Genomic DNA, 71,386 nt, shown 5'->3' on the forward strand with positions numbered 1-71,386 from the left:
ACATGTGTGACATCCCTTTGCCAAAGAGAGTTAGGTTCCAATCCTTAAGGATTAACTCCTCCTGTAAAATATGAGGAATGTACCATTTGGCAAGTTGGGCATTGCTGGATAATAGCTTTAGCTTCTTTCCAGATAATGCTGTATCTGCGTTTGAGACCAGAGGCATTAACATGGGTTAAATTATGAAAGTGTCGGCCGGGCGCGGTGGCTCAAGCCTGTAATCCCAGCACTTTGGGAGGCTGAGACGGGCGGATCACGAGGTCAGGAGATCGAGACCATCCTGGCTAACACGGTGAAACCCCGTCTCTACTAAAAACTACAAAAAACTAGCCGGGCGAGGTGGCGGCGCCTGTAGTCCCAGCTACCTGGGAGGCTGAGGCAGGAGAATGGCGTGAACCTGGGAGGCGGAGCTTGCAGTGAGCTGAGATCTGGCCACAGCACTCCAGCCTGGGTGACAGAGTGAGACTCCGTCTCAAAAAAAAAAAAAAAAAAAAAAATTATGAAAGTGTCTAGCATTAGATATTGCATTAGCAACTAGGTGATCAGCCATTTGATTCCCTTCAGTCAAAGGTCCTGGAAGAGGTGTAAGAGCCCTAATGTGAGTGATGTAAAAAGGACGCATTCTACTTCTAACTGCTATTTGCAATTGGGTAAATAAAATCATCAGTCGTTCATCTGTATGAAATCATAACTGAGCATTTTCAATTAACTGTGTGGAATGAACCATGTATGAAGAATCAGAAATCACATTAATAGGCATATCAAAAGCAGTCAGTACTTCAACTGCCACCACAAGCTCCACTTTTTGAGCTGAAGTATAGAATGTCTGGAAAACTTTACTTTTTGAGCCAAAATAAGAAGCTTTACCATTACTAGATCCATCTGTAAAACAATGAAAATGCTTAGCAGGCTGCAAGTTGTTTACTACAGGAATTTTTTTTTTTTTTTTTTGAGACGGAGTCTCGCTCTGTCACCCAGGCTGGAGTGCAGTGGCCGGATCTCAGCTCACTGCACACTGCAAGCTCCGCCTCCGGGTTTACGCCATTCTCCTGCCTCAGCCTCCGGAGTAGCTGGGACTACAGGCGCCAGCCACCTCGCCCGGCTAGCTTTTTGTATTTTTTAGTAGAGACGGGGTTTCACCGTGTTAGCCAGGATGGTCTCGAACTCCTGACCTTGTGATCCGCCCGTCTCGGCCTCCCAAAGTGCTGGGATTACAGGCTTGAGCCACCGCGCCTGGCCTACTACAGGAATTGTAAATGCAAACCATTCACAGTCTTGCTCAGCTAAGGGGATAGTAGAAAAACAGTCTTTTATTTTTTTTTATTTTTTTATTTTTTCTTTTTTTGAGACGGAGTCTCGCTCTGTCGCCTGGGCTGCAGTGCAGTGGCCGGATCTCAGCTCACTGCAAGCTCCGCCTTCCGGGTTCACGACATTCTCCTGCCTCAGCCTCCCGAGTAGCTGGGACTATAGGCGCCCGCCACGTCGCCCGGCTAGTTTTTTGTATTTTTTAGTAGAGACGGGGTTTCACCGTGTTAGCCAGGATGGTCTCGATCTCCTGACCTCGTGATCCGCCCATCTCGGCCTCCCAAAGTGCTGGGATTACAGGCTTGAGCCACCGCGCCCGGCCTGAGAAACAGTCTTTTAAATCTATGACTATTAAAGGCCAATTTTTGGAATTATAGCAGGAGAAGGCAATCTTGGCTGCAATGCTCCCTTAGGTTGTATAACTGAATTGATAGCTGTTAAGTCAGTTAACATTCTCCATTTACCTGATTTTTTCTTAATTACGAAAACTGGAGAATTCCAAGGGGAAAATGTTGGAGCTATGTGCCCATTTTCTAATTGTTCGGTAACTAATTTCTCTAAAGCCTCCAGTTTCTGTTTACTTAGCCATTGTTCTGTCCAAATTGGCTTATCTGTTAACCATTTTAAAGGTATAGGTTCTAGAGGCTTAACAATGGCCGCCATCAAAAATGATATCCTAATCTTTGGTGGAACTTTGTCTTTCCGCTTAAAGCAGTTTTTTCAAACCTTGCAATTTTTTTTCTAGTCCCATACCAGGGACATACCCCATTTCATGCATTGTATGTTGACTTTTAGGGATATATATTTGTTCTGGAATTAGAACTTGTGCTCCCCATTGTTGTAATAAATCTCTTCCCCATAAATTTATAGGTACAGAAGTTATAATTGGTTGAATGGACCCAGGTTGTCCATCGGGCCCCTCACAATGCAAAATGTAACTACTTTGATATACTTCAGCGGCTTTACCAACTCCAACTCTGTTAAATTGAGTGGGTTGAGTTGGCCACATGGACGGCCAGTGCTGTAGAGAAATGATTGAAATGTCTGCTCCTGTATCTACCAAACCTTTAAATTTCTTTCCCTGGATAGTTATTTCACAGGTAGGGCATTTATCAGTAATTTGATTTACCCAACAAGCTGTTTTGCCTTGTTTATTTGTGCTTCCAAATCCTCCTGTTCGTTTAATTTCACTTTTTCCCATTCCCACATACGGCACAATCAGGAGCTGTGCTATGCGCTCTCCTGGCTCTGCTTTCCAGGGAACAGAAGTAGATATAACAATTTGAATTTCCCTATTATAATCTGGATCAATGACTCCTGTATGTATTTGTACCCCTTTTAAACTTAAACTAGACTTTCCTAAAAGTAATCCTATTGTCCCTGCTGGCAAGGGTCCACAGACTCCTGTTGGAAACTTTTGTGGGGGTTCCCCAGGCAGAAGGCTCACAGCTTTTGTGCAGCATAAACCTACTGTGGCACTACTGGCTGTGGTGAGGGACAGACATTGTATGGGAGTGAGGGAATGGCCTGAGCTGGAAATGCCCTGGTTTAAAATGGGGCCCAGGATGGGCCCCTCATGGCGTTTCCCGAAATTGGGTTCCCTTCTTTATCAAACTTAGGGTGACACTGATTAGCCCAGTGTTTTCCTTTTTTACATTTTGGGCATATTTCAGGCTCAGCAGTTTTCTTTTTTCCCCTTTCTGGCAGCCTGACTTGCTGATTTTTTCTTTTCTTTTTTTTTTTTTTTGAGACGGAGTCTTGCTTTGTCGCCGGGACTGGAGTGCAGTGGCCAGATCTCAGCTCACTGCAAGCTCCGCCTCCCGGGTTTACGCCATTCTCCTGCCTCAGCCTCCCGAGTAGCTGGGACTACAGGCACCCGCCACCTCGCCCGGCTAGTTTTTGTATTTTTAGTAGAGACGGGGTTTCACCGTGTTAGCCAGGATGGTCTCGATCTCCTGACCTCGTGATCCGCCCGTCTCGGCCTCCCAAAGTGCTGGGATTACAGGCTTGAGCCACCGCGCCCGGCCTATTTTTTCTACATTCTTTTTTAGTATGACCATGCTTCCCACAATTAAAACAAGCTCCAGGAAATGGAGTATTTCCTTTATCCACGCTCAGTCCTGCCATTGCCTGTGCCAACAAAGTAGTTTTATGCAGATTATCTCCGATACCATCACAGGCCTTGATATAATCAACTAAATGTGCTTTCCCTCTGGTAGGTCACAGAGCAGCCTGGCAATCGGGATTAGCATTGTCAAAAGCTAATAATTGCAACACTATATCCTGAGCAGCCAAATGTGCAATCATCTTTTTAAGAGACTCCTGTAACCGAGCTATAAAATCAACGTATGGTTCTCTTGGTCCCTGTTTTATAGCAGTAAAGGAAGGGTATTGCTCCCCACCTGAAGTGATTTTTTCCCAAGCTCTAATGCACACTCCTCTAAGCTGTTCTGTGGCATCATCCTGTATGACCAGTTGTTGCATCTAAACCAGCCCAGCTGCCAACCCCTAAAAGTTGGTCTGCAGTTATATTAATTTGAGGTTGGGCCTGGACATTGCGAACAGCCTGAATGGAAGCTTCATCTGCCCACCAAGTTTTAAACTGTAAGAACTGAGCAGGAGTTAGACAAGCTCAAGTAAGAGCATCCCAGTCAGTAGGAATCATCCGACTGGGAACAGCAACATTCTTTAACAGTCCCATTACAAAAGGAGAACCTGGTCCATACTGATTTATAGCTTGTTTAAATTCTTTGAGTAATTTAAAAGGAAAAGGCTCAAATGTAGCTGCAGTATTTCCCTGTTGATCTGGGGGGTGTATTCTAACAAGGAACTGCTAAGCCTATAAATCACCCTCTTGTCTAGCTTGCTGAATTCCTGCCCGAATAGAACTAAGGGCGGTTGCTCAAGGTGCTGCTCGAACAGTCACTGGGGCAACTACTTTTCACCCAATGTCCTCTGGAAAAGAAAGATCTGGAGAGTCTTTTTCTTCAAAATAATAAGGAGGGGGTGCAGAAGGGTAGGGATGAACCTCTCCTTTTTTTGCCGCTTTAGCTTTAGCTGGCAAATAAACATGCTCTGTAACCTCTTCTGTTACTTCATTACAGTCTCGTTCCTCCTCCTCATCAGTGTGAAAAAGTTCCAAGGTGGAACAAACCAGACCCCACACCTGTCCCATTGTTACCCTGACACTTCCAAGCTCCCCTTCTTACCCACCACGGGGATTGCTTTAAGAGTACTCGGGTGTCCTCCAGCTAGTTTTCCGTTCCAACCATCGCTCTGGCGACCCTTCGACCTGGATTCGAGCCCCCATGAATGGACGTCAGCTGCCAAAACCAGCTCGCTCGGTCGGGGAGACCCTGACCCAGAGGCGCTAGAGAAATTAAAGACACACACACAGAAATATAGAGGTGTGAAGTGGGAAATCAGGGGTCTCACAGCCTTCAGAGCTGAGAGCCCCGAACAGAGATTTACCCACGTATTTATTAACAGCAAACCAGTCATTAGTATTGTTTCTATAGATACTTTATTAACTAAAAGTATCCCTTATGGGAAACGAAGGGATGGGCCGACTTAAAGGAATAGGTTGGCCTAGTTAACTGCAGCAGGAGCATGTTCTTAAGGCACAGATCGCTCATGCTATTGTTTGTGGCTTAAGAATGCCTTTAAGTGGTTTTCTGCCCTGGGAGGGGCCAGGTGTTCCTTGCCCTCATTCCCGTAAACTCACAACCTTCTAGCATGGGCGTTAGGGCCATTATGAACATGTTATAGTGCTGCAGAGATTTTGTTTATGGCCAGTTTTGGGGCCAGTTTATGGCCAGAATTTTGGGGGCTTGCTCCCAACAGAAACAGAAATTAGAATGGTGGTTTCCAAGGACTGGGGGAGGTGAGATGTTACTCAATGAGTATAAAGCTTCTATTATGTAAGATAATTAAGTTCTATATATATAGCAACTTGAATATATCTCCAGAGAATTGTGCTGAATGAAAAAAGCCAATCACACCATTCAGATATTGTATGATTCCATTTGTATAACATTCTTGAAATGACACAATTGTATATATGGAGGACAGACTAATGATCCAGTCTGGAGGAAAGTGAGTGTGGCTATAAAAGGGCAAGATGATGGATCCTTGTGGAAATATTGGAAGAGATCCTTGCAATGGAAATATTCTGTCTCTTGAATGGACTGACATCAGTATCCTACTTGTGATACTGCAAGATGTTGCCCTTGGGTGAAATTACCTAGGAGACATAGGTCTCTCTCTATGATTTCTGTATTATGTTTTACAAGTTGACGTGAACAAATCCACATTTATCTCTTTTTTTTTTTTTTTTTTTTGAGGCGGAGTCTTGCTCTGTCGCCCAGGCTGGAGTGCAGTGGCCAGATCTCAGCTCACTGCAAGCTCCGCCTCCCGGGTTCCCGCCATTCTCCTGCCTCAGCCTCCCAAGTAACTGGGACTACAGGCGCCCGCCACTCGCCCGGCTAGTTTTTTGTATTTTTAGTAGAGACGGGGTTTCACTGTGTTCGCCAGGATGGTCTTGATCTCCTGACCTTGTGATCCGCCCGTCTCGGCCTCCCAAAGTGCTGGGATTACAGGCTTGAGCCACCGCGCCCGGCCCACATTTATCTCTGAATAAAAGATTTCACTTAAATACATCATTAGTCACCACCTAAGGTTAGCTGCTATTGACAGTTTTGTGGCCACTCAGACATTCAGCAAATGTTTTTAAACTTGGCTTTGTGGTTTACTATAGAAAAGGGCCTCAGCCAGGCACCTGGTTCCTGCCTTTCCTCTTGTGTAAGCTCCCCTGTCTGTATTACCCAGCTCATCTGAAAAGTCGCTTGGCTGTGAAGATTGTTTGTAAATCATAAGGTGTGGAGACCGGGACCAGAACAAAGGAAACTCAGAACAAGGACTGATGCTTTTTTCTTATATCTAAAGATAAAGGGAATTGACATTTAGTTTAAAGATCTAGTTGTCTTTTATTTGCAATTCTAGAATCCAGCCACACCTCCTTCTATAAAATAGAACTAGTGTTCTGGTGATCCAAGCAGAGGAATATGGCTTCATACACAGAAACGGGCTGAGGAAAGCAGAAACAGAACAAAAGTGGATGGGTCATTTCAAAGTTACTTTACCTGTTAAGGTTAAAGCAAAGGGGATTTCTTTTATCATGACTGCTAAAACTGGCCTGTTTGGGACTTGGCTATTCTCTCTCTCTCTCTTTCTCTCTCCCCTCTCTCTCTCTCTCTCCTCTCTCTCTCTCTCTCTAACTTAGTTGGAGTTGGTGGCCTGGAACTTCAGCATGAGTAGCTCCATTTCGGTTTGATCTGTTGGGCCTAGTGCAGGAACTCAGTCCAATTCAATAGTCTCCTATACATTTTATTCTACACCTATGCTCATTTTCTTCTTTGCATATCTGTATGCTTTGCAAATGTTCTACAAATAAGCATGATTATCAGGTTTAAAGTTGCCTGGGATGGTCCCTCAGTCCAGTCCATTGGCTGGACTGCAGAAATGTCTGCAGCAGATGTGACACGCTTCTTTTATTCCCCTCATTTATCTGCCTCCACCCATCCCTTGTCCTTTTCTATTTTCCCTCCTCCTTCTCCTTACCCATTATTTCCTCTCTTCCTCTTCAGCCTGTCCTGCCCTCCCTAACTCGACTTTCTCTTTCCTCCTTTTCCCACCCTTTTCTTCTTCCTTATAGTTCTTGCCACCTTCTCATCCCCCTTTCCACCCTTTCTTCTTTCCTCCTCGCCTTCTCCATTCTCTTCCTTTCCTGCCTCCCTGCCCCTCCCACCTCCCACCTCCCTCCCTCTTCTTTCTGTTGGTTCTTCTCTCTGACCTGTTCTTTTCCCTTAGTCTCTCCCCACCCCTTCCTCCTTCCCCTCCACCCTTCTTCCAACCCCTCCTCATTCTCCATCTCTTCTTCCTCCTTCTCCATCTCTTCTTCCTCCTTCCTTCTCCCCAGCTCTCCTCCCCAAGTCCCTCCCCTCCTATCTCTTCTCCCCGCTCCTCCCCATCCCTCCTCCCCTTCCATCCTTCCCACCCCTCCTATTCTCCCTCCTCCCCCTTCCCTCCTCCTCGCCCCTCCTTTCCCTCCAGCCTTCTTCCCACCCTTCCCCCCTCCGTCTGTTCTCTCTCCTCCCCTTTCTCTGCCTCCTCCCCCTCAATCCTCCCTCTTGCCCCCGCCTCCTTGGCCGCGGTGGCCTCTGGGAGCTAGAGGAGCTCAGTTGGCTCCGCCCGGCTCCGCTCGGCTGGGGGTAGGGCTCCGCTGGAAAAGCCCGAGGGGAAGTGACGTGCGCGGGCTTCTGGGAAGCATAGCGCAGTCCGCGCAGGCGCATTGCGGCCGGGCGGGCCTAGCGGGCGCGGTCATTGTCCTGGCAGAGCGGCTAGCGGGTGAGTGTGGCTGCGGGGTCCCTCCCACCCTTTACCTGTGTCGGGAGCCGTACCCTGGCCCCGGGTAGGGCACAGCCTCGGGGAGAGGACGTGCAGGCCCAGGTACGGGGAGTGCAGGGCTGGGTGCAGGTCAGGGGCATGCCGGCGCAGGGGAGGGCGTGCAGGCCGGGACCGAGGGGCGCCTGGAGCGGCCGAGCGGCCGAGGAGAGGCTGAGGGGAGGCTGAGGGGCTGAGGAGAGGCCGAGGGGAGGCTGAGGAGAAACTGAGGAGAGGCTGAGGGGAGACGGAGGGCCTGAGGGGAGACTGAGGGGCTGAGGGGCTGAAGAGAGGGTGAGAAGAAACTGAGGAGAGGCTGAGGGGCTGAGGGGAGGCTGAGGGGCTGAGGGGAGGCTGAGGGGCTGAGGGGAGGCTGGGGGAGACTGAGGGGCTGAGGGGAGGCTGGGGGAGACTGAGGGGCTGAGGGGAGGCTGGGGGACTGAGGGGCTGAGGGGAGGCTGGGGGAGACTGAGGGGCTGAGGGGAGACTGAGGGGCTGAGGGGAGGCTGGGGGAGACTGAGGGGCTGAGGGGAGACTGAGGGGCTGAGGGGAGGCTGGGGGAGACTGAGGGGCTGAGGGGAGGCTGAGGGGCTGAGGGGAGGCTGAGGGGCTGAGGGGAGGCTGGGGGAGACTGAGGGGCTGAGGGGAGGCTGAGGGGCTGAGGGAGGGCTGGGGGAGACTGAGGGGCTGAGGGGAGGCTGGGGGAGACTGAGGGGCTGAGGGGAGGCTGGGGGAGACTGAGGGGCTGAGGGGAGGCCTGGGCCAGGAGGGGAGAGGCGTGACTGGGTTGGAGGTAGTAAAGTTTCATGGACACCAGGGCCATCCTGGGGAGAAGGTGGCCTGTGTGAGAGACAGGCGGTGCATATCATCCTGAGGATGAGGCTGAGCCTTTGTGGATATTGTGAAGGTGTCTGTGTGGGTCTGTATGTGTGTGTGAGACAGATTGTGTCGTCCTGAGGATATGGCTGTGTCTCTGGAGATTGTGAGGGTGTGTGTGTGTGTGAGAGAGAGAAACTGCGTGTCGTCCAGAGGCTGGGTCTGTGAATGAATGTGAATGTGTCCATGTGTGTCCATGTGGGTTATGTGTGGTAATGTGTGTGTGTGTTTGTCCCACTTCTACAGAGTCTTGGTCTCTCTGTGGATCTGTCTCTCCGGGTCTCTGCCTATGCATGTGTGGTGATATCTCTGAGTGACTGCCTGTGTCCTTGTCTTTGGTGTTGTGGGTGTGTCAGCCTTGATCTCTGTCCATGGGTGTCTCTGTGTGAGGGTTCCCTCTGGGTGTCCACTATGTCTGGTCTTTCCTTGCATGTCTCTTGGCATGAGTGTAGGGGTGTGTCTCTCCAGGGTCCAGCCCTGTCGGGATCTTTCCCTATCTCTGTGTGTCCACCTGTGTCTGAGTGTTTCTTGATGTTTGCGTGTGACTCTGCAGAGGTGGATGCATCTGGGTGTGCCTCCTCCAAAGACTGTATGCCTGGACAAGGGGACCTAGCAGAGCCACTACCTTCTCACCCCACACTTCTCCTAGTCTGCCTGCCCACAGTTCCCTGGGTTTTTCCTGCCCATAGAAGGCTCTGGAGGCATAGGGGCTTCGGAGTGACAGGGGCAGGGTGGAGGAGGGGAAAAGGAAGGCTGTTTCTTCTGCCTCCCATAGGATCTTCTTAAAGGGGAATCAGACTCCTAAAGGGTCTCTGTGCCCTGCTCTGTTCTGACCAAGGAGAGGTTGATTTGTTCACAGAATGTGTTTGCAGCCAGTGTTGGCCATTTATAGGTGTCCCAGTAACTCTGAGGTAGGGACCATCATCATCCTTATCTTACAGACAGGGAAACTGAGTCTCAGACTAAGTGACTCACTCAAGGTTACCTCAGGCATCCGGGTTCCACAGCCCCCACAATTAACCACTAGACAAATGGGAGATCCCTTTTTTCCCTTTCCGCTCAGCTGACACAAGGTTGCAGGGTTTTCCCCAAGGGAATCTCCGCTTGGAAACAGTAGAAATGGAAAAAAGGAAGGAAATGCTAAAAAGCTCAGAGGAAGAAGAATCCAGATCAAAGGCCAAACCAGGTTCAACAGTCACTGGCAAGTACTCCTGGGCAAGTCACTTCCAGGGCCGCTGTATGATTTTTAAGGGTACTTTGCCTTTATGGACCTCTTGCTCCACTGGCTTTTTAAAGCACTAAAAGTTACATTTTGTTATTTCATTAATAGGAAGACAAATGTAGTCTAGGCTGGATTAGATCTTTTCTTATGATTTTAAAAGAAATTAAGACCTTCCTACAGGCCCCTAAAGGTTTCATGGGCCCCAGGCTCTGTGCCTACTGGGTAAGTGGGCTCTGGCCACTGCTGTGGTCTGGCAAAATGGGCCAGTGTTCTTGACCTCATAGGACAGGGGTGAAAGTCAGAGACCACTGATCTGCAAGGAATATATTTTTTTAAATTAAATTCTGTTTCAAAAATGTGTATGGTGATATGAGGTTTCTACACCCAGGGAAACAGTTCAAAGGAAGATAAAGAAAAAATAATTAATAACCCCTACCCCTTTCTCATTCCCATTCCACGCCCTCCAGATACCAACCCAGCCTCATTCCACAACCTTTCCCAGGCTGGAAAACGCTGTACAGATGTGTCCACATCCACATGGGTTGGTTTGTTTTTTTCACAAAGGGGCTGAAGTTATGCATAAAACTGGGTAACTTGCTTTTCTCACTTAGTGAAGGGGTGGCCTGCCCCTCCACACCTGTGGGTGCTTCTCGTTTGGTGGAACGGAGACTTGAGAAAAGAAATAATACACAGAGACAAAGTATAGAGAAAGAAAAGCGGGGCCTAGGGGACGGGTGCTGTGCTTACAGAGGACCCACACCGGCACCGGTCTCTGAGTTCCCTCAGTATTTATTGCTCAAAAGATAAGGGAGTAAATCAGCAGTAAGACATACAGATACACGTAGATGTTCCATTTCCCAGGGACGGGCAGGAGACAGATGTTTTTCTTTTACTGAGATTTAAGAGAATGGTGATGGCCTTTAACCACAAGCAGTCTTCAGGCATTTGTTTAACAAAGCACATTCCTTACAGCCCAAAATCCTTTAAACCTTAATTACCACAGCAATGTCTCTTGTAAGGACAAGGTTGGGGGTAGGGTCACAGATTAACAGCATCTCAAATACAGAGCCAAATGGAGTCTCTTAAATTTACTTCTTTCTATATAAACACAGTAACAGGCTGACCTCTCTTTTCCCCACATTTCCCCCTTTTCTTTTCAACAAAACCACCATTGTCATCATGACACTGAGATTATATACTTCACAAAGTAATAGAATGTTACAAAGTAAGTGGGGGCAGGATGAGATCACAGGATGGTGTTAAAATTAAAATTAAAATTGCTAATGAAATTTTGGGCACGCATAGTCATTGATAACATTTTATCAGGAAATAGGGTTTGAGAGCAGACAACCTGAATGACCAAAATTTATTAGGTGGGAATTTCCTCTTCCTAATAAGCCTGAGAGCACTACAGGAGGCCGGGGCTTATTTTATCCCTTAGGCTTCAACTGTAAAAGGCGGCACGCCCCCTAGGGGGTCGTTTATAGGCCTACCCTTAGAGCGCATTCTCTTTCTCATGGATATTCCTTGCTGAGAAAAAGAATTCAGAGATATCTCTCCTATTTGTGTGCAAAAGGAGAAAAGATATGGCTCTGTTCCGTCCGGCTCACTGGCGGCCAGTTTAAGGTTACCTGCCTTGTTTCCTGAACACCGCTGTTATCTCGTTCTTTTTTCAAGATGCCCAGATTTCATATTGTTCAAACACACATGTTTTACAAACAATTTGTGTAGTTAAGACAATCATCACAAGGTCCTGAGGTTACATATATCCTCCTCATCTTACAAAGAAAATGGTGGGATTAAGAGATTAAAGACAGACATAAGAAATTACAAAAGTATAAATTTTGGAGAACTAATAAAATGTCCATGAAATTTTTATATTTTTTGTTTTTCTGTTGTGGCTCCAGCCAGTCCCTCCGTTTAAGGTCTCTGACTTCCCGCAACATTTTCTCTCCGTTTTCCTCTATATAAATGTGCCATGGCGATGAAGGCTTGTTCGTTCTCTCGATTTTGGCGCAGGATTCTTTGACTGGTCCAGCACACTAAAAACAAACCGATTAAACAGAAACACATAATTCCAAAATTTATTGCAGTAGAGTTTTTAATAGACTCAATCCAAGTCGTGGGGTTTAATCCATAAAGATTTTTTGCCACTTGATCTAACGCCTCAGCTCCAGGCACAATATTTAAGTGACTCTGAGAGGCTTCAAAAATCTGTTGTTTTAATTTAGAAATGTCTAAAGTGAGATTATCTTCTCTTCCCTGTAAATGGCGTCTAACCATGTCCCAGTGATGTTTAGACTCATTATAAATTTGGGGTGTAATACAAAAATCTGAAGTATATTCCAGTCACACTGTAACTGGAAACGATGTTCCAAGCTCATGAGCCTATCTCCCATCCAAATGACAGTTTGTCTAAGGTCATTAATTTGATTAGCCAATTTTTGATCGATACCAGATTGTGAATTCCACAACCTTGTGGAATTCTTTTGCCAATTGTCAACAAAGCTTACTGTCTGAACAGAAGAGTGCAATGCAACTCCTGCCACAGCGGCTGTAGATGTGACTGCAATTAATCCCATAATCACTGCAATTAAAGTAAAAATGAATCTTTTGGATCTATTTAAAATGCCTTTTAATACTTCAGTTAAAATATGGATGGATGGCAAGGCCTCCCATGGTCGATCCATGGACACAGGGATCCACACGCCTTCTCTTGCTCTCACTGGCAGAATACAGTGCTGCCAATCAAAAGTCGAATCAATGCAAGTAAACAATCTGCAATTTTCACACGTTTATAGTTTGGGAGTCCGGTTTAATAACTATATTTCCTATGACTAACATATAAGGGGGCTTTACACAACTGTGTAAAGGAACTGTTAGACTGGAATTTAGGTTGATAGAGTAAAATGTCTTATAATCTCTTGTTTCTATAGTTTGGTTTCCAGACCAAATTCTAAGGTGGTATGAAGCCACAGTAAGCCTCCATAATTCTGGATGTTCAGGACCAAAAACAGGACTTATTATTTTTGGTCTTGGAGTAGAGATTCCCTTTTCTCCCCATTTCCAAGGGTAGAAAGACTGTAATTTTTTGTGCTTATGTTTGTCTACATTTTCTGTTAAGTCACTATCAACAGTTGGACTCACTAGTGCACTGGGACAGAATTGAGTTTGTCCTGTGCAATCGTGGTAGAATTGACCTCGAGGTGCCCAGTCTATAACAGTTCCAAATGTATTGTTTTGTAAACTCACGGCACTATCGGCCACACATTCTTCCCAAACTAAATCTCTTTTTTTTTTTTTTTTTTTTTTGAGACGGAGTCTTGCTCTGCCACCCACGCTGGAGTGCAGTGGCCGGATCTCAGCTCACTGCAAGCTCCGCCTCCCGGGTTTATGCCATTCTCCTGCCTCAGCCTCCCGAGTAGCTGGGACTACAGGCGCCCGCCTCGTCGCCCGGCTAGTTTTTTGTATTTTTAAGTAGAGACAGGGTTTCACCGTATTAGCCAGGATGGTCTCGATCTCCTGACCTCGTGATTCACCCGTCTCGGCCTCCCAAAGTGCTGGGATTACAGGCTTGAGCCACCGCACCCGGCCTAAATCTCTTATTTCTATGGAAATCTCCTTGGGGCAAGGTTTTCCTTTTGGCCTAAATTTTAATGATCTTTGATAAGAGAAGTCTTGTAAATAGTTTATCTGTGGTTTGAGTGACATTCCGCTTACCATGTGATAAGTAAATTTACAGGTGGGATTGAGAGTAGGTACTTCTACCAACCAATTTTGGATAGCAGGCATTAAACATCCTGGTGCTTTCCCGAGACATATAGGAGGATAATGATACCCAATGGAAATATTTATCATCATTCTTTCTTCCTCCGGTTTGGCAGGGCAACGATCATCTGTGGGACCAGCTACCCACACACTATTATTAACATATACTTCAATAGGATTATCCATCCATGTGACTGCCCGAATTAAGGGCGGGAAAGACACATAGGCCCAGTAGGTATCTCAAATACAGAGCCAAATGGAGTCTCTTAAATTTACTTCTTTGTATATAAACACAGTAACAGGCTGACCTCTCTTTTCCCCCCAACTTAGTGAAACCACAGACATGTCAACAGATGCAGAACTAACTGCGAGATGCAGAACTAACTCTGCTTCACAGAGGCGACCTGATACTTCGTACTATGGAGACCCTACCATTGATTTGATTCCTTTAGTAATTTTATTAATTTTGTTTTCAGGGTGTGGTTTTTTTTTTTTCTTTCCTCTAGAAACAATGTTGCCGTAAATATTTTTTTTCCTGTATGTAACTTTTACACAGAGCTTTATTGGTGTGGGCAGATTCCCAGGAACAGGGTTGCTGGGTTATGGGATTTGTGTATTGCCCGCTCACTTTCCAGAAAAATGTTGAGCGACTCACATTCCCTCACCGGTGTGTGAGAGGGCCTGTTCCTTTGAATCCTGGCCAGCACTAGAAGTTAGCTCATCTGTTCATTCAGCTTGATGTCTAAGTGCCTCCTGTGTTAGACATTGTCCTAGATGTCAGAAATACAATCTAAAAGTGATAATCCCTGCTCCCTGGGGGCTTCTGTTCTCATGGAGGGAAGACAGATGACAAACTTGGAAACAACTATTTAAAAAAAGACTGTTGTCAATAGTGGTTTGTACTGCAAGAAAATAGAGGGGGAGAGAGTTGCTGCTTGAGGTCAGGTGATTGGGGGTGGAGGACTTCTCCAAGGAAGTAACATTGGAGCTGACCAGGAAGTGGGGCTAGTCATGGGAAGAGCACTCCCTCCAGAGGGAACAGCAGATGCAAAGGCCAGGGTGCCTGGCCCAAGCATGGGAGAGGGGAGTAGAGGAGATAGAAGGGGAGAGGCCATGGGGGCACATTGTAAGGGCTGTGTGGGCGGCAGTGAAGACTTTGAGTGATTTCTAATGGTGGGGGAAGCCAAGGAAGAGTTTTGAAGAGTTTTAACCCAGAGGACGTTTTCACTGAGCGATTACAGTTGGCCAGGTGTGGTGCCTGTGTACAGGCGTTAAGTGGTAGGAACCCCAAGCCCACACCTTTGTGATCCTTTTGTTCTACAACAGGGCTTCTCAGCCTCCACACTACCGACCTTGGGGCCTAATCATTCTTTGTTGTGGGGCCCGTCCCGTGCATTGTATGATGTTTAGCAGCATCCCCGGTCTCTACCCACTAAATGCCCATAGTATTCCCCTGCCAAATTATGACAATTTGGCAAATGTCTCCAGACTTTGACAAATGTCTCCGGGGGGGGACAAAATTGTTCCCGGTTAAGTACCAAAGGCTTCTGCCAACTTGGCCATATATATACCCCCCTACAATTAAAATTACTTTTCACTTGTGGAAGTTGGGGCCATTTGGCCTAAGAAAGGCTCTTCTTTGTCTTAGTGGTTCTTACGCTTTCAGAGGTGTCAGAATATCCTGGGAAACTTGTTTAGAAATACTGATTCAGGAGCCCTACCTAGGTAGTTTGATTCAGAGAATCTGGGGGGGGGGGTAGGAATATATATTCTGAGTGATATTTTAATAAGCATCCCCAGCGATTCTGGTACTTTGAGCTAAAAGAGTATTGTGTTGGAGAGGACTGAGGTTTTTCTGGGTGATCCTGAAGGGTTGGAGATGTAGAGAGGCATGTTTCTGTTTATAGCAGAAGAAAAACTTATTTCCAGTCAGAGGTATTGGTGGCACGGGTAGTGAGCCCCCTGTCACGGGAGAAGCCAGGACTGAGCCAACATGTCTCAAACTCCAAGAATTTGTTCTAACCTGTGCCATGGATCCTATTTTTTTACTTTGCCATTTACTTGAATTGGCTCGCTGATTTTTTTTTTTTTAATTTAAATCAACTTAGTTTAAAAGGGCATTCTGTGTCACTGCTGTAAAAAGAAACTGAGTTTTGCTGTAAGAAGGGAAACATTAAAACAAATGGAAGTAAAGCCAGCTAATTCTAATGAGATATTATGGTCACCCTAAATTTGGGTCCTGAACCCTGCTTTTCTTTTTAATTTTAATTTTTAATTTTTGTGGGTATGTAGTGGGTTTATATATTTATGGAGTACATGAGATATTTTGATACAGGCATACAATGTGTAATAATCACATCAGGATAAATGGGGTATCTGTCACCTCAAGGATTTATCCTTTGTGTTACAAACAATCTGATTATACTTTTAGTTATTTTTAAATGTATCATTAAATTATTATTGATCATAGTCACCCTGTTGTGCTATCAAATACTAGGTCTTATTCTTTGTGTGTATGTGTTTTTTGTTGTTGTTTGTGTATTTTGTTGTTGTTTGTTTTGAGATGGAGTCTCGCTCTGTTGCCAGGCTGAAGTGCAGTGGCGCCATCTTGGCTCACTGCAACCCTTTGTGTTTTTTTAATATCCATTCGCCATCCCCACATTCCCCCCACCACTCCACTACCCTTCCCAGCCTTTGGTTTCTTCATCATTCTAGTCTCTATCTCCATGAGTTTAATTGTTTTAATTTTTAGCTCACACAAGTAGGTGAGAACATGCAAAGTTTGTCTTTCTATGCCTGGCTTATTTCACTTAACATAATGACCTCTATGTTGTTGCAGATGACAGGATCTTATTCTCCTGCTTTTCTTTTGTTTCAAGGGGTGAGTGAGGGGTTGCAGGGATGTTAAGATACCTCTCCACTTGAGACTTTGTCCTGAGCTTGTCAGGAGAACTGAAAGAGAATGGAACCAAGCTGCATTTCTCCAGGCGAATCTGGCTCTTGGAGCCCCTGGGTGGAAGTTCCTTACACTCATATCTGCTAGTTGAACCTCATGGTAACCCCATGAAGTCTGGGGGAAGTGCCCAAAGAGGCCACAGGTGGTTCTGGGGCATCTCAGGGGGCCTCGGTCCAGCACTCACACTCAAGGAGGGATCCGGGCAGGCCACTGGGAGAAGGCAGGGTGTCCGGTGGCCCTCAGCAGCCTGCGGGAATGTGTGTGAGTGGATGTGTGTTGACTGTATCTGTAGGAGTGTGCATGGGAGTGCATTTGTGAGGCATTGTAGCCTAGTGGCTAAGCATGTGGACCCAGACATACTCTGCCTGACTCCAGTCCCAGCTTTGTAATCTTGAGCAAGTGGTTTAATCTCCTCGGGCCCCAGTCTCCTCATCTGTGAAATGGGTGAGTAGACGTAGTACCTACCTTCCAGGATGGTTAGAACATCAACTGAGATACGTTCAAGTACCCTACATGCAGTAAGCCCTCTAAATACTCACTGTTGGTGTGTGTGTATGTGTGTCTGTCTGTCTCTGCTTGTCTCTCAGTGTGTGTGGTTTGTCCCGTCTACATATGTGAGGCCAGCCTAGACCTGGTCTCTCAGCATGCCTCCGTCTCTCTTCTCCCTACAGCCCTGTTGGCCCCCTAGGCCTGTCTTCCTGTTCACCGTGGGCAGCAGAGGGATGGCTGCTCAGCTGCTGACTGATGAGGCACTGGTGAGTCATGTTGCCCTGTCACTCTCCTTTCCAAAGGCTGGATTCCTGCCTTGGGTGAGCTTCTGCTGCTCGAACCCTCTCCAAGGCCCCCAGTCCCATCTTCTGGGGCTGTGTCTGTCCTGATGAGGAGGGCTGTGCTTACAGATGATGCTGACCCTGGCTGTGGGGTCAGTTGTGGGGGACAGGGAAGCTTTGGAATGGCCAAACTAGCTCTCTGGACTCTCTGGAGACATAGGTGGGCACCTGTGGGAAGTGGTGGTTTAGATATGTGACACTGAGTGAAAAAACTCGTGCAAGACCATGCTGGATGTGTCACCTTTAAAATGGGCAGACACACTAAATGCTCCTTGTGGATGCCTACATGTGTGATGAAAGTACAAAAGCTTATGGGAATGAGGCCCACAAATTCACCCATGATTTTACCCAAAAGATAATCACTCTGGAATGTTTGAGTCTGGCTAAGCAATTTTAATATTAAAGATTGCTTTTTCATCAGAGATCTCATCCTCAGCATTTCTCCACATCATTAAAAACTCCTTTGTAACATCCATTTTAATGACCACATAAAAGTGTTGTTCAGTGGCCATACCCTAGTTTACTTAATGGTTCCTCTGTTGTCGGACCTTTATTGGTTTCCAAGTATTCTTTTTTTGGTTATAAACAGTGTCGTGGGGGACACTGGGCATAAATCTTTCCTTGTGTCTCACATGATTTCTTTAGGAGCAGTTCCTTGAAGAGGAAGATTGGGTTGGGTGTTTTTGAGGTATTTTGATACTACTTTCCAAATCAGTTATGGCGGTAGGTATTCCCACCAGCGTGTCTGAGCAGGTCTCCGCTGGTTTATATGGTTGTTGTCAGGCATTTATTCTGCATGTTGGATATATTTAGACTGGTGTAATATTGCACTATTGTAATCAATGATTATGGATATAAATGATGAAAGCTATGAACCATGAGCCTGAGAGGGCACAAGTGGTGCCAAGTGATTTCTTTCTGAGTAGCACTGTTTGTATTATTAGTGAAGTTCAAGTCTTAGAAAATGTTTACTGGCCATTTCTGTGGGCAGGGAAATGATCCATCTTGTGCTTTACCAGTCTACAGGAATCTGAGTATGCTTTAAAGACTTTACAGAAGTAAATGTGTGTGTGTAAATATTTGTTGCAAATATTCTTTCCAGATTTGCTTTTTGTTTCTTTATTTTGCCTTATTTTTTCATAAAAATATGAAAAAAGCATTTCATATTTTTAAAGTCAAATCTGTTGGTTTCTCCCACTGTGGTGTCTTTCTTCCTCTTTAAGCTGTGAAAGGGTTTCTCCATCCACAGATCACATAGCAGCTATATTTTCTTGCTTTTTGCCATTTATCATTTGAATGTTAACAATGAACTTTTGAATCCACCTGTAATTTATTTTGCTATATAAATGTGTCGATTGACGTATTTGGGAGATTTGGTTTATTCTGTCTTCATTTATTTGATAACCTTTGTTGAGGTACACATCACGTACCACAAAGTGTACAATTCATTGATTGTGGATACATTCACAGAGTTGTGTTATCCATCACCACAGTCATTTTCAGAATATTTTCATCGTCCTGAAAAGGAGCTGAGTACCCATTGGCACTCATTTCCATTTTCCCCCATCAGTCCGCGGCCCCTGGCAACCGATAATCAGCTTTCTGTCTCTATGAATTTGACCATTCTGGACATTTCAAATAAATGGAATCATACACTGTGTGGTCTTTTGTGACTAGCTTCTTTCGCTTAGCATAATATTTACAAGGTTCATCTATGTGGTTCATTCCTTTTTTTGACTGAACAATATTCCACTGCATGGTTATACACATTTTGTTTATCCTTTCATCAGTTGATGGACATTTGGGTTGTTTCCACTGTTTGGCTATTATGAATAATGCTATGAACATTCATGTATACGTCTTTGAACATATGTTCTCAGTTCTCTTGGGTGTGTACCTGGAAGTGGAATGTTGGGTTTCATATGGTTAACTCTGTTGAACCATTAAAGGAACCACCAGACTGTTTTCCTAAGCGATTGCACCATGATGCCTTCATTTTTTTTTTTTTTTTTTTTTGAGACGGAGTTTCGCTCTGCCACCCAGGCTGGAGTGCAGTGGCCGGATCTGCAAGCTCCGCCTCCCAGGTTCACGCCATTCTCCTGCCTCAGCCTCCCGAGTAGCTGGGACTACAGGTGCCCGCCACGTTGCCCGGCTAGTTTTTTGTATTTTTAGTAGAGACAGGGTTTCACCATGTTAGCCAGGATGGTCTCGATCTCCTGACCTCGTGATCCGCCCGTCTCGGCCTCCCAAAGTGCTGGGATTACAGGCTTGAGCCACCGCGCCCGGCCGATGCCTTCATTTTTATCTCATCTGTGATTCTTGCCTTGAGTTCTTCTTTTACTTACATTACTTAGAAAGATTTGTTGTTTGTTTTTATTTCAACAGGGTTGGGAGTTTTGGTTTAAGTTTGGTTTTTTAAAAATTACTGCTAGTGTAATGACATCCTGATTTTTTAAAAAATTGAGCCTGTCTGGTTTCAGCTCTTTCAAGTTTTCCCTATGGTGAAACGGTTTGTGTCATTAGACAGGAAACAGAAAAAGGTAGAGTACTAGAAAAAGTGGCCTTGGACACGTATATGCAGAGAACTCAGAGGCCGTTTATAGCACTTCTGTCCCAACACGATGGGCTCCCAGACCTGGAAGGCTGTGTTCTGTGTCTCAGCACAACTCTGGTGCCAGTCTGGGCTTGGTGCCTGGAGACTGCTCAGTGAATAGTTCCTGAGTGAATTAGGTGGATATACTTAGGGAAGACTTCCAGAAGGAATTGTTATATTACAATTTTGTTAAATAAATAAATATAGGGGTGAGAGGGAACTTTTGGAGGTAATGGATCCATGTATGGCCTTGATGGTGGTGATGGTTTCATGGAGGTGTATGCATCTGCTAATTCATCAGGTTATGTACATCATTAAATATGTACAGTTTTTTCTATATCAGTCACACCTCAACCAAGTCGTTTAAATTTTTAGAAAAGGAGGAATTACTAGCTGGACTGGCTGAAAGATATATTGGGCCAAAAGGTCAAATAATGTCATATAAGGATCTATAGTTGTACATAAGATATATATTAAATATCAAAATTAAATAATAATAGTAAGAGTCGACATTTACTGAGAGCTTCCGCCGTCACACGAGGCACTGTGCCTGGACCATATTTCTACACATGTAACCTCATGGCCCTGTGGAGGGGGACGTTGTTATCAGGAAGCCTGCCTCTCATATGAGGCTCAGAAAGAGAAGGACAGTTGTCCAAGGAAACATAGCTTGTGAAGGGCAGAGCCAGGATTCTGTCGCAGAGTGTGGTTCCTGAGCTCACACTCTGAATCACCAGCCCAACCGCTTTCTATCAAAGGTGACCCCTGAGGCAGCTATCCTGAGCCCAAGCCCTAGAAGGTTACCCTAGGACCATGAAGGGACTAGCCAGCGGGGGTGAGGCCTCCCCTTGGGATTTAGTTGGTGGTGGGGAGACTCAGTATGCTGGAGAGAGCCAGCAAGCTCTGGGTGTCAATAACAATAGCTGGCAGTTATTGAGTGCCTGTTGTATGCTATGCACTACAATTCTGAGTGTCTTACGTAAATAAGTGGGCAGGTGGGGCCCATGGCAAATTGGAGCTCGCTTGCCCCATCAAAGGGCCAGCCACCACTCAGCTCCAGCCTACAGTGGCCAGATATTCTGGTGTTTAAAGAGAAACTAGAAATTCATTTTCTCGGTAAATTGCGGATGTTTTTTTCATGTGAGTAACAATTAAAAACAATTTTGAAACCCCCATGGGGCAAAATAGCAATGTGTGCAGCTAGCCTCAGGCCCAGATACATCTCATATGCGGTGCATGCTCAGAGCTCCCATTCTTTCCTTGTGCCATGGGGGTTGTACCACTGACTCAGTTCAGAACAGCAGGTCCCTCTGTAGGACACAGTAGGTCTCTCATTACTCACATACCATGCTGTGAGGAAGCCCAAGCAGCCATAAGGAAAAGCGATGTAGAGAAAAAGAGATGCCCACCAAGGCCTCAGCTGTGCCATCCCTACCAGCTCAAGAGACAGACATGTATGCAAAGAGGCCAGCAGACTACTCTAGCCCAGCTGCCATCCAGCCACCTCGACACGAGATGCCAGGCACGAACTGCCCAGCTGAACCCATCAACCCCAAAATAGTAATAAATTGTTGTTTTTGAGCCATGAAGTTCTGAGATGGCTGCTACTCAGCAAAATATAACTGGATAGGAAATTTAATCTGTGACCGTGGCTCAAGATCTTCATGTGGTAGAGTCATGCATGGATGATGTGATCAGCCAGCAATAATGTGAGACGTGCAGGCCTTTGTCACACGAGGGAGGAGGTCGACTGTCAAGCACCATCTCTGGAAGTAGCTTCAGGATCGCTTGTGATCTATCTGGAAGAGAAGCGCCAGCTGGGACACTCTGCTATATTTATCCAACTGTCTTCTTTATTGGAAAAAGACATGCCATCCATCTCAGGGTCTGAACCAAACTAAGCTGCTCCTTGGCCCTGGTGCCGGCTAGATCGGTATTATATGTGGATGAGGCCATCTAGTGTTGGGGCTGAGAGTTGAACTGGCTGGGTTTAAAATGCTGCCACTCCCATCTGTGTGACCTCTTGTGCCTCAGTCTCCCCCTTTGTAAAAGAGATGAGCTCATAAAAGTGCCTACATAGTAGGGTTGTTTTAAAGATTAAGTGAGATGATGTGTGCAATGGGCTTAGAACAATACCTGGCATGTAGTATGTGCTTAATGAACGTTAGTTATTTTTATCATTATTTACTAATGAATTAGTATGGAAGAAACCTGTGGCCAATACCAGGTCTGTCTTATTCACAGTTGTATGCCCAGTGCCTGGTGCATAACAGGCACTTAATAAATATTGGTCGAATGAATACGTGAATGGGTGAAGTGTCACTCTGTGTGTTTTCAGAAACCATCAATGAACATATTTAGAATATGTCAGAATATGTATTAGATACCATTGATCTAGAATTCCTGTTTAGGGGATTCAACCATACTTTTCTGGTAGCCCAGAAAATTATAAATTAAAACACCAGTTAAATTTCCTATCCAGTTATATTTTGCTGGGTGGTAACCATCTCGGAACTTCATGGCTCAAAAACAACAATTTATTACTATTTTGGGGTTGATGGGCTCAGCTGGGCAGTTCGTGCCTGGCATCTCTTGTTGGTGGCAGTTGGATGGCAGCCAGACAAGAGTAGTCTGCTGGCTTTGCTTACATGTCTGTCTCTTGCTCTGGTACGGGTGGCACAGCTGAGGCATTAGTGGGCATCTCTTTTTCTCCACATGGATTTTCCTTGTGGCTGTTTGGGCTTCCTCACAGCATGACATGTGAGTAATGAGACACCTCTTGTGATGACTGGCTTCTCCCAGTGCAAGTGTTCCAGGAGGCTGAGGCAGAAGCTGGAAGTCTTCTGTGATCTAGCCTGAGAGTCCCAGAACATTACTTCTGCCAGATTGTATTGGCCAAGCAGGTCCCTCAGGCCAGCCTAGATTCAAGGATAGGGGAACTAGACTCCACTAGTGACGGATTTGAGGCCATTTTCGACCAGTCTACCCACTTACCATTGTCTACCAAAACTGACTTACATTGAAAGAGAGTATGAAAATGGGTAATTTGATCCAGCAAAATATCACTGGATCAGAAATTTAACTGGTGTTTTAATTTTCAATTTTCTGGGCTACCAGAAAAGCATGGTTGAATTTTTACCCCCTAAACAGGAATTCTAGATCAATAGTATCTAATACTTATTCTGATGTATTCTAAATATGTACATTGATGGTTCCTGGAAAGGTACCCATTTTCCTTGCTTAGGCAGCAGGACTGGGCATTTCTGATTCACAGCCCTGAGAGTATGAAAATTGAGAGTATGAGAGTTGTATGTTCATTTTGGGCAAATACTCAAAGCAGGTAGCTTTTTTTGTGTCTTCTTATCACATACGATTGCTTTCTCAGGCCTGTTCAAGGTACCATGTAAGAAATTTAAGGATTCCATCATTTGCTGTACAAACATTTATTGAGTACCTACTAAGTCCCAGGCACTATTCTAGGACCTGAGGATTCTTTGGTGGCCCAGGCAGACACAACTTCACAACCCCCATGAGGCAGATGCTGTTATCCCCTTTTAACAGAGGAGGAAACTGAAGCCTGGAGAGGTTAGGTGGTTGAAGATGTTCACTTTCACATATTCACATAGCTAGAAAATGGCCAAGCCAGGGTTTGAAAACAGGTCTTTGTACTTCCCAGACATGCCCTTTAGACACTGCACTGTCTTTCAAAACAAAAAACAAACAAACAAAAACACTCACCTCCCTGTATCAGTTGTCGCTGTGTAACAAGTTATCCCCAAACTCAGCTGCTTAAAGCAACAATTATTTACTATCTTACCCAGTTTCTGAGGGTCAGGAATGGGACAGTGACATGGCTGAGGCTCAAGATCTTCAGTCTTCTCAGGGCTTCCCACGGCTGGAGAATCCTTTCTGAGAGGCTCGCACAGTGGTTAGTGGTGGGACACCTTAGCTCCTTACTGACATTGGTGGGAGGCTTCAGCTGCTGGTCAGATGGGCCTCTCCAAAGGACTCTACAGGGCAGCTGGCTTGCTCCAAGGGAAAAAGGGAGCGTGCCCAGGACCAAAACTGTGATCTTTATAACCTTTTTGTCTTTTTTTTTCCCCTAAATGTCTTATTGTGCTAAAATACATGTAACGTAAGATTTGCCATCTTAACCATTTTTAAGTGTACAGTTGAGTGGCATTAAATACTTTCCTAATGTGCAGCACCATCACCATCCATCTCCAGAACTCTTTGATCTTGTAAAACTGAAACTGCAGCCATTAAACAAATACTTTCCATTCCCCTCGCCTCCACCCCCAGCAGCCACCATTCCACTTTCTGTCTCTATGAATTTGACTTGATACTTCATTTAAATCATGGAATCGTGCAGTACTTTTACTTCCGTGTCTGGCTTCTTTCGCTGAGCCTAGTGTCCCCAAGGTTCACCCTTGTAGCGTGTGTCAGATGTTTTTTTAAAACAGGCTGAATAATATTCCATTGTATACACAGACCACATTTTGCTTATCTACTCATCTGCTTACGTACACTTGGGTTGCTTCCACCTTTTGGCGAGTGTGAATGGTGAGTGTGCATATAACCTTCCCTTGGAAGTGCTGTATGTTATTGATCACACAGAACCACACTGGCACAGTGAAGGGGCTACATAAGGCTGTGGATACCAGGAGTTGGGGATCATTTGGGGCTGCCTTGGAGGCTGCTAACACACACATATACATAAAACATGAAAATATTCACAGTGTCACTCTGATACGGTTGCTGTTCACATTTTGACACATTTCCTTCCATCTTTTTCCTGTGTATTGTTTTTCATGTGGTTGAGATAAAATGGTATTTATAATTTTGGAAACCCAGAGCTACATGGAAAAGCTCTGCATAATCTTGTAATGAAAATAGCTATATAATTGGCCATGGGGGTGGGCTATTATTTAATGAATCGCATGCCATGGATGTTATGGTTGTCCAAAGGCTTGCCCATAGAAATAAAATGGAGTGGACATCTTCGTGCATGAAGCTTTGCCCAATTTTTGGATTGTCTTGTTGGGACAGATTTCCAGAAATAAAATGTCTGAACATTCTAAAGGCATAAAATGTATAATAACATTTTAATTGAAAAAACAATAGGTAAAATGCACCTATTTGAAAATTAGTAAACTGGGAAAATGAATTCTCCCACTTGCCCTCCCCATCTTGAAACCAATGGCATCACCTGCTCTTACCAGATACTATTTTGGTTAAGAGCTTTGTTGAGGTACAATTCACATATCATAAAATCCACCCAAATAAAGTAGACACGTTAACATCCAGTGCTTTTTAGTTTATTTACAGAGTTATGCAAGCATCACCACAATATTTTTTAAAAATTTTACCACTTCTAAAAGAAACCCCATACCCACTGGCACTCACTCCGCATTTCTCTCCAACCTGCCCTCACCCCTAGGCAACCATATATCTACTTTCATTCTATTTTGCCTATTCTGGACATTGTATATAAATGAGGCATTGAGGCATACAATATGGATTTTGCTTATTCTGGACATTGTATATAAATGAGGCATACAATATGGTCTTTTGTGTCCAGCATCTTTCACTTGGTGTAATGTTTTCCAGGTTCCTTCATGTTGCAGCGTATGTCAGAGCTGTCGTATGGACGAACCACATGATTTGTCCATTTGTCAGGAGATGGACATTTGAGTTGTTTCCACTTTGGGACTATTGCAAATAACATTGCTATGGGCGTCAGTGTATAGTTTTTGTGTGGCATTCTGTTTTCATTTTTCCTAGGTACCTACCAAGAATGGAAGTGCTAGGTCATAAGGTAACTCGGTGCTTAGTCACTTGAGGAAATGCCAGACTGTTTTACAAAGCAGCTGAACCATTTTACATCCTCACCAGCTGTGTATTCTTACCAGTTTCTTGCATTCACTTCCATAAAAAGTCTGTACCAGCCGGGCACGGTGGCTCACGCCTGTAATCCCAGCACTTTGGGAGTCTGAGGCAGGCGGATCACGAGGTCAGGAGATCAAGACCACGGTGAAACCCCGTCTCTACTAAAAATACAAAAAACCAGCTGGGCGCGGTGGCAGGCACCTGTAGTCCCAGCTACTCGGGAGGCTGAGGCAGGAGAATGGCATGAACCCAGGAGGCGGAGCTTGCAGTGAGCCGAGATCACGCCACTGCACTCCAGCCTGGGTGACAGAGCAAGACTCCATCAAGAAAAAAAAATCTGCACCTATATAGGTACATATGTATAAATGTCCCTTATTATTTCCTCTTATGGAAATGTTAACAGACTAGACACACTGTTCTGGGCATTGATTTGTTTTTTCATGTAACAGTATATTCAGGAGATCATTCTGCATCTGCAGCTAAGGAGCTGCCCCCTTTTTTTTGTTACGGTTGTGTGTATTCCACTGTGGTGGATTCGCTGACCTAATTTAACCAAACCCCTACTGATGGCTATTTGGGATGTGTTCAGTCTTTTTACTTCTTCATCTGATGCTGTAATAAACATCCTTACACATGTATGTTTTTGCATGTGTGTTAAGATATCTGAATTAGTCTAAAGTGTTCAAAAGAATTTGAATATTCGTTTTGATAGATTTTGCTAAATGCTACTCCATAGACATTGTTCCAGTCTGTTCTCCTATCAGGAGTGTCAGAGAGAAATATATCAGTATTTGAGTTGGACAGTGTTTCCTTTCAAGAAGAATGTTGCAGTATTTGTCCTGTTGTGACTGGCGTATTTCACTGAGCAGAATGTCCTCAAGGTTCACCCATGGTGTCGCATGTGTCAGAATTTCCTTCCCTATCAAGTCTGATAAGATTTCATTATATATACAGACCACATTTTGTTCATCTTTTCATCTGTTAGTGTATACTTGGGTTGCTTCCACCTTTTGTGTATTGTGAATGGTGCTGTTAGGAACATGGGCGTGCAAATACAGAGTGCACTTGTAACATTCTAAATTAGATTCTGTCCCTCTCCTGCTCAAACCTTCCAAAGAATGAGTAAGAAGGAGCCAGCTTAGGCCAGACCTGAAGGAAGAGCATTTTGGGCAGAGGGAACAGCTAGTGCAAGTGCCCTGAGGTATATTCAGAGAGAGAAGGAAGGCTGGCAGGGCTGGAGCAGAGCCCAAGGGGCGGAGCAGGTGTGGGGACAGGGTGGGGGTCAGAGGTCAGAGTCAGGAATACACATTTGGGCACCACAAGTTTTCATTACCTGCCGCTCTGGGTAGTTCATGAGAGGCAGCAGCCTGTAAGGATGAGGACTCGGGCTCTGGAGACAGCCCATGGGGTTCAAAGCATGGCTGTCCCACGCATTAGCTGTATGCTTTGGTCCAGGAATCTACCCTCTCTGTGCCTTGGTTTCTTTTTCTTTTTATTTCTTTTTTTTTTTTTTTTGAGACGGAGTCTCACTCTGTTGCCCAGGCTGGAGTGCAGTGGCCGGATCTCAGCTCACTGCAAGCTCCACCTCCCGGGTTCACGCCATTCTCCTGTCTCAGCCTCCCGAGTAGCTGGGACTACAGGCGCCCGCCTCGTCGCCCGGCTAGTTTTTTGTATTTTTTTTTTAGTAGAGACGGGGTTTCACCGTATTAGCCAGGATGGTCTCGATCTCCTGACCTCGTGATCCGCCCGTCTCGGCCTCCCAAAGTGCTGGGATTACAGGCTTGAGCCACCGCGCCCGGCCTTCTTTTTATTTCTTAATCTCCACCTTCCAGCCTCCCTCCAGTGCCCCCTATTGACAGAGCTTAATGGAGAGTAGCTACTAAGGTAGAAACAGCACCCGATCGCTGAGTCAAAGCCCGCAGACCTCTGTGCAGAGTGTGGAAGGTGGGCTTTGGGGATGAAAGACAATCATTTAATCACTTTTAAACAGGCATACTATATTATAATGTTAGTGCCTGCCTCGTAGGTCTGTTTTAAGTTAATAATGAATGAATCAATATGTGCCAAGCACAGTATCTGTTTCTCAAGGCTGCTGTAAATAAGTACCACCGACTGTGCAACTTAAACAAAGGACATTTATTCTGTCACAGTTCTGGAGGCTGGAAGTCTGTGATCAAAGTATCTGCAGGACCCCACTCCCTCTGAATGCTCAAGGGAAGGCTCTGTTCAGGCCTGTCTCCCATCTGCTGGCAAGTTCCCTGGCTTGTGGTAGCATAACTCCATTCTTCACACAGCCTTGTCCTTGTGTGCATGTCTGTCTCTGTCCGTATTTTTCCTTTCTGAAATGCAAATTAAAACCACAATGAGACACCACCTTACCCCAGCCAGGATGGCCATTATTAAAAAGTCAAAAATCAATAGATTGGCATGGATGTGGTGAAAAGGGAATGCTTAGACACTGCTGCTGGGAATGCCAATTAGTACAACTTCTTTGGAAAACAGTATGGAGGTTTCTCAAAGAACTAAAAGTAGATCTACCATTTGATCCAGCAATCTCACTACTTGGTGTCAACCCAAAGGAAAATAAGTAATCATATCAAAAAGACACCTGCACGCATATGTTTATTGCAGCACAATTCACAATTGCAAAGATATGCAGTCAATCTGAGTGCCCATCAACCAATGAATACGTGCCCATCAACCAGTAAAGAAAATGTGATACACATACCCACATATATATATCACATTTATACACATACACACATACCTACACACACATCCCATGGAATACTACTCAGCCATAAAGAAGGATGAAATAATGTCTTTTCCAGCAACTTAGATGGAACTAGAGGCCATTGTCCTAAGTTAAGTAACTCAGGAATGGAAAACCAAATGCTGTGTGTTCTCACTGATGAGTGGGAGCTAAGCTATGGATATACAGAGGCATACTGAGTGGTATAATAGACTTTGGAACCTCAGAAGGGAGCAAGGTGGCAGGGGGGTGAGGGATGAAAAACTGCATATTGGGTATAATGTACACTATTCAGGTGACGGGTGCACTAAAATCCCAGACTTTACCACTGTACATTTCATCCCTGTAACCAAAAATTACCTGTACCCCTAAAACTATTGAGATTTTAAAAATTAAAAAACACATTTCCCCTTTCGATAAGGACACCAGTCCTGTTGGATTAGGGCCCCCACCCCCACTCCAAGATGACCTCATTTTAACTGATTACATCTACAGCAGCCCTGTTTCCAAATAAGGTTGTGTTCTTGAGGCCTTGAATGGTGGGACCTCAACATATAAATTGGGGAGGCTCAATTCAGCCCGTACCAACCACTTAGAGTAGTACCTGGCACATAGCAGCTGCTGCATAATGTCTGGTGTTGCCTACCTCATCATCACCATCCACCCTGCTCCGCCAGGTTCTTTCAGTCCACAGGCTTGTGACATCTACCACAAAGCGCTGCTCCTTCCGCGTGGACTTCTCTCCACTCCCCAGCAGTCTCATCTGCCTTTTTACCTTCGGGTCTTGATCCAAACTCTCTTGCCTACCCAGAATCTCCCCCTAAAGACCCAACCACCAGTTCTCTTCACAGACTACTTCCTGGGCACCCCCTAGAGCTGACATTACTCAGGCACCTGGAGACCTCTGTTCATACCTTCATGATTGATTGCATTTACCAAGTTACGTGTCTTTGCCTGTCTGTGCCATGAGGAATTAGTTCGTGAACCTTTTGTGTCTGTATCCCAGACCTGGGCTTGCTGCCTGGCACTTAGTAGGGGCTCAGAAAAGTTAGCTGTGCCCCTGGATTCCATCTGGGGCTCTGCCTCTGCTGTGCTCCTAATGCACTTGTTGATTACACTGGGTTAGACTCACTTTGCCTTCAGTTCCTTTGCATCTGGTTCTCAGATCTGTGACCTTCTGTTCCAGAATGTCTCATATGGGATTTATTTCTCTGTCAGAGTGCCAACCCAATATAACTAGACACAGAGAAAACTGTGAGTGATCCCTTTAGAACCCTGCATCTTATTGAAATCACTTCAGCTACATCCCATCTGCCTCCCTACTCTTGGCTTTTCTGGCCATTTCACTAGGCCTCTGTAAGGAGGGCCCTGCGATGAGCGGATGTGGGTTTCCTCTTACAGGAGTCAGTGACGTTCAGGGATGTGACTGTGGACTTCACCCAGGAGGAGTGGCAGCAGCTGGACCCTGCCCAGAAGGACCTGTACAGGGATGTCATGCTGGAGAACTACAGGAACCTGGTCTCACTGGGTAAGGGGCAGCTTCGTTGAGTTACTCATCATTGGCCCATAACTTCAGGACCACAAATAAATTTTTTAAAAAAAGATCAACAGATCTGACTACATGGAAAGTTTTAAAATTTGCTCTACTTGAAGCTAAAAATAAAGTTGATAGATGATGGTATGGGAAATAATATTTCTCAAGTGTTTTACGTTCAAAGGGTCATAATTATGTTAGCAGCTCCTGGGAATAAGAAAAAGACTAAGCAAAATGATAGAATGGACCAAACTTATGAGTTGGTGATTCATAGATACAGAAATACACAAAGTTACACTTTATAAAAGTTTTTTAAACCTTACTACTGGAGACACACAAATTGAGATACCAGCAGTGTTTGCCCATGAGGTACACAAAGATCAAAAAATAATAGCCTATATTATGAGGCTGTAGAGAAAAGGACTCCCATTGTAGGGGTATAAAGTTGCGACAGCTCTTTTGGAGGATAGCTTGGCCTTATCAATCAAATATTGAAGGATTCCATTTTTAGAGATCTGTCCTTTAGAAATTCTCACGTAAGTATGCAAAGTTTTCCATGGGAAGAAAAATCAAGGAAAACGACCTAAATGCCCAGCTGCCTAAGACTGACTGAACGTATCAAGTCCTATGAATATGATGGAAACCAGGCATCTCTTCAAAGCTGAGGACTGTTTGTAGGCACTGCCATGAAAAGATGTCCCACAACATACTGTGAGGTGAAAACACTCACTTTTGGAATCAGAGTGTGGTCCTGTTTCTTTAACAGCTTTTCTGGAGGTATTATTGACCTGTAATTAACCGCACATATATAAAGTGAAGAGTTTGATGCATTTTGACGTAGCGCATACGCAGGAAACTATCACCGTGATCAAGATAAAGGACACATATCCATCATCCCCAAGAGTTTCCTCATCCTCCTTTATGACCCCTCTCTCCCCCTCCTCAACCCCCATCTCAGGAATCCGCTGGTCTGCTTTATGTCGCTGTGGTTGAGTTTGCATGCTCTCCAATTTTATATACATAGAATCATACAGTATGTACTCTTTTTTTTTTTTTTTGGTCTGGCTTTTTTTTTTTATTTGACTTGGCATTATTTTGAGATTCACCCATGTCATTGCATGTTTCGTAGTTCATTTATTTTTATCTCTGTGTATTATTCCACTGTATGGGTATGCCACAATTTGCTTAGCCATTCGCCTGGTTATCAACATTTGGGTCGTTTCCAGCCCAGTTCTGGACTATTAGAAATAAAGCTGCTGTGAACATTTGTGAACAGTTCTTTGTGTAGACATTTGCTTTTCCTTCTGTTGAGTGGAAAGTCTGGATCATGTGCTACATGTATATTTAACTTGTTTAAGAAACTGCCAACCTGTTTTCCAAAGTGACTGTTTCCACCAGCAGTGCACAAGCTTCATTCCAATTGCTTTATATTTTAAATTTAGCCTCCCTTGTAGGTATGTGGTCTCATCACTGCGCTTTTCATTTGATACTGACACTTGTAGGTGTGTGGTCTCATCACTGTGCTTTTCATTTGATATGGATAATCTTTTCATGAGCTTATTTGATGTTTGTATATTCTCTTTGGTAAAGTATCCGTTCAAGTCTTTTGCCTGTTTTGGTTTTTTTTCGCCCCGTTGGGTTCTTTATTACTGAATTTTGAAAGTTCATTATGTATTCTTGATACAAGTTTTATCAGATATATGCTGTGCAAATATTTCCTCCCATTCTGTGGACTGTGTTTTCACTTTCTTGATGGCATTATTTCTGACTCTAAAGTTTTTAATTTTGATGTAGTCCGATGCATCTATTTTTTGTTGTTCTTGTTGCCTGTATTTTTGGCGTTATATCTAAACAATCTAACCCAAAGTCATGAAGATTTATTCCTGTGTTTTATCCTAAGGTTTTAGTGGTTTAGCTCTTCACTGAGGTCTTTGATCCATTTTGAATTAATTTTTGTGAATGATGTAAGAAAGGGGCTCAGCATCATTCCTTTGCATGTGAATATCCAGGTGCCCCAGCGCTATTTGTTGAAGAGCAGAAGGTTTTAATACAATGAAGTCCAGTTTATCAATTTTTTGGTTTTGGTGTCATTTGTAAGAAATCTTGGCCTATCCCAAGGCCTCAGAGGTTTTCTTCTGTAAGTTATATAGTTTTAGGTTTTACATTTTGTTCTTTGATCTATTTAAATTTCTTAATATGATGTAAAGTATTAATCCAAGTGTATTGGGGTATGTGGGGAGGGGGAACAAATGTATGCCCAGTTGTCCAACACCATTTGTTAAAAAGACCACTTTCTCCAATGAATTGCCTTTGCACTTTTGTCAAAAATCACTTGTCCATACAAGTGTGGGTCCAATTCTGAATCCTGTTCTGTCCATCTGTTTGTCTGCCTTTACATCAATACCAAGCAATGTCATCCTTTCAGATCTTGCTTTTATGACTCGTGCGCAGTCTGGAATGACATTCTCCTAAAGACCATTCTGGGTGTTCTGCCCAAAACCCCATGAATGACAAAGTTTTACAGTCTGACTGGTAGGAAAAGGCACTCTTCTCAGCCCTATGTCAGCTCTGGGCACTGTTTTCAAATCCTTTCAGATGGCTTTTTTCCTGTGTTGGGTAGTTTCCTGACTTGAATGTTTTGACCAATACTCTGCTGAATACTGGAGGGAGTTCCTTGCAGGTCTCTGTGCAGCTCATTCCTCTCTAGTCTGTCCTGGAAACTCTATCTGCCTTGGTCTCTCAGCTCCATCTCCTCAACTTGGGGAGTTGGCCAGACTGTACCTCAATTTATCTTTCCTTTGTCAGAGCCTGGAAACTTCCCAGGCAGTAAGCTGGGGCACTCGTAGGACCCACCTTGTTTAATTTTCTTGTCTCAGGGATTGTTGCCCTTCATTGCCTGATATTCAGTGTCTTCACATCCATTGTTTTATATATTTTGTTTTAGGCTCAAGGGAATCTCATCCTTTATACTCCATCTTTGATGAAAACCCCATTTGGGGGAAAAATGTGTGTGTGCATGTACAGGTGTGTCGTGTGTATTTTTTTAAAGGTATGTGTTGGAGGGGAGTCTAAAATATAAATCAAACTGTTAACTCTGGTGAGTAAGATTACAGGAGACTTCCATTTTCTTTTTCTTTTCTTTTTCTTTTTTTTTTTTGAGACAGAGTCTTGCTGTGTCGCCCAAGCTGGAGTGCAGTGGTATGATCAGAGCTCACTGCAACCTCCGCCTCCCAGGTTCAAGCAATTCTCCTGCCTCAGCCTCCTAAGTAGCTGGGATTACAGGCGCCTCAGCCTCTCAAGTAGCTGGGATTACAGGTGCCCACCACCACACCCAGCTAATTCTTGTATTTTTAGTAGAGATAGGGTTTCACCATGTTGGCCAGGCTGGTCTCGAACTCCTGACCAAGTGATCTGCCTGATTCAGCCTCCCAATGTGCTGAGATTACAGAGACTTCCATTTTCTCCGTTCCATTTTGGCGTTTGATGTTTTTTTTTTTTTTTTTTTGAGACGGAGTCTGGCTCTGTCGCCCAGGCTGGAGTGCAGTGGCCGGATCTCAGCTCACTGCAAGCTCCGCCTCCCGGGTTTACGCCATTCTCCTGCCTCAGCCTCCCGAGTAGCTGGGACTACAGGCACCCGCCACCTCGCCCGGCTAGTTTTTTTGTATTTTTTAGTAGAGACGGGGTTTCGCCATGTTAGCCAGGATGGTCTCGATCTCCTGACCTCGTGATCCGCCCGTCTCGGCCTCCCAAAGTGCTGGGATTACAGGCTTGAGCCACCGCGCCCGGCCGTTGATGTTTTAAAAACAAGTGTAAATTACTTTGTAATCAGAAACAAGCATAGAAAGACAGAAAACTGGCCGGGCGCGGTGGCTCAAGCCTGTAATCCCAGCACTTTGGGAGGCCGAGACGGGCGGATCACGAGGTCAGGAGATCGAGACCATCCTGGCTAACACGGTGAAACCCCGTCTCTACTAAAAAATACAAAAAAAACTAGCCGGGCGACATGGCGGGCGCCTGTAGTCCCAGCTGCTCGGGAGGCTGAGGCAGGAGAATGGCGTAAACCCGGGAGGCGGAGCTTGCAGTGAGCTGAGACCCGGCCACTGCACTCCAGCCTGGGCGGCAGAGCGAGACTCCGTCTCAAAAAAAAAAAAAAAGAAAGACAGAAAACTGAAAAACCATGAAGGACAAGAGATTTAGCAATGTGAAAAAGCAATGCACCTACATTTGTATCAAAAGGAATGAATGGCATTTTGCACATTAACGGCCTTTGGCGACATTGCCCTGTGCAGAAGCTTGGGATGTCTCCCATGACAGTGGCCTTGCCATCAGACTTTCTGTTCTTTTGCTGACCTGATTAGAGAAAAGGTGTGATCAGGTAGTTTTAATCTGGGTGGGGTGGACTTGTGTTTTCACAACTGTCATGGTTAAGCACTGAGTGTTTGCTATTTGCAGATGATCTCTACTGCAGGGTTTTAACCTGTGAAAGGAAGGTGGCTTCCTTCCCCCCGTCCCTCTGCTGGTATTCTTCCCCCAACTCTCCTGATTTCCCGAGGTCATGTTCACTCCAGGAGACTTCCAGCTGTATTCACAACCAAGACTCCTGGTCCTCTCCAATCGCTGCCAGCTCATATTCCAGAGTGTCTCAGACTCCATGGGCCCCAAACCAAATTCACCATCACCCCTGGAGACAGTCTTCTTTCCACCAAGTCTACATCCCACACTGCCATCTGTGCCAACATCTGGGCATTGTGCCACACCCTGACTAGGGTCTCTAAACCATGATCGTTCACCTGCATTAAGTATTTCTCAGCTCTTTTCGTCTGAGATGGGAAAAGTGATGCATGGTAATATAGCTACTCCTCAGGAACCACAGCTCAGGGGCCACACTGCTAGGGCTTGAATCCTGCTGTGCCTCAGGTGTATTGTGTGCCCTTGAGTACATCTCTGACTCCATTCTTGGAATCTCCGTTTCCTCGTCAGCAAAATGGAGATGGTCATAACTGTCTACTACCATATGTAACTCAAGTATGATTGTGAAGGTCTCCAGAGATCCATGCAAATTGTTTAGCACTGTGCCAGGCGTGTTGCCAGTGCTCCATACTCGCTTATCTGGTGCCTTCCATGTGCAGGCTGTGTGAGGAGCTAGGAGGTGAGCAAGGCCCTTGCCTCTAGTGGAGCTGACTTCTGCTGGGGGCCAATAATAAACAGATCAAGGGACAGGCAGAGAAAAATTGCCACAGGTCACTGAGTGTTCATAAAGAAGTGGGCAGGAGGACCTTCCTTCCTTATGTAGGGTGGATTGGGAAGGCTCCCATGGGATTGTGGGGAAACAGGCCTAAAGGATAAGGACATCCACGGCAGGTCCACAGGACAGTGGGTGCAGAGGCCCTGAGGCAGGAAGAACACACGGACAAGAGGGAGAGCGTGGTGATGAGACGTTGGGAGGGAGGGTGGGCAGGGGACGACTCAAGAAGGCCAGCTGGGTGCTGAGAGCCCTGAGGCTGCTGAAGGTGCTGGCCTCATTCTCAGTACAGTAGGAAGGCTACGGGAGGGCTTGATCTGACTCCTCAGAAGACCACACTCCCGGAGGAGTGGAGGACGCATCACAGGGGTGAGAATGGGGTGGGGAGGACAGAGAGGAGCTGCTGTTGCATTTCTGGCAAGGGCCCGCGGTGGCCAGCCAGCTCTTTTGTCAGTGGGGACCGGGAGATTTGGTCTGATTCCGGCTGTTTGCGCACAGCGACGCTTGCCAACGGTCAGGACAGTGGGAGGGAAAGGGCAAGTCAGGGTGTCTGCTAAGTCTCTCTAAAACAATTTTTTAAATTTTATATTTAAAACTGTGAAAAAAAATATATAGAACATAAAATGTACCATTTTAACCACTTTTAAGAGTACAGTTAAGTGGCCTTAAGGACATTGAGGTTGTTGTGCAGCCATCACCGCCATCCATCCCTACAACTCTTTTCATCTCTCGCAAATGAAACCCTATCCCCTAAACACCAACTCCCACCCACTCCTCAGCCCCCGGCATCCTCTGTTCTGCCGTCTGTCTCTGGGACTGTGACCTCCAGGTACCTCAGATGAGTGGAATCACATAGCATTCATCCTTCCATGTCTCATTTATTTTACTAAGTCTCTTTGATGGGCTTTGCTTTTTTAAAAAATGTTTTTCGTGGGGAAAGTCTGAAATGCCAAGTTTCGTATCGGATGTATTAGGCTTGGGCTATCCAGTTGAGATGCTGGGCTTTTTTGAACAGTTTGGATATAGCCCAGAAAGCAGGTCTGGGCTGGAGGTGCATGTTTGAGCAGCATCAGCCTGTGAATAACATTTAGATCCAGACTCACTTCTTGTGGCTTTGCAGGTCTGGTGTGATTCAGGAGAGGGGTCTCAAACTCAGGTGGCTCAGGAACTACCAGTTGGATCGTTTAGATAGGGTAGGGGGACAGCTGCTGCCTCACACAACGTCTTGTCGCCCATAAGAATGAGGCTCCATGTGGCTATGTGTTCATGTTTTTTATGAGCTGGCAGCCACATGGACAGCAATTTTTTTTTTTTTTTTTTTGAGATGGAGTCTCGCTCTGTCGCCCAGGCTGGAGTGCTGTGGCCGCATCTCAGCTCACTGCAAGCTCCGCCTCCCGGGTTCACGCCATTCTCCTGCCTCAGCCTCCCGAGTAGCTGGGACTACAGGCGCCGCCACGTCGCCCGGCTAGTTTTTTGTATTTTTTTAGTAGAGACAGGGTTTCACTGTGTTAGCCAGGATGGTCTCGATCTCCTGACCTCGTGATCCGCCCGTCTCGGCCTCCCAAAGTGCTGGGATTACAGGCTTGAGCCACCGCGCCTGGCCAGCAACTTTTAAATGTTGGGAATGAGTCCCCTGATTTAGAGTCTAGACTCCTGAGAGCCACCTAGGCTAGAAATCGAGGTTTAGAAATGAACAGGATACACATGGAAGGTGATTGAAGCTGTGGATACGGAGGTAGTTAGCCAGGGCAGGGTGGATAAGCAGAGAAGAGGGTCTGAACCCAAGCCCCACAGAATGCCTGCCACCCAAGAACCAGGCAGCAGAGAGGGGTGTGATGGAGCAACAGAAGCAATTGTGAGACCTCAGGTCATGTGGTTATTATGGGCTCAAGTGAGCAGTCCTGTGTGTACGAACACTCTTAGTGCTGAGGCTGACAAGAGGGCCGGGGTGCAGGAGGTCTGGGGCCAGCCAGGGCAGGTGCATGATGAGCTAGCAGGAGCCAGAGCCCCAGCCAGGGGAGGGGATCTCGCAGCCAGCAACCCCAGGGCAGTTACACCAGGGAAGTGGCCAAGGGGCAGGAGAAATGCCCGATTTTTCTCTCATTTCACTTCCAGTTTCCTGCCTTCGGCCAAACACACAGGAAGCCAGTGGGTAAAGTCAGCATCCTGAGTACAGGGCAGGTCAGAGAAGGGTGAAGAGAGAGTGGGTCGAAGGAGTAGAGAATAACCGACACATGCCATGTAAATGCTAGCTATTTATTATTTCTTTATTCTTTTTTTTTTCAAAATTTATTTATTTTTTAAGAGGGTCTCACCCTGTCACCCATGCTAGAGAGCAGTGATGTGATCATAGCTCACTGCAACCTCGAATTCCTGGGCTCAAGTGATCCTCCCACCTCAGCCTCACAAGTAGCTGGGACAACAGGCATGTGCCACCATGCCTGGCTAATTAAAAAAAATTTAGTAGAGGCGGCGGAGGGAGGGGCGCATGAGGGAGTCTCACTTTGTTGTCCAGGCTGGTCTCAAGCAATCCTTGCCTCGGCCTCCCAAAGTGTTGGGGTTGCAGGCATGAGCTACTGTGCCTGGCCATCTTATTATTTCTGATAAAAACTGTTGCTTGAGGAGGATGACTGGTTGTGGGTCTGTGGGATGAGGTGAGGAGGCCCTGCAAGTCAGTAGCCGGCTGCAATAATTCCTACTCAGGTTTGCAGAGCCCGCCCTTGGCTCCCTGCAAGCCCAGCTCACTGCTGCAGTTTCTCTCCAGGTGTGCCCTTTCCGAGCTCCTGGTGCCCCTGTCCTCCCTCTTCTGAAGGGACATTTGCTCTCCATGCTCACCTCCTGTGTTGACTCTGCCTCATAAACCACACTGGCCTCAGTTCCATGCCTCCCACTTCCCTCCCTCTCTGATCCAACGTTCTTCTTAGCTAACTCGCTCTGTGCCTTGGGCCTCACTGGGGTCGGTTTCATTTGCTTCTTCCCGCTGTGGAGATTCCTCACTCCCAGCATCTTTAACTACATATATTTGCATCTTGTTTTTGTTTTGTTTTGTTTTCAGATTGGGAGACTAGACCTGAAATGAAAGAGTTGGATCCAAAGAATGACATTTCGGAAGACAAACCCTCTGTTGTTGGGGTGACCACAGGGGGACCGACGAGGAACGGTGCCAGGGGTCCTGGCTCAGAAGGAGTGTGGGAACCAGGCAGCTGGCCAGAGAGGCCGCGGGGAGACGCGGGTGCCCAGTGCGAGCCACTGGGAATTCCCCAGGGGAACAAACTCTTGTGGGGCTCAGTACCCGGATGTCATGAACTGAAGGCGTTTGCCAACCAAAGCTGTGTCCTGGTTCCACCACGGCTGGACGACCCCACAGAAAAGGGGGCCTGTTCACCCATAAGGCGTGACAAGAACTTCTCCAGTATTTCGGACCTCAGCGAGCCCCCCACGCCCTGCGTGGAGAAGAAACCCTATGACTGCAGCGAGTGTGGCAAGGCGTTTAGCCGAAGCTCGTCCCTGATAAAGCACCAAAGGATCCACACGGGAGAAAAGCCGTTTGAGTGCGACACCTGTGGGAAGCACTTCATCGAGCGCTCGTCCCTCACCATCCACCAGCGGGTGCACACGGGCGAGAAGCCCTATGCCTGCGGGGACTGCGGCAAGGCCTTCAGCCAGCGCATGAACCTCACTGTGCACCAGCGCACGCACACGGGCGAGAAGCCGTACGTGTGCGACGTGTGTGGGAAGGCCTTCCGGAAGACCTCCTCCCTCACCCAGCACGAGCGGATCCACACGGGGGAGAAGCCCTACGCGTGCGGCGACTGCGGCAAGGCCTTCAGCCAGAACATGCACCTCATCGTGCACCAGCGCACGCACACCGGGGAGAAGCCGTACGTGTGCCCCGAGTGCGGGCGAGCCTTCAGCCAGAACATGCACCTGACCGAGCACCAGCGCACGCACACCGGGGAGAAGCCGTACGCCTGCAAGGAGTGCGGCAAGGCCTTCAACAAGAGCTCCTCGCTCACCCTGCACCAGAGGAACCACACCGGCGAGAAGCCCTACGTGTGCGGCGAGTGCGGCAAGGCCTTCAGCCAGAGCTCCTACCTCATCCAGCACCAGCGCTTCCACATCGGGGTGAAGCCGTTCGAGTGCAGCGAGTGCGGCAAGGCCTTCAGCAAGAACTCCTCGCTCACGCAGCACCAGCGCATCCACACCGGGGAGAAGCCCTACGAGTGCTACATCTGCAAGAAGCACTTCACGGGGCGCTCGTCCCTCATCGTGCACCAGATCGTGCACACCGGGGAGAAGCCCTACGTGTGCGGCGAGTGCGGCAAGGCCTTCAGCCAGAGCGCCTACCTCATCGAGCACCAGCGGATCCACACCGGCGAGAAGCCGTACAGGTGCGGCCAGTGCGGGAAGTCCTTCATCAAGAACTCCTCCCTCACTGTGCACCACCGGATCCACACGGGCGAGAAGCCCTACCGATGCGGCGAGTGCGGGAAAACCTTCAGCCGGAACACGAACCTGACGCGCCACCTGCGGATTCACACCTGAGCGCCGCGGTGCGGGGCTCTCCCTGGCGGTGCTCAGGACGGATGTCAGAGGGATGCGTGCTTTGTCAGCAGTGCTGTGAGAAGTTCTCCCCTGGGGTGGGGACTCGGGGTCAGGGGACCTCAGGAATGTGGGATTGTGGAGGGGCTGATCACACATGCCCGCTCCTTACTGAGCCTCAGAAAGCAAGCCCCGCGGTGTCGGACGTATCTGGGGACATTTCAGGGTTCACTGTAGCTGAGCCATGGCCGCTGGTAACAGACATCAGGGTTCCAGACTAGCTCTCTGAGTAACTGTCCTACGAGCTTGGACAGGTCATGCCTGCCTCCGCATCTCTGTTTCTTCAATGGGAAAGTGGAGCTGGTGGAGGGGAGGGAGGAGGCATCTCCCCCTTTGTCAGATACACCCTGGAGTCCAGATGCAGCTTTGTCACCATCTGCATTGTCTCAGTGGGTTAGGAGCGTGAGGGCTTTCCTATCCCTCCACCCACCATTTCCCTGCAGTGCACGCTGGAAGCCACCAAGCTAGGAAGTAGGCAGGAGTTTGCCGGTTGTTTGTGAGGGGAAAAACAATTTTTTTTTCAGAGTTAGCAAATAACAGTAACTACTGCTTTGAATGCCAAAGTTTCTTAGAGTGTTCTGTTACATTTTTTAAAAATAAAACTTCTAATTAAGGGAAACTATGTCATTTTAAACAGTCTTCTGTTTTGGCCAGTTGTCTCCTTCTGTTTTGGCCAGTTGTCTGGTCAAAATCGCCTTCAGTGATTGTGGGAGGGGCAAGAGGGAAAAGAAACAGAAGCAGGTTTGATATTCAGGATTAAATATGCATGGATTCAATAAGTATATATATCTAAGCACAGACTATTTTTATAGTGATTTTTGCAGCTAAATGTGAAGGCAACTGTCTTAAGTCCCTTCCTGCTACTGTAACAAAAGACCTTAGACTGGGTAATTTATAAACAATAGAAATTTGTCACTCATGGTTCTGGATGCTGGGAAGTCCAAGATCAAGGCTCTGGCAGTTTTGGTGTCTGATGGAATATGTTCTTCATAGGTAGTGCTTTGATGTGTGTCTTCACGTGGTTGAAAACAGCAGACTTCCTCAGGCCCCTTATAAGGGTGCAAATCCCAGTCACAAGGGCCCTGACCTCATGACCTCCCAAAGGTCCTCCCTCTTCATACTGTTACACTGAGGATCATGTTTCCGACATGTGAATATGGGGAGGCACCAACAGACCATGTCAGTAACTTCAAGTGAGTTTCCTAAGGCCGACTGAAGCTCTGTTTACACATGAGTGTTCCCCAAAGTGTACTTTCTCTGGGGCCTTTTAGACCATCCTTTTTCTTTTACAATTTGATACTACTGGTTGCTAATGTCCTGGCATTTCTAGTTGTTCCACACTCCTTGACACTGGTGTACACGAAGAAATAATACAGAAAAAAAATTATGTCAGCAAGCACATTCTGCAAGTAAGAAAAATGGCCACTCTGGCATGTATAAACAAGGTGGATCATTTTTCTTTCTTTCTTTCTTTTTTTTGGGGGATGGAGTCTCGCTCTGTTGCCCAGGCTGGAGTGTAGTGGTGTGATCACAGCTCCCTGCAAGCTCTGCCTACTCTACAGATGAGGAAACAGGCTTGCAGAGGTTCAGCTAGCTGCCCAAGGTCACACAGCTCCTGGATTAAAACCCAGTCTGACTCCAGAAGCTGGACTGCAGTCCACGGCACCATTCCACCCCCCAGTTCCTCAGTTGGGTACTTACTGAAGCCAAATTATATTTACCCTCCTAAAAATGTGGATTTGGCAGGAATCAAGCAGGTCAGGAACCTACTTTTTAACAAGTCTCCTATCCCATACATCTGTCCAAGGCACTATTTGGGGTTATGTGCTGGCCTTTGGGTTCACCCTCACGGGTCCCTGTGTCCCTGTGTCCCCGGGCCTGACCCAAGCCTGGCCTTGAGGTAGAGGTTGTGGGTGCTGGGTGGGGTCTGAATGACTCCTTTACTCACTCAGAGTAAATGCCAGACTCCTCACAAACCCCTGTGTGACGCAGCCTCTCCCACCTCCTGTCCTCTCCTCACTCTGCTCCAGCCACCCTATGCTTTCGTCCAGTCCCAGCGCTGACCCAGCCCACTCCCACCGAAGGGGACTCTCCCGTCCTGGCCCGGCACCCACACTGAGCTTCCTGAGGTCCGTGATGCTCAGTTTCACGTGTTGGCCTGGCTGGGCTCCAGTGCCTAGCAGTCCCATCACACAGTGAGTCCTGGTGGTGCTGAGAAGACACTTTATAGACGTGAATGCCGCCCACGTCAGCTGACTTTAAGTAAACGATTGTTAGCTGTAATGTGGGTGGGCCTCATCTAATCAGTTGAAGGTCTGAAGAGCAAAACCAGTTTCTTGGAGAGAAAGAAGCCCTGCCTCAGGATTACAGTACCAACTCTGGCCTGAGTTTCTAGCCTACCAGCCTGCCTTATGGATTTGGGACTTGCCAGCTCCCACAGTAGCATGAGCCAGTTATTTAAATTAAATCTATTTATATATAAAAGTATACATATGCCATATGTATAACAAATATGAGATATATAAAAGGATATGTATAAGATATATATAGGGTAGGGCATGGTGGCCCACACCTGAAATCCCAGCACTTTGGGAGGCCAAGGTGGGACGATTATTTGAGACCAGGAGTTTGAGACCAGCCTGGGCAACATAGCAAGATCTCATCTCTACAAAAACATTAGAAAAATTAACCAGGTGTGGTGGTGTGTGCCTCTAATCAGCTACTCAGGAGACGGAGGTGGGAGGATTGCCTGAGTCCAGGAATTAGAGGTTGCAATGAGGTGTGATCATGCCATTGGACTCCAGCCTGGGTGACAAGGGAAGACTCTCTCTCAAAAAAAAAAAAAAAAGGTCAGGCAGAGTGGCTTACGCCTGTAATCCCAGCACTTTGGGAGGCCGAGACAGGCCTGAGGTCAGGAGTTTGAGACCAGCCTGGCCAACATGGTGAAACCCCGTCTCTACTAAAAATACAAAATTAGCTGGGCGTGGTGGCATGTGTCTGTAATCTCAGCTACTTGGGAAACTGAGGCAGGAGAATCACTTGAACCCGGGAGACGGAGGTGAACCAAGATCATGCCACTGCACTCCAACCTAGCCGACAGAGTGAGACTAAAAAAAAAAAACTAGGATATATAATGTATATATAATAAATACATAATATATATAATAGCATATATATGATATATCTATATGGGATATATATGATCTAAAGGCAATCTATATGATAGGACATATGTAAATATATTACGTTGTATCACTAATGCCTCTCTGCAGAACCCTAACTGATAGGAGGCCCTCCCTGATGACCCTCCTTCCCCTGCTTCGCATTCCCCGTCGCACGCACTGCAGTCTGTATCGATACCTGTTTTCTTTCTTTGCCATCCGTCTCCACACGGCATTCAGGTAGAGATCTGGATGTTGCTGGTTCTGCCCACTGTTGTTTCCCCTGCACTTGGCACGGCACAGGCACAGAGTGAGTGCTCAGTAAATGTGTGTCGAATGAAAGAGTTAATGGTAGGTGCTCAATAAATGCTTCCTGGCTGAATCATGAATAAGCAAGTGAGTTTTCTGAGGCAGCAGCCCATTCCACTCTGGGCCTAATGCAGTCCCTAGAGACCTGGATCTGACTTGGATTCCTCAGCCTTTTGTTCACAGCCCCTGTCTGATTTAAAATGTGGGTTTTATTCTTATTCCAGGGAGATGAGGCCCATAGGTCAGGAGATACCAGGGAGTGAAAAGAGAGTTGCTACAGTTCCTGGGAGGAGAGGGCGGTGCCAGGCCACACAGGGGAGCCCAGGGCAGATCAGGAGGCAGAAGGGCTGGGGGAAGACGGGGGCAGGAGCTTCTCTGTGGCTTCCATAGCAAGGAACGGGATTGGCTTTTCTGAGTAATTTAGTGGTTCTGGGGCACAGGGGCTGCCCTGGCTGTCCAGTTCTCAGCCCTGGGTGATGAGGACAGGTGCACAGAGCCCCTGAGTGTGGGAGCCCAGTGGGGGAGTTGCTGGGTGTGGGCTCTGGATTGGGTGATTTGCTTGTGAAAGGTACGCTGTCAGCGGGGTTGTTTGCTGTCTCTAGGAATCACCCAGATCTGGGAGGGACAGTCCCTCCAAGGTCGGCAAACCTCCAAAATATCAAAGCATCTGAAAATAAAAGGCATGGTTCATACACCTTTGCCCCAGCCAGAGATAATCCCCTGCATTCGGCCTTAGCGTGGGCAGCTGGAGAAGGCTCCTGACCCAGGCCTTGACTGAGGGGCAGCCTCAGAAGACCCAGGCTGCAGAGGAAGGCCCTTCTGCTCCTCCCCTCCTGGAATCCCAATCAGAACCCAGGAACCCAGTGCGCCTGCCCCAGAGCATGACGAAGGGGCCTCCTGGTGGACACCTCTGGAGCTGCGGATTCCTGGCCTGAGAATGGTCCAACTGAGGGGCTGGGCCTCAGCTCACAGTCTCAGATATGGGGCAGAGAAGGAAGCTCTTCCTTCAGAATCCTAGTGTGGTGGCAGTTTGCGAATTACATGAGATGAGCTAGGGATCCTCTCCGAGATCAGACTTTTCTATGACCCCTGACAGGCCAGGTGTAGGGCCATGAACATGAGTTATTTGAGTCAAGCAGGTGCACTATCCAGCACACACCTTATGGCCCTAATAATATTTTATTATAAATACTATTGTTTATTAATAGAAAGTTTATATTGTAATAGAGTCTTAAATATTTATATATAAGAGCTACATACATTAACAGGGTTTACATTATTAATATAGGGTAATACTATTCTCTCGATTGAAGAAACAGGCTCACAACACTAATAATTTATTTGAGATCATGGAGCTGAAAAGCCAGACTTTTATGTGCAATGTTTCTGATGTCTAAATGGCAACAAATTTACATATTTACTAAGAAACGCTGTTTTGGGTCAGGCGTGGTGATGTGTGCCTGCCCTCCCAGCCACTCTGGAGGCCAAGGTGGGAGGATTACTTGAGACCAGAAGTTGGAGGCTGCAGTGTGCCATGACTGTACCACTGCACTCCAGTCAGGGTAGGAGAGTGAGAGGCTATCTCAAAACAAACAAACAAAAAAGATATGCGATTTGGGCCTGGACTAGACAGACCACACAAAATACCCCTGGGGAAGAAGGAGATTTGACTCCTGGCTTGCAGCCTGTGTAGGGCCACCAAGTAATCAGGTGGGGTCTGAGGTCAGGGAATCCTGGGTCCAGCTGCTAGTTCCACCACTTATAAGCTGGTGCTCGCTGAGCTCGCTTGGTACCTGGGGATGGTCCTAGCATCTTATGCACAGGGGTGAGGCTCTAGGTGAGGTCGCATACCTCGTGCTGGTTGGCATGGATTGGATGCATCAACAAGCCCCAGAGACCAGGAGACATCCCATGCTGGAAAGTATTCCTCATGCATCAGTCTGATTCTGCTGCTGTCCCTCAGCAGGAGGATCTACTCCATGGGGTGACTCAGGGATCCAAGCTCCCTCCACCATCTTGAGCCCATAATTTCTCAAGTAGACATCTGGGCAGCAGACCGGGGAGGGCCAAGCCATTTCTGGACACATAGCTCTCCTCTCCTTCCACTGGTGAGCAGTGTTCCTTGCACTCTCCTGCACGTGAAGGGTCATGGGAAGTGCAGTCTCTGGTAGGTGGTCAGCCAATTCCCAGGACCAACTCCATACCCTGAAAGAAAGGTGCAATGGTCTGAATGTGTGTGTCTCTCCAAAATTTACATGTTGAAACCCTAACCCCCAAGGTGATGGTATTAGGAGATAGGGCCTTTGGGAGGTGATGAGGTCATGAGGGTGGGGCCTCATGAATAGGATTGGTGCCCTTATGAAAGGGACCCCAGAGAACTCCCTCACTCCTTCCTCCATGTGTGGGCACAAGAGGGCTCCATCTATGAACTGGGAATGGGCCTTCACCACACACTGAATCTGCTGGCACCTTGACCTCAGCCTTCCCAGGCTCCAGAACTGTAAGCAACGAGTGTCTGTTGTGTATAAACCACTCAGTCTGTGATATTGTTACAGCAGCCCAAAAAGAAAACACAGAATTTGAGGAGAGGCTGACCCTCCCTGCTACCTGAAGCCCAGGGTGGTACTAGCACATGTAGACATCAGGTACAGGATTAAAAGGTTAAATTCCCAGCTGTTTGGGGTGGCAAATCTGAGCCATGACAGTAACAGAATAAATTGCCACCCCTGCCTGGTCCTGGCGATGCTCACCCCTTGCTGGGACGATTGCAGAGGTCTCCCCGCCTCACCCTTGCTCCATCCTCCGTGCCCCGAACCTGTTCGCCACACAGAAGCCCTTCATGTCCCTCCTCTGACCATAACCCTCCATGGCTAAGTTATATTCAAAGACATACAGACTGTGTTGGAATAAATTATATTAGAAGACATACAGACTGTGCCTGTTTGAAGCAGATAAAGTTCTAAGGGCTGGGGAGACAGCTATGAAGAAGACTTACAAAACCCCTGCCCTTGTGGGGTTGATGTTCTTCTGGGAAGTGACATTTTTTTTAAAGCCACGGAGAAAAAATCTTAGAAAGAGGAGGGTACTATGTGGAGGGTCGGGGCAGATTCCAGATTTAAGAAGGTGGAGGGGGAAGGCACCCTGAGGAGGAGACAGGAAAGCAGAAACTCAGAGGCAGGACAAGGTGGGTAGGGATATGGGGGAAAGTGTTTCAGGAAGAAGGAAGAGCCAGGGCAGAGGCCTGGGGTTTCGCCCACACCTGAGGCAGAGTGACAAGAGGACAGAGAGCAGACGGGCCGGATCAGGTGGGGCGCTGGCCGGCAGGGTGAAGACTGCAGCTTGACTGGGTGAGGTGGGAGCCATGGAGGGTTATGGGCAGAGGAGGGACATGAAGGGCTTCTGTGTGGAGAACAGGCTGGGGTCAGGGAGAATGGAGCAAGGGCGAAGTGGGGAGACCCCTGCAGTTGTCCCAGCGAGGGGTGAGCGTGGCTGGGACCAGGCAGGGGTGGTGAGAAGGTAATGGATTGTGGGTAGGTTTTGAAGGTGAATCCGTGATACAATGAACTTTGGGGACTTGGGGGGAAGCGTGGGAGGGGGAGGCGAGGGTTCAAAGACAACATATATGGTGCAGTGTGATGGGTGCACCAGAATCTCACAAATCACCACTAAAGAACTTATGTAACCAAATACAACCTGTACCCCAATAACTTATGGAAAAATAAAATAATAATAATAAAAAGAAAGTAAAGTCAATGGGATTTATGATCCAACACAGCATCCAACTCCACTGTATCAATCTTAGGTCTCCAATAGGAGAGCACAGCTCTGAAGAGGTCTGGGCTGGTGAGCGTTGCAGGCTGAATTGTGCTCCCCACCAAATTGATAGGCTGATGTCCTAACCCCAGTACTTCCCAATACGGTGACTGTATTGGGAGATGGGACCTTTACCCAGGTGATCAAGGTCAAATGAGGTCACTAGGGCCGGCCCTAATCCGATCTGCTGGTGTAATTACAAGGAGATTAGGACTCAGACATGCACAGAGGGTCGACCATCTACAAGCCAAGGAGGGAGGCCTCCGGGAAACCAACCCTGCCAACAAGTGATGGTGTGTCCATTCAGAGGCTAAACCCCAAGATGCCTCTGTGCTCTCTCTTCCTCTCAGGTCCCTGCTCAGCCATGTGCACTGGCTTGAGCTAGCTTGCTGGAGGATGACAGGCCCATGGGGGAAGTCATCCTGGTCAAAGTTATTCTAGGCCAGCCAGCACAACCACCAGCTCACAGTCCAAGCTGTGGACAGATGTAGGAGCAAGTCCAGCCAAGATCAGCCAAAGACAGATCTGCAGAACTGTCTAGCTGGTTCATAACTTCATGAACTATGGTAAATAATGGTTGTTTCTGTTTTGAGCTTTTAAATGTTGCCATGGTTGGTTATATAGCAATAGCTAACTGACGCACCTTCCCAGAGCAATGTCTTTATTGGTACTCCCACCACCAATGTATAAGAACACTTATCTCAGTTACTCCCTGACCCATCCTGAGGAATAACTGCAAACTGCTGATTTTTCAGATCTTCAAGGGTCCAGGGTGGGTGTGTAGAGACTGTTTATTTTTCCCAACATCTGGTCCCTCCTTCTTCCATAGTGCTAGAACCCTTACATTTTAGCTGCATTTCCCAGTCTCCCTTGCAGCTAGGTGTGGCCATGTGACTAGCTTCCAACCAATGAAGTGTAAGTAGCAACATCATGTTGCCATTTCTAGGAGACTGACTACTGCATTCAGATGCTGGTTTTGCCACTTCTTTGTTGAGGAACTTCGGAAAAGTGACTTAGTTTCTCTGGTGCATCAGTTTCCTCATCTGTAGAGTGGGGATAGCGATAGTATCCACTTTATGTTACTTCACTTCTTGACAACACTATAAGGCGGAGTGAAGTAACACAATGATGCATTTAGAACAGTGCTTACAGCTGGATGTGGTGGCTAACGGCCAGATGTGGTGGCTAATGCCTGCAATCCCAGCACTTTGGGAAGCCAAGGTGGGCAGATCACTTGACGTCAGGAGTTCGAGACCAGCCTGGGCAACATGGTGAAACCCGTCTCTACTAAAAATACAAGAATTAGCTGGGTGTGGTGGTGCACACCTGTAGTCCCAGCTACTTGGGAGGCTGAGATGTGAGAATCACTTGAACCCAGGAGATGAAGGTTGCAGTAAGCTGAGATCGTGCCACTGCACTCCAGCCTGAGCAATACAGTGAGACTCTGTCTCAAAAAAAAAAAAAAAAAAAAAAAAAAGAACAGTACTTACACATGGGAAGTTTTGTTATGTGTTGTTATCATTATCAGTATAATAATACTTTCCTTTTATTTTTTGAGACTGGATCCTGCTCTGTCCTGAGGCTGGAGTGCAATGGCACAATCATGGTTCGCTGCAGCCTCAACCTCAACCTCTTGGGCTCAAGTGATCCTCCCACCTCAGCCTCCGCAGTAGGTGGGACTACAGATGTGTGCCACCACATTTGGTTGTTTTTCAAAAATTTTTTTTTGCAGAGATGGGATCTCTCTATGTTTCCCAGGCTGGTCTTGAACTGCTGGGCTCAAGCAATGATCCCACCTCAGCCTCCCAAAGCATTGGGGTAACAGGTGCTAGCCACCACACCCAGCCAATAATACTTTCATTATCACCTCCTAAGGTTGATGTAAAGTTTAAGTATGACCAAGCTCCATGTCATATCAGAACAACATATCAGAACAAGTTTCCCTGATGCTTATTTGTCTACCAAGACCAGGGAGAAATATTAGGAATTCTATCCATCCATCTACTCCCTCCTCCCCAGCACCACCCCATGAGGCTCAATAGATTTTCCATTTCCTTCATGACATGTACTCGTTTGCCTAGTAAATCTTCTTCAAGGCATGAAAATTCATAAGGGGATCTTTTTGGGCTCAAGTTTCTTTTAAGAGATGCCTACAGGGATGTAAATGTTTATTTATAGCTGATCACCTGTTTTACAGAGAGATGGAGAGGTGGAAAGAAATGGAGGGAAGGAAGAGGTAGATGTGAAGTTGGCATTTTTCATTGTTGATCCAATGTAGCACAGAGAGGTTGGTGTGAGCAGATGCATGTGGAAAGGAGGAGGAGAAATTTGGGTCAGGAAGGAGCCTGAGCTATTTTTTTCTCTCCCCCTTAGTGGTGGGTGAGTAGCTGTTTTAAGGAAAAAGAAAGTGAAAAAAAGGAAGTAAGAGAGTGAATACCTAATATATAAATACTCAGAACTTCTGTGCCCTCTGATAAGTAGGAATCCCAAGAAATAAGAAACTTTGGGGGTGAGCAGGGAGTCATTCATTCAACAAACATCTGAGCACCTACTCTGTGCCAGGTACTGTTCCAGGGTCTGGGAACCCAGCAATGAACAAACCAAAGTCTTTTGCCGTATGGAACCACCACTCCTAATTTCTGGGTATGACCAGAGAATGGGATGAAATGGAGAGTGAAGGCGGAGGCCACCTCAACTTCAGTGGTCAGAGAGGGCCACTCTAAGAAGGTAACATTTGAGCAGAGACCCACTTGGCAAAGAGAAGACAGTTACATAGGTATCTAAGGAAGACATTCTCCTTTCATCCAAGTGTTCACTGATGCTTTGCTTAGAAGAATTGGCAACACCCAAGAGTCCATCTTTAGAAGACTGGCTAAATATATCAGGATTCAGCTGGGTGAGAAATAAGTTGAATATTTGAATATGGTAGGAGTTCTGAATTCCAGAATTAAATCAAAACAAACAAAGAACAATATGTGTCTTATTTGTGTTTTCTTTAAGTGAGGGGGCTTCAGGGGCTTTCAGTGAGCAGCTATTTACTGACTTTCACAGAAACATTTCAATAAGTTAACAACCTATATAGAAGTAGTAGTGCTCTCTGCTGATTGTCAGTTGTGTATATAAAATGTATCAGTCAGCTTTTGCTGTGTAACAAACCACTCCAAAACTTAGTGACTTAAAATAACAAGCATTATTAGCTCATGAACATGGCCATTTGGGCTAAGTTAAATTGGATAGTTCTGGCCTCAGTGGGCCTCATGTGTTCAAATGTGGTCAGCTGTGGGCTGCCTGGTCCAGAATAACTTTGTCCAAGATAACTCCCCTCTCCTCCCTGGGCATCTCATCCTCCAGCAAGCCAGCTGAAGCCAGTGCACATGACTGAGCAGGGATTTGAGAGGAAGAGAAAGCATAGAATACTCTTGAGGTGTCTGTGTGTATGTATTGATCCTCAGCTTCACTTTTCTTATACATAGAATGAACCTGGTTACTATTACCCATTCCATAATAACAATGCCAAATGCCTATCATCTGCATACTATCAGATCTATGCACTGTTGTTATTGGATAAGTTGTGATAAGTAAATTATTATTATTATTATTATTATTATTATTTTTGAGATGGAGTTTTGCTCTTGATGCCCAGGCTGGAGTGCAGTGGTGCAGTCTTGGCTCACTGCAACCTCTGTCTCCCAAGTACAAGCGATTCTCCTGCCTCAGTCTCCCAAGTAGCTGGGATTACAGGCGCCCACCACCATGCCGGCTTTTTTGTTTTTGTATTTTTAGTAGAGACGGGGTTTTGCCGTGTTGGCCAGGCTGCTCTCGAACTTCTGACCTTGGCTGATCCACTCACCTCGGCCTCCCAAAGTGTTGGGATTACAGGCGTGAGCCACCACGCCCGGCCAGTAAATCATATTTTATTGATGCTGAGTTGTTAGTTATTTACATTTTAATATCTCTCACATTGAAATGTGTCTTACAATTGTTCATATCTTTGGCTTTTCTTCTTCTTTCTTTACAAAGTTCTTAACTTCTTTGTTTTATAAGCAAAACATTTGAAAAGAAAATCATCACATTCATGACATATGATAGGAAGAAAAATTAGGTTGCATCCTGAGATTGACCAAACATACCAGATTCACCCTGTTTAGTCCTGGTCCCCAAATAATAAAACATTGAGCACTTCCTGTAAGCTGGACTCCTTAGCAATATATATATAAATATTTCTGAGTTTTGCCATGCTGAAATTTGAAGAGACTTCACAAACTTTCTGGATTTGGTAATCATTTAATCATTTAATATTATTACTGCTTTCTTTTTTATCATGAAAGAACAAATGTAATTTTGGTAAACTTGGTAATCTTGTGATTTTTTCTTTTAAATACCTTTTGTGGGCCGGGCGCGGTGGCTCAAGCCTGTAATCCCAGCACTTTGGGAGGCCGAGACGGGCGGATCACGAGGTCAGGAGATCGAGACCATCCTGGCTAACACGGTGAAACCCCGTCTCTACTAAAAAATACAAAAAACTAGCCGGGCGAGGTGGCGGGCGCCTGTAGTCCCAGCTACTCGGGAGGCTGAGGCAGGAGAATGGTGTAAACCCGGGAGGCGGAGCTTGCAGTGAGCTGAGATCCCGCCACTGCACTCCAGCCTGGGCGACAGAGCGAAACTCCGTCTCAAAAAAAAAAAAAAAACCTTTTGTGTTTTTAACTTGTGAAGACTTTTTACACATATCTATGTGCCCACAGAAAATATCGACCTTGTTTTATGTGTTGTTGGGTTTTCACATAATTCATGTCAGACTACATCTGTAGTTTTGCAACTTGCTCCCCGCATCCTCCCATGAAATGATGTGTCTTGGAGACCTTTTCATATCCATCCACAACGATCTATTTTGTTCTGTAAAATGAGTATAATAACAACACCCAACCAACAGGATCTTGGTGAGGACACATTAAGCTCTCAATAAATGTTACTTGATGTGTAGCGATTCTGTCTTTGGAATCATTTTTCTAGCGAGACTGCAGAAAAACCCTGTGGGCTGGAAATGGCTAGGAGAACCTGTTTCCCTAAGCAGACTTGGCAGCTCACTGCCCTTGTATGATTTACCCCATACACCCCCAAGTAATTGTATCCTTCTAGGTTTTAAATAACAAGGTGAGTTTTCCCATTTCAATCATACTTTTTCCCCCTGCAATCCCATCTTAAATAAATGGAAAATTTTTTAGTAGTAGTGAAACAAGAAGGTCTTTGGGGACATATTGCTCTGAGTTTAATCCTGGATATGCCATTTTCAAGCTGACCTGCCCAAGAGGATCCGAGGCTCCCAAATGATCACCATTTGGAGACAGTCACATAAACGAGATACATCCACACAGTGTGATTAATTCCCTGCAGTTGTCAAAAAGCATGAAATAGATTCCTCTCCTTGTGGGATGGTCCCTACTGATAGGAATCCCTGCTTGGTGCCACAGAACCCTGCCTTATGGGCCACAGCAGATGTACTAGAGGATAGAACAACAGGTCACCGGCCCATGAAGTGGTCTTATGGCAGAGTCTTGCTCAGCAGGGGTCTATGATCTTGGATGTCTCAACCAGGCAGATCATAGACTGCATCCTGCCAACTGATGAGCACAGTTTGGGTCACTCATTTTCCTTTTAATTTAATGAGTTACCAGCATTAAAACATTGAGGTAGTTTACATTTACAAACACCATCTTTCATTCATTCGACTGTTTCAAAGCATTCATAGGCCATCTGGTATGTGCCAAGACATGTTCCAGGTTCTGGAGGCTCAGAGGTAAATCAGAAACACAGAGCCCCTACCATCAGGGGTCTGTACCATTTTAGAAACAAGGCAGAGAGTAAGCAAAAAGAAATATTCATGACGTAATGAACTCCAGCTTATTTTGAGAAATTGAAATATCAAAACTCACTGGGGCAGCAACTTCATTAGAGGATATAATAGAAAGATAGTGAAGAGCCGTATCACAGTGGTTCTAAGTAAACAAAGAGCTCAAAGTCAGAGCCCCAAAGTTCTCTGGCCCTTGAAGAGTTGTGAATATCATCCTATTAGGCATAGAGGATATGCTTCAGGCATACTGGGTGTCACCTGCAATGTCCAGCACATAGTGAGTGCTTTATAAATGTCTGTCTCTTGAGTGATGGTGGAAGCTGTGCCTTTTCTAGTGACCAGATCATTGGGAAGAATACTTATTCATCCATTCAACAATTCAAGAGAGGTTTGATTTTGTGAAGGACTCACTCTTGAAGAGGGTGTACAATTCAAAACCCACATAATTCAAGACTAACCCTGACAAAAAGATGGTGGGTGTGTCTATTCACCAGCTAAAGCGACACTAAAATAACAGTCACAGTTTACAACGTATGTGATTGGTTGTATTTGGAAGCATGAGAAACTGTAGCCATGCTGCATTTCTGTAAATCTACAATAACATCCCTCTTGTGACCCCAGATTGCAACATAAAAAATAGGACTTTGCCAATAACTCACGTATACTTATATAGTCCTCTCCTCCCCCACTCCACTGCTTCTCCCAACACAGAATAACCAACAGCCTGAATCCTGGGCATCTCTTTCTTTGAATTTCCTTTCTGTACTTTCCCCCCTCTTCAGAGCTGTTTGGGAAACTTCATGTTAATAATTTCAATCAGGTTGTAGCCAGGCCCTGCTGTCCTAAGAACCAAAGCTGTCACTTAAAAATGACTTTGCAGTTCTTGCCCTCATCTGCTTTCATCCCATGCTCTCCACAGCCCAGAGATCTTTGTTTCCAGGCAACAGCAGGGCTTTCCTCAGGCGGATGGGTTCTTTAAAGGAGGGGCAAAAATTTTCTTCTGCTTGTCTGTGTACAGCGTCAGCACCACTGAACGCTAATGCTTGAATGGTTTAGAACTGCGGACAGCTCGGCCGGGCGCGGTGGCTCAAGCCTGTAATCCCAGCACTTTGGGAGGCCGAGACGGGCGGATCACGAGGTCAGGAGATCGAGACCATCCTGACTAACACGGTGAAACCCCGTCTCCACTAAAAACTACAAAAAACTAGCCGGGCGAGGTGGCGGCGCCTGTAGTCCCAGCTACTCGGGAGGCTGAGGCAGGAGAATGGCGTGAACCCGGGAGGCGGAGCTTGCAGTGAGCTGAGATCCGGCCACAGCACTCCAGCCTGGGTGACAGCGCGAGACTCCGTCTCAAAAAAAAAAAAAAAAAAAAAAAAAAAAAAAAAGAACTGCGGACAGCTCATACCAGACAGATTCAGCACCACGGACAGCCCCCAAGGCAACTCGTGATGTGAATGGTTCAGCACCGCAGACAGCCCAAGCCTCGCAGGATAGCCCTGCTGGAAATAGTTCAGCACCACGGACAGCCCTGCTAATATCCATCAGAGCCCCGGGCGGCTCAGGCCAGAATGGTTCAGCACCACGGGCAGCCTCCCAGCCTCGCAGGACAGTGCCTCCCAGCCTCGCAGGGTAGCGTGTGCCTGGACTATTCCAGCATCAGGGAGAGCCCTGCTGGACTGGTTCTGCAACACGGATAGGAACAAGTGTCATTTCGCCACCACCTGTGCTAGATGTAGGCGCTCTTCTGAGTTGATTCCTGAGCCCACGCTGCAACCCTCACCCCTGGAGGCTCTGATGGGGCTATTCGGGTAATCCAGGCTCTTCTGGAGCTGACCTCAGAAACGCAGGCATCCAACAGTTAACATGCCCAAAAGGGAACTCTGGATTTCCTCCACAAAATAAACTTGATCCCAATTAGTGCACTTCAGAGCACTCAGTTGCTCAGGCCCAAAGCCCGGAAGTCTCCCTTGATTCCTCTTGTTCTCTCACATCTCACACTCCAGCCATTAGTGAGTTCGCTCAGCTCCGCCTGTAGAGCAAATCCTGAATCTACCCACTGCTCTCCATCCCCACTGCCACTGCCTTACTCCAGGCCACCGTTGCTTCTCACCTGGTTTACTGCAAGAGCCTCCTAATTGATCATCCTACTTTATTGCCCCTTCTAGTGCATTCCTCACAGAGCAGTTTCAGTGACCCCTGGAAAATGTAAACCACAGTCTAGCACACCATTCCTCAGTACTTTCCACTATTTTCCAATACACCTACAATAAAATTCAAAGCTCTTCCTGTGGCTTTCGCGACTCTGGATGCCTTTTTTTTTTTTTTTTTTAGACGGAGTCTCACTCTGTCGCCCAGGCTGGAGTACAATGGCGTGATCTCGGCTCAGTGCAACCTCCGCCTGCCAGGTTCAAGCGATTCTCCTTCCTCAGGCTCCTGAGTAGCTGAGACTACAGGTGCGCGCCACCACGCCCAGCTAATTTTTGTATTTTTAGTGGAGATGGGGTTTCACCCCATTAGCCAGTATGGTCTCGATCTCTTGACCTCGTGATCTGCCCGCCTCAGCCTCCCAAAGCGCTGGGATTATAGGCGTGAGCCACCGCGCCCAGGCGCCTCTCTATCTTACATCCCATTACACTCTCGCTTTCCTGGTCACACTGGCCGCACCACCTCCTTATTGGTTCCTCAGGGCCTTTGCCGCTGGTGTGCTCTGTCCGTGGTGCTGAGCGCATTCTAGTGTGGATTCAACTGTAATTGTCTCTTTTCCACCATATGGTTCTTAGCTCAAAATGTTACCTTTTCTAAAAGACCTTCCCTGACCATCCCCGTCTAAACTGGCTTCAAAGTTACTATCACAGTGATTTATTTCACAGAATTTAGTACTTCACAGAATTTAGCACAAACTATATTTCATTTTGCCCTTATTGGTTTACTTGACATTGTCTGTTTTCATCATTAGAATGTAAGCTCCATGAGGCCACAGACATCAGTTGCCTTAGCTACCTGGAGCGGCATCTTCACATGGCAGTTGTTTAACAAATATTAGTTGAATGAGTGAATGAATGAATGAGTGGATGAATTCTCAGCCCTGCATTAATTTTTCTTTTCCTGGCTAGTCATGGAGCCCCAGAAAGGTGTCAACAGCACTCACCTCCTGATAAAATTGTGGTCCAGGGTTTGAGGCCTGTCTTGGGGTCCCCAAGGTCACTGTCAGGTTTGATGCTTTCCTGGGAGGAGGACTCAAGAGAGACTCAGCACACAGTCATATGCACGGCTATGATTTACTACAGTGAAAGTATACAAAGCACAATCAACAAAGGGAAAAGGCCCATGGGCATAACACATCTGTACTCCACCCCTTGACTTGCCATGAGGCTATGGCAAGACAGAGAATGTGTTATGTTACATCAGGATAATGAAGAATTGGACCCAATAACTCAATCTACCACACCTAGTGGTGGCATGTAGCTATAATTTATTAATCGTGATTTTTATTTCCCTTTTAGGTTATGGCACTTGAAACTGGTTTTCCATTCATAGGAGTGCTGTAAAGTTTCCATTTACAGGTACTTCTTTTTTTTTTTTTTTTTTTTTTGAGACGGAGTCTTGCTCTGTCGCCCAGGCTGGAGTGCAGTGGCCAGATCTCGGCTCACCGCAAGCTCCGCCTCCCAGGTTTACGCCATTCTCCTGCCTCAGCCTCCCGAATAGCTGGGACTACAGGCGCCTGCCACCTCGCCCGGCTAGTTTTTTGTATTTTTTAGTAGAGACGGGGTTTCACCATGTTAGCCAGGATGGTCTCAATCTCCTGACCTCGTGATCCGCCCGTCTCGGCCTCCCAAAGTGCTGGGATTACAGGCTTGAGCCACCGCGCCCGGCCTTACAGGTACTTCTTAAATGGTTTTAGAAAACAAATTCATTTTAAATACAATTATTAAGTAAATAAGAATGCGGGGATGTTATGTGGAAATGAAAGCAATCATGAAGATATTAATCGTTGCTGCAGAAACAGGGCAAACATTGAAAAAGGATATTTGAGCTGTTGAAGTTTGAGAAACATTAAAGTAAGACATAAAATAGGATTACAGGACTCTCCCTTCATTGTTTTCTTCTCTTTCAGGAAGAAATCACCTCTAAGGGGTCACTCAGTAACATTCCTTTGGGCCAGGCACGGTGGCTCATGCCTGTCATCCCAACACTTTGGGTGGCCGAGGCAGGTGGATCACCTGAGGTCAGGAGTTCGAGACCAGCCTGACCAACATAGAGAAAACCTATCCCTACTAAAACTGCAAAAATTAGCTGGGCATGGTGGCACAAGCCTGTAATCCCAGCTACTCAGGAGGCTGAGGCAGGAGAATCGCTTGAACCCGGGAGACAGAGGTTGCGGTGAGCTGAGATTATGCCACTGCACTCCAGCCTGGGCAACAAGAGTGAAACTCCATCTCAAAAAGAAAAAGAAAAAAAAAAATCCTTCCCTCAGAATTCTGGGGTAAGGATTTAACCTCTTTTTCCAAATGGATTTTGGAAAAACTTGAGTCCATTTTGAAATAACCATAATTCATCTGGACTATGAGGGTTATAACTGGAGATTTCCCCCCCATATTGAGGACCTGCTATTCAATAATTATAATGACAAACCAGTGACATTTACTGAGCACTCAAAACTAGGAGGCATATGTATTAACTTCTAGGATGTTCACAATAACCCTATGAGGTAGAAAATATTATTGTGCCCATTTTGCAGGTAAGGAAACGGAGACCAAGTTAATTCACTTCCCAAAGTTATACAGCTAGTACATGGTTAGATCTGCATCTGGGTGCCTGGTTCCTAACCCTCTCAAGACTCTGTGACCTGGGGCAGCTCCCCTGGTCTCCTGTACTAAATGTCTTGTTATCAAAGGAAGTGATGAGGATTGGATGAAATGTCTAATTCTTGACAGTTCATCTCTCTTCTCTGCACACTCTGAACTATCTTTGGAATGGCAGGAAACTCATCTCCTAAACATAGAAATGAAGGAAGTTTCCCCTCCCAATTACATAACCTATCTGAAAACTCCTAGGCAAACCCAATCTCAGCTCTTCCATAATCTTGCTGTGTGTCCTTCACACAACTCATTTAACTCCTTCGTGCCTCAGTTCCCTTCTCTGTAAAATGGCGATAATAATACTTCCACTTTGGGCTGTTGGAATTAAATGAGAGAATATTAACGAGAGGCCTTTCCTTATAGTATTTTTTGGATAAACGAGAGTTATTTTTGTTTTTCTGAATAATCAGGGTAATTCAATTTTCTGTCCATTTGGAAAAGGAGGTTAAATCCTTACCTCATACCATTCAAAAAAATTCCAGAAGGTTCAAACAAAATAAATATATAAAATAAGACTGTAAAATATAAGATTATCCAGGAAAATGTGTTTATGAGAGTAGAGTGAGGCCAGGTGAAGTGACTCATGCCTGTAATCCTAGCACTTTGAAAGGCTGAGCCGGGAAGAACAGTTGAGGCCAGGAGTTTGAGATCAGCTTGGGCAACATAGTGAGACCCCTTTCTACAAAAAAATTAAAAATTAGCCAGGTGTGGTAGCACATGCTTGCAGTCCCAGCTACTCAGGAGGCTGAGGCAAGAGCATCACTTGAGCCCAGGAGTTCAAGGCTGCTGTGAGCTATGATCACACTACTGCACTCCAGCCTGGGTGACAGAGTGAGACCCTGTCCCAAAGAGATGGGGTGGGGGGGAGGGAGAGACAGAGAGAGAGAGAGAGAAGGGATAGAAGACGGAGGAAGGGCATCTTAAGACGTTAAAAGCAAAAAACATAAAATTAAAAGGATATCTTGGATTTTTATTAAAATTCAGGCAAAACTTCAGGCACTCTGTAAACACAATAAAAACATAAGGGAGAGGCCAGGAGAAAATATTTGCCACAGAGAGAGTAACAGGCGAACGATTAATATGCAGACTATAGAAAGAATATCTATTAATCAGTAAGTAAAAGCTATATAAACAAATAGAGCAATGCGGAGAGGAGACAAACAGGTAATTCGCAGAAGAGAGAATAAGCCTGTTCAAAAACATCTGAGTTTACTTCTCCTCACTAGTAATCAGGGGAATGTAGCTAAGATTACGCAGGCACACCGTTTTCCTCCTACTTATGGCTTTGTCGAAAATTTTAAAAATTTAACGTAGCCTCCATGAGAGCAACTTGGCTGTAGTCACTGCAATGGCAAATTTGAACAACAATGGTCATTGATAATAACAGCAGCTATTAGGAACTGTTGTAAGAACTGCACGTGTATTACTTATTATTGTTATTATTGTTTTACTTTCACAGAAAATCCTGGGACTTGGTAACCATAATTATTCCCACTTAACAGCATGGGCAACCGAGGCACGGAAATGGTAAGTAACACACCCGAGGACTCACTAGTAACTAATGGCAAAACCAGCCGCTGCCCCAGGCGGTGGGGCCTCAGGGTCCCCGGGCTGCCACCCCCTGCCCCAGCTCCTTCTCCCTTCCGCCCACCCCGGACTCCCGGTTTGCAGACTGGAGAACCACGGGGGGCGTGCGCAAAGCCGCTGGCCTTGGGGCATCTGTCGCAGGGGACCTCGAACATAACGTACGTGCCCATCAGCTGGGGATGGACCAGCTCGGTACCACACCCCCCTGCACCACGCCGCGGGTACACGGCCTCTGCGGCCCCTCCACTGCCTTCCCCACGCCCCTCCAGGTGCAGGCTTCCCGGGGGTGGAGGAGGGGAGGAGGCCGCCCACGCTCCCCAATTCCCCCACCTCCCACCTCCCACTCCCCCCACCCCGCAGCCTCCGCGTCTGCGCAGCCGCAGTCAGTGCGGCGCCAGCTCTGCAGAGCCCAGACAGGGTCTGGTTGGGGAGGGTGAGTCCGAGGGACCCCCGCGGGCGGGAAGGAGGCGGAGAAAAGGGGCTGGGGGCTCGGGCGGCGATCCGGGGAGGCGCGCGCGAGTGTGGATGCGCAGAGTGTGTGTGTGCATGGGTGGGGGTGAAGGGCAGAGCCGCTCCAGGGATGGGGTCCGGGGAGGGGTCGTCTCCAAGCCGGTCCGGTGGGAGAGGGCCGGGGTCTGTCGGGGTCGCGTCTGTTTCTCCACAGCGGCGGTCTGTGTCCTGGCTTGGGGTTGCAGGTGAATTCCAGCCTCCGCGTCAGGAGGGGAGCCCGGACCTGCACTGAGAGTGCACTGATGGTCTGTGGACCCTCGTGGGGCGGCGCGGGCACGGACGCTCGTCTCGCGGGGACCCCGTGTCGATGTTCGCTCCTCCCTGGGTGTCAGCGCACCTGCCCGCGTGTGCACCTGTGCGTGTTCGCGTCGTGTGTCCGCCTGGGCCCCTGTGGACCACCCTGCAACGGTGGGAGCGCAGGCTCTCAGCAAACAGGTGCTGCAGCCCCGCCCCCACTCTTCTGAGCTGTGTGACTTTGATCAAGGGACTTCCCTGTCTGTCAAAAGGCAACATGATAGTGTCTGTAGCGAGAAGTATGGCGAGCTTTATGTGAGAAAAGGGATTCGCAGTGCTCAGCAGGAGTGGGCACAAGGAGAGTCCTGGCCTCCAGGAAACGCTGCCGATATAGTTATTGCTTTTGTTGTGGTTGCTGGTTGTCGTTGTTGTGACTGCATCTCCATCCTCTCAGGGGATGACTTGTTTGCTATTTCACCAAGAACACTGAGGCTGTGGAGTGTGAATCCCCTCCCCCCCACCATACCTCTGTCTCATCCCCTTTCCTTCTTCCTCCTCCATTCACTGCAGATCCAGCTTCTCCTGACCTTGACCTGATGGCTCCTGTCTTACCCATCTGTCACCCTGCTTGCCTGCATTTTCTCCTTTTCCATGCCGTCCCCTCCCCTCAACCTAGATCCATGATTAATTATGTCTCACATTAAAAACAAAGCCAAACAGAACCCCAAAGCAATAAACAAAGCAGAACTCCCTGATGGTACTCTGTAACACTCTTTCTCATGAACGCCCCGTAGGAATTTTCTTCCCCTGAAAAATATCTAGGCAGCCTCCTCTCCTCACTCCCAACAGACTCCTCAACCCACACTGAGGTTGCAAATGGGCAACCCCAGGGTCTAATTCAGCCCCACAACTTGTGCTATTTGACTACAGGTGTCTTCCTGTTACACACTGGAAATAATTATTGACATCATGAAATGTAGAAAATGCCATCTGAATATACAGATTTCCAGTCTTCTTTTGAGAAATCACAGGATGGTTGACATCAGTCCCAAGCATTTGCTCTGCAAACATTAGCTGAGTTGCACGGTGCAGCTTCTTCAGACAGGAGACCTGATCTCTCTTTTGCTGCACTCCCCACGGTCCCGGTCCTCTCTTCCCATGCCATACATCCACTGCCATTTGTTCATGTGCACCTTACAATAGAGAAATATTTCTCTGGACCTATAGTTAATTTTCATGTGTAGAAAACTCACAGTAAAAGAGTACTCTTGATTCATTGATTGAAAGAGTACTCTTGATTCATTGATTCATTGATTGGTTTTTTGAGACAGAGTCTTGCTCTGTCACCCAGGCTGGAGTGCAGTAGTATGATCCTAACTCATTGAAGCCTTGAACTCCCAGGCTCAAAGGATCCTCCCAGTAACTGAGACTACAGGTTTGTGACACCACACCTGGCTAATTTTTTTTTTTTTTTTTTTTGAGATGGAGTCTCGCTCTGCCGCCCAGGCTGGAGTGCAGTGGCCGGATCTCAGCTCACTGCAAGCTCCGCCTCCCGGGTTCACGCCATTCTCCTGCCTCAGCCTCCCGAGTAGCTGGGACTACAGGCGCCCGCCACCTCGCCCGGCTAGTTTTTTGTATTTTTTAGTAGAGACGGGGTTTCACCGTGTTAGCCAGGATGGTCTCGATCTCCTGACCTTGTGATCCGCCCGTCTCGGCCTCCCAAAGTGCTGGGATTACAGGCTTGAGCCACCGCGCCCGGCCTTTATTTTTTATATTTATAATATATATATTTATTTTTAATATTTATAATATAAATATATTTATTTTTATATTTATAATACAAATATATTTATTTTTTATATTTATAATACAAATATTTTTTTATATTTATAATATAAATATATTTATTTTTTATATTTATAATACAAATATATTTATTTTTTATTTATAAGTATATATTTTTTATAAAATAATTATATACTAAAATATATTTGATTATTTAAATATATATATTCTATTCACCCATGTTGCCGCCTATATCCTTTTGTGGGCCCCTCTCATTACTGAGCTGTACTCCCCTGAATGCATAAACTGCAATTTATGTCTGCATTATCTTGTTGATAAACACCTGGTTTTTTAGCATTTTCATTATGCCTATGAGTGCTTCTGGCTATGCATATAAACCACTGCGTTCTTATGAATGGTTATGAATACAGCAGACATCAACATTCACGCACACGCATGTGTGTGGACACAGGTTCTCATTGCTCCTGGCTAAGTGTTGGGGGTTTAATCACCAGGTCCCAGGGTGCTCAGCTTTCCTAGATGTTGCCAAATAGTTTTCCAAAGTGATTGAGCCGACAGACACATCCACCAGCCGGCATGAGTCAACCTGCTTTAAAACTCTACCTCAGTGGGTTTCAAAGGCAAACTTTGGATCACTGTTGCAAAGGGAAAGCCAGTATCACTTTTAATGTTTATTTCTTACTGAGGGGAAGCTCTGTACTGCCTGCTTTGCCTGCCTGAAGCTGCTCTCCCTTTGTGAGAAAGGAAGCTCAGCGAGAGAGATGCTAAAAGCATAGGGGCACCCAACAGAGACTTTCTCTTTGAGGTAATGCGGAGGATCACAGGGGCTGACGCAGGAGATGCTTTTTCTCCCTGGAATTCAGTGTCAGAGATCCCTGCCTGTGCCTGAAATCTCCACCTGGACTGTCTAGGAGGCGAGAGCATGCAGGGACAGTAGTGCCCACTCCTGGGCATTGAGAATCTCATAACTAGAAGGGTCTTGAGGAGGTTGAAGCTGGGGGCAGGGGAGTGGGGAGCAGGATCCATGGGCGAAGGGCTGAGTGGACCCCCAGGAGGCAGGGTGATGAACACGGTGGAGGTCCCTCTATCCAGGGGAACAAAAACGCAGACTGGGACGGACCCTGGGCAGCAGGCAGCAGGGCAGAGTATTTTCTGAGGCAAGAGGAAGTGGACTTGAACAAGGATTGGATGTGGCAGGGGAGGCGGAGGCAAGTCGAAGATGAGTCCTGTAGAGATTGTTGGGGAGGACGGTGGAGTCCTGGCTGAGAGCGGGGGATCCAGGAAGAGGGAGTGCTGTGAGTGGGGCAGTGGGCAGAGGGGTCTGGGGAAATGATGAGCTTGAATTTGGGTTCTAGGGAAATGTGAGACACCCCGCTGCAGGAAGGAGACAGAAATGCTGATTGGTAATGCAGAAAAAGAAAGACATATTCTGCATATATACACACATATAAACATATATATTTTCTATTATGAAAACATTTCAAACATACTGTTCAGTGTGAGGATAGTACTGTGAACCACCATCTACCAACTTCCCAGATTCAGCATTTCTCATTTTTTTGTGTGCTCTTTCTTTGTGGGAGTTTGTTTTTTGTTTGTTTTTGTTTTTTTCCGTAAGTTCTGGGGTACATGTGCAGAACGTGCAGGTTTGTTCCATAGGTATACATGTGCCATGGTGGTTTGCTGCACCTATCAACCTGTCATCTAGATTTAAGCCCTGCATGCATTAGCTATTTGTCCTAATGCTCTCCCTCCCCTTCCCCCAACCCCCGACAGGCCCCGGTGCGTGCTGTTCCCCTCCCTGTGTCCATGTGTTCTCACTGTTCAACTCCCGCTTATGAGTGAGAACATGCGGTGTTTGGTTTTCTGTTCCTGTGTTAGTTTGCTGAGAAGGATGGCTTTCAGGATCATCCATGTCCCTGCAAAGGACATGAACTCATTCTTTTTATGGCTGCATATGGGAGTATTTTAAAGCAAATCTCAGCCATCAGGTCAATTCACCCCTACGTACTACAAAACACCTCTAAAAGCTAAGGTGGACCTCTCCCTATCTATCCGTAAAGCCATTCCCGTACTCAACAAAAGTCACTGATACTGCCTTGGGGTAGTCAAATACCCAGTCCATAATCACATTCATTTGGTTTTCTTTTAAAAAAGTTTTCTTTTCACAGAAGATTTAGTTTTTTAATCTGAGACCAAACATCATAGTCTCCACATGGTTTTGGTTGTTGAGTCACAAACTTCTTCTTGATCTACAGTGTCTGCCCCGTGATTTTAAAATTTGACAGAACAATTTCTATTTACATAAGGCTAAGCAAAGAGAAAAAGGCTCACAAAGCTTTCCATTCACTCCAAGATAATTTACTTTTTTTTAAAAGTTATTATTCACAAGGATAGTCTTTGGGTTACACATACAAAATTGATGATACAATTTCCTAAAACAGAAGCATAAACCAGCTTTAGAGTTTTAAGGCAAAGGGTTACATAATTATAAGTCCTTAGAGTTTAGATAGCTTCTTGCAAACAACCACCTGAATTTCAGGTTGATCAACTATATAGAATACGGGTATTAAATAATAGTTCATTTAAAATTAGACTTTTGAGGCTGGGCACAGTGGCTCATGTCTGCAAATCCCAGCACACCGGGAGGCCCAGGTGGGGAGATCACTTGAGGTCAGGAGTTTGAGACCAGCTTGGCCAACGTAGTGAAGCCTCACTTCTACTGAAAATGCAAAAATTAGCTGCGCATGGTGGTGCACGCCTGTAATCCCAGCTACTCAGGAGGCTGAGGCAGGAGAATCCATGGAACCTGGGGGGCAGAGGTTGCAGTGAGCCGAGATCCTGTCACAGCACTGCAGTCTGGGAAATAGCAAAACCCTGTCTCAAAAAATAAAATAAAATAAAATAAAATAAACAAAAAAGACTTTTAACCCCCATATGGTGAATGCATCATTTTTTATGACAACCAAGGAGAAATTGGGGGCTGTGGGGGGCTGGTGCGAAGACTAAGGCTCTTCTCTCTATAGCCAGAGGGATTCCAGGGGCAACCCTCTCTAAAACCCCCTCTATGTGCTTTGGGATGTGGACTGTGTGTGTGAATGTATGTGAGTGTGTGTGAGAAGTGTGTGAGTGTGTGAATGTGTATGTACGTGTATATGTTAGTGTGTGTGAGTGAGTGTGTATGTGTGTGAGAGTTTGTATATGTGACTGTGTATGTGTATGCGTGTATGTGTATGTGAGGGCGTATATGTGTGTGATTGTGAATGCATGTGTCTGTGAATGTGTGTATGAGTGTGTGTATGTGTATGTGTGTATGTGTTAGTGTGAGTTTGAGCATGTGTATATGTGACTGTGTATGTGTATACGTGTATATGTATGTGAGGGCATATGTGAGTGTGTGTATTGTGAATGCATGAGTGTGTGTGAATGTGTGTAAGTGTATGTGTGTGAGAGTTTGAGCGTGTGTATATGTGACTGTATGTGTATATGTATGTGAGGTGTGTGTGTGGATGTGTGTGTGTGTATATGTATGTGACTGTATATATGTGTGAATGTGAGTATGAGTGTGTATATGTATGTTAGTGTATCGTGTGTGTGTGAGTGTGAGTGTGGGTATGAGTATGTGAGTGTATGAGTGTGGGTATGTGTGTGCCTATGTGACTGTGTGTGTCTAGGTGCATGTGTGGCTGTATGTGTGTATATGAGTATGTGAGTATGTGTGTGTTGTATGTGACTGTCAGTGTGTGTATGTGTGGATGTGTTTATGTTTGTATGTATGTATATATGAGTATGTGAGTGTGTGTCTGCGTGTACCTGCCCATGACAAACATTCCCTTTCCAGCTTTGTCTCCAGAGCGCTCTCTACCGTTTGACCTGCTGCGTGCTTTGTTTGTTCCCTGCCTGTCTCTTTCTCTCTCTACTAGAATGTAAGCCCCAGGAGGGCAGGGATCTCCACTTGATTACTACTGTATTTCTAATGCTTAGAATCGTGTCTAGCCCCTGCTGGCCCTCTGTAACGATTCACTGCATGATGAAATGTTCGTCAGTCCTCAGGTTCTGAACCCTGTGCCTGGGGAACCAGAGAGGACCCTGGAGCGGGAGGAGAAAGAGAAGCTTGTCTCAGAAGCTTCACCTCCTCCTGGGGCGATGCAGAGTCTCAGTCCTGAGCAGACGCGGGGGCTGCTGGAGCCCGAGAGGACCAAGACGCTGCTGCCTCGGGAGAGCCGGGCCTGGGAGAAGCCTCCCCATCCCACCTGCACCAAGGACTGGGAGGCTGTGGAGGTTGGGGCCTCCAGCCATGACAGTGATGAGAAAGGTGAGAGGCAGGGGTCCTTTGGGAGGTGAGTGGGTGTAGGGGAAGGAATTGGCAGGGCCTAGGGAAAGACTAAACATTCACTCCTTCACTCATCCATTCAACAGCTATTCATGGGGCACTGTGTCAGTCAGCTTTTGCCGTGTAACAAGTCATCCCCAAACTTAGAGGCTTAAAGCAACAATCACATATTGGCTCATGATTCTGTGGGTCAGAAGTTTGACCTGCCCTCAGGGGACACTTTTCCTGCCTGTGCTTGTCTGTGTGGCCTCAGAGAGCTGGTGAGGCCACTGGTCGAGCTCAGATGGCTTTACTCCCATGTCTGCTGGTGCTGGCTGTTGGCTGGCTCGGTGGTGCTGAGGACAGGTCATGTGTCTCCAGCAGGATTTTTCAGGGTTATCCTCATGGCGGTGCTTGCAGGGTTCTCAGGGAGGGCAAGAAAGGGAACACCCCAATTTTCAAGCACTGGAAGATTTGAAGGGGAAAAACACATGATCTCATTTGCATTTCAAAAATAATCCTCTAACTCAGTGGATTTCAACTGGGCATGGTCTTATACCCCACCTCTCCACCCCAGGTGATTTTTGGCAGTGTCTGGAAACGTTTAGGGTTATCCTAACTGTGGAGATGCTGCTGTTATCTGGTGGGGAGAAGCCAGTAGTGATGCTGATAAACGTCCTATCATGCACAGGACATCCTATCGTGCACCACACAAAGCATGGTGCAGCTCCAAATGCCGATAGTGCCAAGTTTGAGAAACCCTGAGTCTCACTGCATGTGACAATGGATTGTAGGGCTAGGAAGTCAAGAATGGAAGGTGGGAGGCCAGTTAGGAGACTCCTGCAACTGTCCAAGAGAGAGGTGGGGTAAGTGGAGAGATTTGGGACACCTTTGGGAGGAGGAATCAGTTCTTGCTGATGGATGTGGAGAAGGAAAGGAAAAGAGAGGTATCACGATGACTTTTAGGGTTTGGGCCCAAACAGATGGATAAAGGATAGTGCCATTTGCTGATATCTCAATGGCACCCCATAGCAGAAAGGGGCTGAGCCTTATATCGCCTACTAGGCACTGTCTTTTTCCTCAGGGGGATAAGCAGGCCTGGGACAGAAGGTGTGGATAACAGAGGCCAGCTCTGCTAGTGAGGCTTGGAGCTCCTGGCTAGGGCTCAGGTACAGAAAGACTGGAAAATGCCAGGATTTGCCCAGTCTATTCAGCTTAGGGATGAGAAGGACGCTAAGGTTCTGACTGTGGGGACATGTCTCCACTAGTGTCTGTTCTTTGGAAGCTGGGGAAGCCTCCATCATCCTGGTTTACTTCTGTGGCTTTTTCTTCTGCTCCTTCACTCAGTTTCTGCCTATAGAGAAGGAACTCTTACTTACTGGACAGGTAAGGGAGTGAAGACTTAAGTGGCAGGGCACATCAGGTGACCCAGTTGAAGTTGTCTAGGTAGTTATAGAACAGAATTCAGGCCTCTCATTCTCTCAGCCCCACCTGAACCACATAGGCATGTGTGTATGTGGGGGGGGGGGGGGTTGTGTGTTTGTGTGTGTGTGAGAGAGGGAGGGTGAGACAGAGAGAGAAGACTGTTAGTAAAGGGACAAGCTATTAGTAAAGGCACAAGATGCCAGTGGGAAGAGCCCACTCCCGCCGTCTAGCCACTCACTCATGGCTCCTTTTTCCTTCACTCCCACCCTCACGCAGACCTGTCTTCTCAAGAGACTGGGCTTTCCCAGGAGTGGAGTTCGGTGGAGGAAGATGACGAATCAGAGGGCTCCCAGGTACACTGGGGGGTTTGTTCCTTTTCCACAAATGTCCCGCTCTGTAGATCTCAGCAGTTTGTCACGTTTGCATTCTCAGCTTGGAATTTACCTGCCCCATAAAAATCTCAAGAGATCTCTTGTGTCTGATCTCTATGGTGATCAGACACACACTGGAGGGTCTCCATGTGGTGTGCATAACTTAGTTCACACATATCCTCCAACACTTCCTTCATAAATCCATCTACCCATGCATCCACCTCTGTAATTCATCTTTTATCCACTTATTCATCAACTCTCCCTTCCACCCACCCTCTTACCTTTCCAATCACTCATCCATTCATTCATCCACCACTCAAACATCTACCAGCCATTCACTCATCTGTCCAATCATTCATCCACCCAAACTTTTATTCACCTATTCATTTGTATACCCATTCCATCCATCCATCCATCCATCCATCCACCTTACATTTCATCTGTTTATACACTTATCCACCATCCATCCATCCATCCATCCGTCTGTCCATCCATCCATCCATCCATCCATCCATCCATCCCTATACTTTATCTGTTTATCCACTTATCCATCCATCCATCCATCCATCCATCCATCCATGCATCAACCCATCCCTATACCTCAGCTGTCTATCCACTTATCCATCCACCCATAAACCCTCCCTTCCACCTACCCTCTCACCTTTCCATTCACCCATCCATTCATTCCGCTACCCACTGAACATCCACCAACCATTCATCTGTCTACTCATTCATTTATCCAACCTTTCATCCCTTATGCATCCATATACCCATTCCATGCATCCTTCCATCCACCCATTCATCCATCCATATATCCAGTTATCTATACACATACTCATTCACCCTTTTATTCAGATGCCATCAATCCATCTATTCAATCCACCCACCTACATACCCATCCTATATCCACTCATCTGTCCACCCACCTATTCATCCCTCTACTATCTGTTGGCTGTGGTAGGATGTGGCCAGTATGCATCCACGCATATGCCCACTCATGCGTTCATCCATCTGTATCTATTCACACATCCAGTCATAAGGCCACCTACCAATCCATTCACCCATCCACCCACTATTCCATTTATCCATCCACTAACCATCTACTGAGTTTTAATCCACATACTACAAGTAAAACCAAAGAGAATCATCAAACACATTCCTTTCACTAAAAAAAACCTAATATTTCATTTTTTGAGGAATAAGACATCAATATAAGAAAACCAATGATTCTTTCATTTATACATTCATCTCATACATGAGAAAAATCACATAATCACTCTCAGCACATGAGAGTCCCATCCATCTCCCAATCATGTCAGGAATGTAACTCTGGCTGCCTCAAGCCAGAAAATGGATTTATTGACTCGTGGTGCAGAGGTGAGGGTGAGGGAAACAAACTGGCCAACAAACCATGATAGTGCAGAAATAAGTGCTGGGCACAGTGGGGAGGCCCAAAGGAAGAAGTTAACTGCATGCCAGGAGGTTTCTTCTTGGATATCCTAGAGAGGAGGACACACCAGACCTGGGGTTTTCAGGATAGTAAGAATTCCACGGGCATAACAGGGAAGGGAAGAGCATGTTCACAGGCAAGGTGGCATAGCACGGTATGGTTCGGGGACACTGAAGTTAAGGGCAGAGCAGTGAGAGATTTGGGTGAAAATATGGCTGGGATGACATCATTCATTCATTGCACGTCTATTTCTTGAGCACCTACTCAGTGCCAAGCAGTGTTCAATGCACAGAGCATACAATAGTGAGACAGAAATGGTCCCTGCCTTCATGGAGCTCACCGTCACCGAGGTAGACAGATAACAACTGAAATAAGCAGCTAAAATATGAATTGCACTGAGTGGTGATAACTGCTATGGAGAAAAATAAAGCAGGAAGGGGATTTGGGAGTAGGAGTTGGGGCTGGGGGTTGCCATTTTAAGAAGGGTGTCTAGGAAAGTCCCCCCGAGAGGGAGCTATTGAGTGAGGACCTGAAGGAGGTGGGGAGTGATACTGGCAGATGTCTAGGGGGAGCGGGCTCTATGCAGAGGACACAGCAAGTGCAAAGGCCCTGAGGTACAGATGTGCCTGGTATATTTGGGGAACACCAAGAGGGGTGGTGGTCAGCGTGGCTGAAGGGTGGGAGGGAGGACTAGTGGGTGAGGTCATGGAGGCGATGGGATGGATGACGTAGCGTCTCATGGACCATGGTGAAATGTGGGTTTTACTCTGAGTGGGGTGGGAGCCATTGGCGAGTTCTAGACAGAGGAGGAACGTGTTCTGATTTGGCCTTTAAGAGGACTCCTCTCTCTGCCAAGTCCCACACCGATGAGGTCGGATGTGTTTTGCAGGCAGTGGGAGCCATAGAATGGGTTTGGGGACTTAGAGAATGTGGGAGCCCATGTAGAAGGAAGGTGGGTTGGATGTGGCTGGGGTTAGAGTATGGGGGGCAAAGGAGCAAGTCAGAAATGTGTAGTTAGGGAAAAAAGGAGAGAAGAGTTGCCACTTTCCTTCTGCATGTTACAAGCTTGATGTTACTCTTTTTTTTTTGAGTCGGAGTCTTGCTCTGTCACCAGGCTGGAGTGCAGTGGCGTGATCTTGGCTCACTGCTCACTGCAACCTCCACCTCCTCTATTCAAGCAATTCTCCTGCCTCAGCCTCCTGAGTAGCTGGGACTACAGGTGCACACCACCACACCCAGCTAATTCTTGTATTTTTAGTAGAAACGGGGTTTTACCATGTTGGCCAAGAAGGTCTTGATCTCTTGACTTCATGATCCACCCACCTCGGCCTCGGAAAGTGCTGGGATTGCAGGCATGAGCCATGACACCCAGCCAGCTTGCTGCTATTCTAAGCGCATCTTATTATAACTCATCTAGTAACTGAACACTAATTAACTCCCATGATTAACTCATGAGCCCTGTGAGATCGTTAGCATGGTTTCCTCCTCTACAGATGAGGAAACTGAGGCAGAGAGAAACCAAATGGCTTGCTTCACATCCCACAATGAGTGGGTCGCAGAGCTAGCATAGAGTTTGGGCTTGGAGGCGAGGACAGGAGCCACTGGGACCCAGGACATGTCGAGTCGGGGACCTGATGGCATTTCCAGATCTGTGGGACATAAAAGCTGCAGGAACAGGGGCAAGCCCGGGG

General features: G+C 46.6%; 2 protein-coding genes across 5 annotated transcripts in view; both read left to right on the forward strand.

Annotated features, from left to right (window-relative positions):
• Positions 1-7,427: 7,427 nt before the first annotated feature.
• On the forward strand, positions 7,428-41,394 carry ZNF71 (zinc finger protein 71). Of its 4 annotated transcripts, none has more exons than XM_033224580.1 (4): positions 7,428-7,812; positions 17,240-17,323; positions 30,034-30,160; positions 38,464-40,631. In XM_033224580.1, exons 2-4 carry the CDS (start codon positions 17,291-17,293, stop codon positions 39,951-39,953), a joined length of 1,650 nt encoding a protein of 549 aa, XP_033080471.1. In that variant the 5' UTR covers positions 7,428-7,812; positions 17,240-17,290; the 3' UTR covers positions 39,954-40,631. The 4 variants fall into 4 exon arrangements, with proteins under 4 accessions (XP_033080471.1, XP_033080470.1, XP_033080474.1 ...); XM_033224579.1 differs by having other exon boundaries at positions 7,429-7,710; XM_033224583.1 differs by lacking the exon at positions 30,034-30,160 and having other exon boundaries at positions 7,436-7,812; positions 38,464-41,394.
• An 18,566-nt stretch (positions 41,395-59,960) lies between these two features.
• Positions 59,961-71,386, forward strand: part of SMIM17 (small integral membrane protein 17) — an 18,260-nt gene continuing 6,834 nt past the window's right edge. The window contains exons 1-3 of the mRNA XM_033224584.1: positions 59,961-60,020; positions 66,184-66,452; positions 68,151-68,227. Of these exons, the coding sequence (XP_033080475.1) occupies positions 66,284-66,452; positions 68,151-68,227 (246 nt within the window). The 5' untranslated portion in view covers positions 59,961-60,020; positions 66,184-66,283. The remainder of the gene's footprint in view (positions 60,021-66,183; positions 66,453-68,150; positions 68,228-71,386) is intronic.

Source organism: Trachypithecus francoisi, unplaced genomic scaffold (assembly GCF_009764315.1).
Source record: "Trachypithecus francoisi isolate TF-2019V2 unplaced genomic scaffold, Tfra_2.0 Lachesis_group12, whole genome shotgun sequence".
In the NCBI taxonomy this organism is placed as follows: Eukaryota; Metazoa; Chordata; class Mammalia; order Primates; family Cercopithecidae; genus Trachypithecus; species Trachypithecus francoisi.

Bases quoted from the DNA above. Each gene is read 5' to 3' on its own strand.
- ZNF71 (XM_033224580.1), top strand. From the start codon at position 17,291: ATGGCTGCTCAGCTGCTGACTGATGAGGCACTG. The intron at 17,324-30,033 runs GTGAGTCATGTT...TTCCTCTTACAG, and splicing joins TGCTGACTGATGAGGCACTG to GAGTCAGTGACGTTCAGGGA. The intron at 30,161-38,463 runs GTAAGGGGCAGC...TTTTGTTTTCAG, and splicing joins CAGGAACCTGGTCTCACTGG to ATTGGGAGACTAGACCTGAA.